This window comes from Helicoverpa armigera, chromosome 5 (assembly GCF_030705265.1).
Source record: "Helicoverpa armigera isolate CAAS_96S chromosome 5, ASM3070526v1, whole genome shotgun sequence".
Taxonomy (NCBI): domain Eukaryota; kingdom Metazoa; phylum Arthropoda; class Insecta; order Lepidoptera; family Noctuidae; genus Helicoverpa; species Helicoverpa armigera.
In genome coordinates this window covers 1,506,204-1,578,292 of record NC_087124.1, presented here as the reverse complement: position 1 = coordinate 1,578,292, position 72,089 = coordinate 1,506,204, and the positions used below count along the sequence as shown (strand labels likewise).

General features: G+C 35.0%; 3 protein-coding genes across 4 annotated transcripts in view; 1 reads left to right on the top strand and 2 right to left on the bottom strand.

Annotated features, from left to right (window-relative positions):
- The window catches only part of LOC110380446 (uncharacterized), a 10,112-nt gene extending 6,101 nt beyond the window's left edge, over window positions 1-4,011 (bottom strand). For both annotated transcript variants that reach the window (XM_049841841.2, XM_064034905.1), the window contains exons 1-6: window positions 3,781-4,011; window positions 3,344-3,471; window positions 2,507-2,634; window positions 2,197-2,314; window positions 1,688-1,873; window positions 760-868 (exon numbers count right to left, since the gene is read on the bottom strand). In XM_049841841.2, the coding sequence (XP_049697798.2) occupies window positions 760-868; window positions 1,688-1,873; window positions 2,197-2,314; window positions 2,507-2,634; window positions 3,344-3,471; window positions 3,781-3,876 (765 nt within the window). In that variant the 5' untranslated portion in view covers window positions 3,877-4,011. The remainder of the gene's footprint in view (window positions 1-759; window positions 869-1,687; window positions 1,874-2,196; window positions 2,315-2,506; window positions 2,635-3,343; window positions 3,472-3,780) is intronic.
- Window positions 4,012-4,818: 807 nt separating this feature from the next.
- On the bottom strand, window positions 4,819-16,350 carry LOC110380447 (uncharacterized). Its single transcript, XM_064034916.1, has 16 exons — window positions 16,236-16,350; window positions 15,339-15,559; window positions 14,671-14,798; window positions 14,093-14,220; window positions 11,158-11,275; window positions 10,627-10,800; window positions 10,092-10,200; window positions 9,560-9,745; window positions 8,547-8,627; window positions 8,123-8,258; window positions 7,575-7,687; window positions 7,122-7,244; window positions 6,353-6,526; window positions 5,799-5,960; window positions 5,554-5,643; window positions 4,819-5,285 (listed from the first exon to the last, which is right to left on the bottom strand). Exons 2-16 carry the CDS (start codon window positions 15,462-15,464, stop codon window positions 5,121-5,123), a joined length of 2,013 nt encoding a protein of 670 aa, XP_063890986.1. The 5' UTR covers window positions 15,465-15,559; window positions 16,236-16,350; the 3' UTR covers window positions 4,819-5,120.
- Window positions 16,351-45,420: 29,070 nt separating this feature from the next.
- On the top strand, window positions 45,421-66,004 carry LOC110380448 (inactive ubiquitin carboxyl-terminal hydrolase MINDY-4B). Its single transcript, XM_064034794.1, has 13 exons — window positions 45,421-45,510; window positions 45,746-45,801; window positions 50,352-50,440; window positions 50,824-50,954; window positions 54,540-54,638; window positions 60,508-60,700; window positions 61,022-61,087; window positions 61,364-61,434; window positions 61,686-61,833; window positions 62,257-62,394; window positions 62,790-62,869; window positions 63,298-63,435; window positions 63,651-66,004. The coding sequence occupies exons 2-13, from the start codon at window positions 45,759-45,761 to the stop codon at window positions 63,712-63,714; spliced, it is 1,260 nt and encodes a 419-aa protein (XP_063890864.1). The 5' UTR covers window positions 45,421-45,510; window positions 45,746-45,758; the 3' UTR covers window positions 63,715-66,004.
- Window positions 66,005-72,089: the final 6,085 nt, after the last annotated feature.

The following is a 72,089-nucleotide window of genomic DNA, read 5'->3' as shown; positions in this document are numbered from 1 at the left end:
GTTAACAGTATTTGTTGTTATAGCGGCAACAGAAATACATCATTTGTGAAAATTTCAACTCTCTAACTATCACGGTTCATGAGATACAGTCTGGTGACGGACATACGGATGGACGGACGGACGGACAGAAGAGCTAAAAAATATACCTACCATATTCGATAAGGTACAGATAGCAATCAATAAAACGTAATACATGTATGACGAATTCATAATAATACACCGCGACTTTTAGTCGTCTTACAACGGCAGCCCACTTCATGTATCCAATGACTAGTAAACGTTCACACAAAAAAAAAAAAATATGAGATTTGAATAATCTATATAAATAAAAATGAATTGTTGTTCGTTAGTCTGATTAAAACTCGAGAACGGCTGGGCAGATTGGGCTGATTTTGGTTTTAAAATGTTTGTAGAGGTCCAGGGAAGGTTTGAACGATACGAAGTTCGCGGGATCAGCTAGTTTAAAAATAAAAATAAATTCATTATTATGACGCTTCGTAGATTAAAAACACCCTGTTGTGAGCGCGGCCCGAGCACAGTTTAAATATCTTACGGTGGCGCTGGGAAGGTACCTACTTTCTACCGTTTGATACGTAAACATTATTAAAAGGATGTTTCTTATTTCTAATGTATTAATTATTTTTCTTTGCTATAAAATGAATGAATGTGCCTAGTGGTATTTTATGTCGGATACATTGAGTGGACCACCTTTGTAAGATGACTAAAAAGTCTCGGTGTATAAACGATAAAGTAACATACACGCCACAATGTCCTTTTTTCGGCCCAATTATGAAAATATGTTATTACTGACCAAAGCATCACGAAATAAATTAAGTCTCGAACAAACGAGAAGTGCGTAGTTAAAATCCTGAAATCAGAAAAAAATAAACACTGTAAAAGTTAAGCCTCTAGATTGTAGATTGTACATTCGTATAGATTTCTACTGGTCCGTCTCCTATTAACCTCATATGCAATTTCGTAGCTATTCGATCTGTCATGCGGTAAAGCAACACTTGACGCGGCCAATCCTTCGATGGGTGACCATCTATGTTATAACAAGTTTCCTCGTATTTCGGAAAGCATGTAATTTTTTTTAGTTAACGGCTCTTTTTTACTCATTCGTAAGTACTATACTTTTGCAGTCATTACGGGTAGTCAGAAGCCATCAAGTCTGATACCGGTCTTGCCAAGGGGTATTGGATTGCCCGGGTAACTGGGTTGAGGAGATCAAATAGGCAATCGCTCCTTGTAAAGCACTGATACTCAGCTGCATCCGGTAAGACTGGAAGCCGACCCCAACATAGTTGGAAAAGGCTCGGGAGATGATGACGGCTAGTCAGAAGCCGGAAAGTCTGACAATCATGTTGGGGTAGCGCGGGTAAGTGAGTTAAACGAGGTCAGATAGCCATTCGCTTCATTTGAAGCACTGGTATTAAGCTGCGGTTAGACTAGAAGTAGACCTCGACCAATATATTTGGGAAAAGGCTAGGCAGATGGTATAATATCGTCCTCATTCAGTAACGAAATAAATATTGGACCATCATCTCATCTCCCAAGCCTTTTCCCAACTATGTTGGAGTCGGCTTCCAGTCTAACCAGATTCAGCTGAGTACTAGTGTTTTAAAAGGAGCGATAGTCTATCTGACCTCCACGACTTATCATAATTATTGGACCATACAAGACTTACACATTAGTTCTGTAATATTCTGCCACACTTGAACTAAAATGCGTGCCGTTTGCATCCACATAAATTAATTTAAATTTGTCAAAAATGATGTCACTATTGTTGAATAATATGTCTCCAAAGTATTCAAAATTGTAACAGTGGACTGTTTCGTTCATTCCGACGTCAAAATAAGTAGCGTTTTTACACCTGAAATTTTACAAATAAAATATTATCAAACTATTTCAAGTTAATATTATTTATTGATGTCCTCCTAGCCGACTATCGGCTACACACAGACAGGACAGGAGAGAGATCAGGACCGACATTAACGTGCTCTCCGATTCTCTACGTGAATCAATCACCAACTTCCAGACTCCGGGCTGTTTTGTGAAAGTTTATAAAACCCACGAAGCTAATTCAGCCCGACCCCGGAATCGATCCCAAAACCTCAGTCATAGAAGTCCGAGGCAGTTAAAATATGTGAAGAATATTGTATTAGTAATAACGGAAATATGTTTTGAAGAACAGACCTGTTCCAAGGATTTTTGGATGCCAAACCATCCAACGAGAAATGGAATAGCTGAATAACACTACTGGAATATAAAAGGAGTTCAAAGAATGCTGCTACTACTAATAAGTACTTGAAACCTGAAATTAAAATATTGTTGTAAATTAGGTATTATAATATAAAAGTAAACATATATAATTATTTTTGAGCTTATTACAGAAAATGATTTCTATACGTATGCAATCCGAATGTAAAAAAAACTAAATTTTTGGCCTTATTATTAGTTTAAAGATACAGTATAAATTCATACAAATGGTATTAAAATTACTTACCATGACAAACAGGGACCATTTTAGTTAAAAAAATATGCTCTTCAGGCGCATAGGATGCCATAAAAAAGTGAAGAAAACTATGTGGTAAAGATTTCAAAAATAAATTCAACACGTAGAACCAGATGTAGCTGAAAATAATTAGTGATTTAATACATTTCTTTAATCTAGCAAGGTTTAAAAATTAATAATAATAATAAACTTGTTTATTGATGGCAACTAGGCCCAAAATGTGTTAGTTGAAGAGTTAAAGAAAAAAGCGATTAATATTATTAACGTTCTAACTACACCATTGAAGTACCAAATTGAGTAAAAAATAGAAAATTTTTGCCTTATTTTTTCAGTCCTTTTCCTGATATCAGATCGACTTTATCATGTATTTAGTTTGGTAATCAAAAATAAAACTTTGCTCTCCTGATGACCGTATTCTTCAATTTTACTTTAGAGTTGTAGTTTATTTTTTAAATGATGAGTATTACTTACAATTCATGGGTTTAAAGCATAATTTTTGGTTTGAAAAGAAAAAATCTTTTCTCCATCGCTCGTAGATTTCATCATCATCATCATCATCAGCCTATCGAAGTCCACTGCTGGACATAGGCCTCACCAAGTGCCACTGAGATCGATTTTCGGCTTCTCGCATCCAGCTCCTGCCAGCCGCCTTGCGCAAGTCATCACTCCACCGTTCCTGAGGACGTCCTACACTACGTTTGCCGAGGCGTGGTCTCTACTCTAGAACTCGTTTTCCCCAACGGTTATCGGTTCTTCGGCTAATATTTACTAAATATAAATTCCTTAAATATATGTATGTATTTGCAAAAAAGTAATAAGTGTACTTACTCATTTAAAACCAAATGCGATAATACAACCAATTCGATTTTAATTGGCGATGAAGTGTATGAGCGGTAAAAAGATAGTCTCTCAAACTTTGTACAGTCAATCATAGGCCGATCAGAAGGTTCGGTAGCCTGTAATCATAGAAACAAGATTTAAGTTACACTTCATCATCATCATCTCTCTTCCCAACTATGTTGGAATCGGCTTCCAGCCTAACCGCATGCAGCTGAGTACCAGTGTTTTACAAGGAGCGACTGCCTATCTCGCCTCCTCGACCCAGTTACAAGGGCAATTCAATACCCCTTAGTAACTGGTGTGAGACTACCCATAACGACTAACAAGGAGGTAAAATGACAATTCTAGGAACGTTTGCAGTCCTGTCAAAATGTTCACAGAACAACTGCCTTTTATATTGGAAAACTACATAAAAAAGTACCAACCTTTTGTACTAAATGCAAATTAAATCTTGGGTTTTTCGATATCCGTCTTTCAGTCTCATTTTCTGCAGTTGTCCTGATATCTCTTCGACTCTCCATATCGAAATATATAAATGTACTTGTATAGTTCAAGAAAAACTGAAAATATCTACTACATTTCAAAAACAATCATTATTAAACAATATTATGTAAAAAAATACAATATCTTGAAATCTAGAAATCTGATTTCAAATTGACATTGAAGTCGAGAGTATTTATAGAGTTTGTGGAAGAGTGTCATAATTTATGGTTTATTTGATAAGTTTTCATCATAAACATTCTTCTTCTTGGCAAATCGATAGTAATCAGACTTATATCTTAGGGTGCGTCTACACGGTGCAAGTAACTGGAGCAAGTTAACGTGCGCAAGTGACAAGAACACGCGGGTGGGTATTTTGTTTTGGAACATACGCGAGTCGCTGGATCCGCACGTTTTAAAATGCACGTAACTTGCACATGTGCCTCAACATGTGCAAGCTACTTGACCCGTGGAGATGCACCCTTAGTAGCCCGGTGTTTTGCCACGCACACAACATTGTCGGTGCGGTAAATAAGTCTTTCGCTGTGTATAAACGTTAAAATATTAGGCAATGAAAGGGACATACTAAAATCAAGTCATGTAACATAGCACAATTTCCTTCAGCCGAGTTATAATTATTACGTATCGAGAATATATCAACCAAGTTCATAAACAAGCAAGTAGTGATACCTTCTTCTACCTTTCCACGACAAGAAAGATTCTTGCGAAGGATAATGGTAATATTGTGAAATGTATGTGAGCTTGATCATCTGTGCTTCTATTCGAATATAACGCAGGAAACATTTTTGTTTGTACCCCAAAACATGCCAAAACTACTGAACCGATTTGAAAATTATTTCGCTGTAAGAAAGCTATATATAATGCCCGAGTTGTATAAGCCATATTTTGTTCGGGGTGCTGCTGAAGTCACGACAAAACAGCTAGTTGGAAAAGAAAAGAAAACATGATCTTAAAGTAATTTATTGAGAAACTTAAAATACAATTAAACAATTCATTATATAAATAGGTAGTTAAATATTTCTGAATTTGCAAGAAAAAAGCAGCAAAGCTTTTTTACTCTATTTTTCCCAAACTGTATTGACACAAATGCTACGTGAACACCTCTAGCAGTGTAAACTGGAACCTGTGTAAAAACGGTTCGGAAAATTAACCAAAAAATAACTATTTTGGTAACAGTATCGAAATTGTCTTACATAGTTTTAAATTATTTACACAGAAGGCGTCCTTCATAATATTACCGCTATTTATCATCACTAAAATAATATTATTGCATTTTAGATTTGGCATCTTTGTAGGCTCCAAATCCAACCGCCTTGCTGACTGTCGATCTCCTCTGTACGTCATAACGGACATCCACTTTGAACACCTTGGTTTCTCTCTTTGACAGAAGATAACGGCTCAACAGTCTTGGTACTTCAGAACCTATGTACTGTAATATTGAAAATATAGTATTAGAATTTTTTGTGGCCCACATTCAGAATACAGTGATGAGCTGATAATAATGATGGAACTATCAAAATGATTCACTATTTGTGTACTATCTAGTATCAAAATTATTTTAACCAAGCTTGATACAATACAGCCATAAATAAAAACCCAGATGGAAGTTCATCTGACTTATACAAAATCAAGTAGATAAATGGATACAATCATGTTATCATGAATAAAAAAAATATTTTGATAAAGTAACTACTAACATATCGTGAATCAAATTGCTTTCTTAGTTGTCTCACTGAAAAGTCACGTGGCCCCCATTTTGGGATAGGGCGGAATATGTAGTTCCAAGTCTGAAAATGACACAGATTATTGAATTTCAAAAATACGCCTTCCCCACTAAGTATGTACCTCAACAAAAGGATTTGATTCGATTGTTGCCGCAACTTTTCTTTTCGCATGTCAGAGGTCTAAGTACTGGTACATAATATTGGAAGGAAATTTTTACCGTTCTATGTATAACAAGATATTTGTATATCATGTAGAATACTCCCAATATAATGGGTAGGACCATGAGGAACCAGGACCAGACATAGTGGCTGTTCAACTGGCCCACTGGTGCCGCTGACATCGCCTTCCACATTGAGCTGAACATTAGGTATAGTTTTAGCTAAAAAACAGAACGATAAATATTAAAACAAAGGTTTTTGACCAACTATTATAATATAGCTCATGTGGAAAAAGATAAGTAATTGATTGTAGCGAGAGACCATCTGTACTGTCATGTGTTCCTCCTGTTTGAGAGACGTTAAGTTTTAGGTCCCAGCTGCGATTTTTACAATCTCATATTTTCTTTGATAAGTAGTTGTTAGTAGTCATCAGAAGCCAGAAGAATGAGAACCAATCCTATCAAGGTTTATCGGCTCTATACGGGTAATCTTTAAGGGTTGCGCGGAAGCCTAAGTACAAGATATCAGAAGGGCAAATACGCTGCATCTAACCAACCTATCTCAATATACTTCGAAAAGGGCTAAGCAGATTACGTTAATCAAGTAGACTTACCGCATAATACACAGGGACCAGTTTAATGCTTAAAATTCTCAATCGTGTAGGAGGGGCTCCGTAATGGAACGTAAAATCGTCAACAAGTCTGGATATCGGGTACACTAGGTAAAGGAACAGAACTTCTGCCAAAGATACTATGCCTTTGCCGTACACCCATAAAATTGCGCGAGTCTGCAAAAAAATTGGTATGGTCAAGTAAAGATTATATGCATACCTACTTTTACGATACAAATTATGAAATTGAAAAGTTATTTAAGATGACTGATGATGAACTTCTAGCCATTTGTAGGTCTAGCGGTTCTATATAGTCTAACTAGCTTCTGCCAGCGGTTTCACCCGCATCCCGTGGGAACAACTTCCCGTACCGAGATAAAAAGTAGTCTACAGCCTTCTTCGATAAATAGGCTATCTAACACTGAAAGAAATCAAATCGGACCAGTAGTTCCTGAGATTAGCGCGTTCAAACAAACAAACTCTTCAGCTTTATAATATTAGTATAGGTTGTAGGTCTGTTCTCATATAAGCCAAGAGATCTGCCATCTGCGCAGAGCATACTTAACAGTGAAAAAGCATTTGCGCAGACACAGGTGCACTTCCTATTCCTTCAATCTCATATAACGATGGGTCGGAAATCTAACACAACTGGAGAGGGACCAGGCACAAAACCGACATTAAATTTCTCTCTGATGCACTATGATAGATTCAAGTATGCTCGAAACTTTGATTGAAAAATATGTTAACTTTTCAAGAAAAGAGTAATAATTACATCGATAGAAATAGTGCAGTACAAAACAAGTCCCAATATATATGACACGGTTGCTATCATCCACTTTTTTACTCGTGGCCACTCGTAATTAATCGTTTCCATAACACACAAGTTTGTTACACCCTGTAATACAACAATGACATTGAAATTATTATTTTTTCTAAAGCTTCTCTGCGAATTTAGACATAAAAATAGTGATCAAGTAACAATAATTCCTGGAAAGTCAAATAAATATTTGCTATCAAATGTCTATTTTGGCGGGACTAAAATTTAATACTGAATTTTGAAGCTGGACTCAATGGTATCCAAAAAGAAAGAAAAAGTGCCGAATCATGTTGATAACGGACAATAGTTACATTAACTATTTTACATGATTATTTTCATTCACTTTAACTTCCAAAAAGCAATAAAAACGGAACATAAGTCTAATATTTTACAAAATACTCTACTCACAATCATAAACATTTCTGTGAACATGTTAAAGTTCATGTAAAATACGCTAAATATATCACCGAGAATAAAATCTGTCCACAACATGGGCCAATAGTAGAACCAAGAATGTTCATCTGAAAACAAAAAAAAATGCTTATTTATTTATTTTTGTCTTCTAGTACTGGAAATACAAAGAATTCGGACCCGTCGATCTAGTATTTCTAAGGTCTAAATCTGAAAGTATTCGTCCACCAGCAAGGTGGACAGACGACCTTATAAAGGTCGCCGGAAGTCGCTGGATGCAGGTCGCCTCCAACAGGTATCTGTGGAGATCTAAGGGGGAGGCCTATGTTCAGCAGTGGACGTCCTATGGCTCAGACGATGATGATGATGAAATGTGGAAGATGTCAAACCACTATGTCTGCTAAACTCTCCAAAACTACTACACAAAAGTCTCCAGAAGAAACATAGGTGGGTTCTTTTAAGGTACTGACGAGCAAGAAGGATTCATGGTTTCCAGCCAACCAAAAAAGTAGCTTATCTGCTAATGAATAAGTTGCAAAACTCACTAAAGCCAGAAAAGGGCATCGTAGTATGAACCAATTCCTCGCAATGTTGCTTAACCCTGGATACCAGTAAGGCTCTGAATATATAAGTTAACGCGTTGGATATCATCATCACGGAACTGTCAGCTGCTGGGTCAATCTGCAAACAACATACATACCTAAGAATTCGTATACTAGTCTTTCTGCCGTTTCACTCACGTCAATCATAATTGTAGTCGTCATCTTGAATGATGAATACAATGTTCTGATTAACTTTTTTATTAACTTGAAAGATAATGAGGTTAGGACAAGAAAAACATTGCTGGTAAATGTAAAATTGCCTTGAATAATTTAGGCATACTCCCATAAATTGTTTATACACATATTACGCGTCTCTGCCTATCCAAATTCACTGATATGTAGGATAAGCTGGTTAGCAATAAATTACCTCTTGAGAACTTCTTGATACTAGAATATGGATAACCGAAGGTGCCGTCATTGATTCCGCAAGCATTTCTAGATCACCCGCCTGTCAAAAAATTTAAGTTTTTTTTTCAAGCAAAGTATTCATTTAAAGAATAGGCCTGCATCACTGTGAAAGTATAGTCAGCAACAACAGTCGAATAAATTCAATGAAAATTACAAAGTACTACTTTACATGTTGTATTTTCCTTGTTCCATGTACATATGTGGGATAAACGAAATGACTAAAATGTTTGTAACGTTTTACCTAAAACGAACCAATATAACTACATAATAATATAGCTGATGTACTAAAGGCCGGTTTACACTTTGCGAAGTGTGAAGTGATAAGTGTTAACCGTTAACTTTACGCGATAAGTCTCAAGTGTTAAGTAGTCTTTTCCATCTCCGTTTACACAGTGTTTAGGAAGAAGCTCATAGTGGTACTGTCCGTTGTGCATAGTGTCTCTAGAAATGGAAGATGAACAAATAATTAAGGAGATTGTATCTGTTGTGGTATCTGATATAGAAAATGAACTCAATTTTGAAATCGGGAATTCCCATCGCTTCACTCAGTTTCAATAGGGCCGCATCTCTCAACTGTTTGTTTTTAAATTCTGCGCACTTTACATTGTATAGGCATTCAAACTTTATGTATTCTTGTACGAATTTTAAAGTATGTTGTTCCGTCCACTTCATTTTCGCTTTGAACTTGACACTGCGCACTTAACACACACGTATTTACACACTGATTAGTACAGGCAAATTGCGAGAGAGACTAGTAGAAAAGTTGAGAGGGGGTAGTCACTTAACAACAAAAATAGACCTTGATTCTATTCACTCGCACTAATCAATAAGTACTAATCGCACGTATCACTTAACACTAATCACTTTACGCTTCCGTTCACACCTTGATTACTAAACACCTGCACTAATCACCTGCAGTGTTAACTTAACAAAGTGTAAACCGGGCATTAGTGACAATATAAGTGTACTTACCCAAAGTGACTGTTCTGCCTCCACAGATAGTCTGGTCACACCATATTTTATCTCTGCACCTGGCTTGTCATACGGGATAGGAGGGTTTATCTCAGAATGGTATCCAGTGGCATAATGCATATACAATAAATATACAAACAATACTATGTCCACATAGTTGACGCCCCATTGACAGTAGTGCAAGATCTGAAAATGTAATGTTATTATTTGAATATATAAAAGCCCCTTTCCCGCGGTTTCAGTAGTGTCTCGTGGGACTACTGCCCTTACTGGGATAGAAATATAACCTATGTTACTCGGGAAAAATGTGGCTGTTTAAAAGTGTAAGAATTTTTCAAATCGGTTTAGTAGTTTCAGAGCTCAAACACACAAAGAAAAAAATGTTTCCTCTTTATTATATTAGTTTAAATCACTGACGAATAATGCACCATTTTTATACAAAGATGTATTTGAAATTATTCGAATCTAAGATTTTTTTCGCTACTTAACATATCGCTACAAATTATTATCTTTTAGCTTTAAGTAAGGATACCTTCCAATAAGAGGCCTTCCAAGCAAGCAGAGGCAACAAATGCACGGCAAGCCACGACAATACAAAAATTGAAATATTCCATGTCGACGTAATATAAGTCACTAAATCTCTGAAAGAAAAGGTGATTTTAAATTTAGTTTAATCTTTTAAAGTAATATAAATCTTTTCTCACGGATTCCGCTGAGTACCAGTGTTTAACTGACCGCCTGTCTGTCCTTCTCAAAACAGTTACCCGGGAAAACTGATACCTTTGATAAGACTTGATGTCTGACTGGCTTCTGATAATTCATAGCAAGAATAGCGGCTACAATCGGAAATTGAAAATTCAAAGTCAAAATCGTTAAAAGTTTACCACTTTTCAAAATTCCAAAAATGACAGAAACCTAAAACGCGCCCTTCACCACTTCCCAGTGTTATGTAGAAGCGGGAAAGAATAAACTTCCCAGCAAGAATAAATACAGCTGTCTATTACAATTTACTTATTAATATACTTTACGAAGTATACAATTCAAAATATTGGTCTGTCATTGCTTACCTGTAATACTCCAGTTGCGATACTTGGAAATATTCGCCAGTATCTTGATGAACGTAAAACATCTCGTACTGATAATGAGTCTTATTTATGAAGAGTGTGGAAAATTCTTTCAACTCATAGCAATGAACTGTGAGATTGTACATTGGATCGAAGTACACTCTGCCTTTCTGACACCTGTAATTAAAAAGAACATTTCAACTAGTTCAATAAAAAAATATGCATTTTGTTAGGGTGCGTCTACACGGTGCATGTAGCTGGAGCAAGTAAACATGCGCAAGTGACAAGAGCACGCGGGTGGGTATTTTGGTTTGGTACATGAGCGAGTCGCTGGACCCGCACGTTTTTAAAATACATGTAACCCGCGCATGTGCCTCAATATGCGCCAGCTACTTGCACCGTGTAGATGCACCCTTAATTTTGTCATACAGTTCTAGGATACCAAACGTAGGCACTCAGTAAGAAAAAGCCACACAACGAAATAGTATACTTTTTAATGTACAAAGAAATGTGTTTTAACTTCAGAAGTATTACCTATTCCAAGGGTTCTTCGCTACTAAACCATAGAAGGTGTAAAAACCCATTACGACTGTCAAATCTGTTAAAAATAGAACCTCCAGAAATCCAACTATGGCGAATAAGAATTTCATTCCTGAAAAAAATATTCGGTAATAAACTCTTTTGCAAAAAAAGCGGGCACCTATGCGAAATCTTAGTTTTAAGGACTTTACGTGTATTTCAAAGGGTTTTAATGAATTTATTATGTTTCTAGCATGAAAAGAGTTAGCCGAGGATGCGTGAGAGTGTATTCTAAATTTGAATTTTGTACAATTGCTAAGAAATTGGTTAAACCTTGTTATGGACTAATTGCTAGCAGAAAGTTCGTCGGTGTTTTGAAAAGTTTTTGAAGTGATTTTCAGAAAAATGATAATGCAGTTTTAATGAATGATTAATGTACTTTTTTGTTAGATCAAAACATTTTTGAAAATCTATGCGTATTTGATAAAATTTTCACCTGCTCTAAATGGGCTGTACTGATGGTTGATGGCAATGTTAAGAGTTTCGGTATTTTAGTGTAAAGCGTTCTATTGTTTAGATATTGTACCCACGTGTTTTAAAATATCGCTTTTTCATAAATAAACACTATTTATAAGAGTATCAGTACTTTGAGCTGCGACAAAACCAATTGAAAGTAAGCAGTGCCGATCACAACTCGTCTCCTATAAGACTTTGACATTTTTGAAAGTCTTGAAATTCTACAAAATACAGAAAATAGCGCATAGGCTGTGAGCACGAGGTCTTAAGGCCTCATAATCACTAATTTTCAAACAACCTCGTCTCTTGGGAAACTCCGTAGAACTCTGAAGATCTATGAGTCTGAGCGTTCAAATAGCGTGTTTTTATCCCACTGACATTTGATTAAATAAACTTGCCTACAATGAGATTTTCTGGCATCTACAGCACTTTCCTGCTTAAATCATAACAATAATTGGCTATCTACTCATTTCTTAAGAACCATACGTTTGGCCAATAATTTTGAATTCTTGACTCCCTTTCAGCTAAATCGTCGTTTAGTAACCCGATACCTATGGAGTTATCGAGAGCTTCAACGCGGCAATAATTTGACTTTTTAGATAGCTTTAACCCTCCTCATAATTTTTCATGTGGTTAATTTTAACATTTATCACAAAATTTGGTATTTTTAAATGACAAAGTCCGATAGGAGACGAGTTGTGATCGGCACTGCTTACTTTGAATAGGTTTTGTCGCAGCCAAAGGTACTGATACTCTTCTAAATAGTGTTTATCTATGAAAAAGCGATATTTTAAAACACTTGGGTACAATATCTAAACAATAGAACGCTTTACACTAAAACACCGAAACTCTTAACATTGCCATCAATCATCAGTATAACCCATTTAGAGCAGGTGAAAATTTTATCGAATACGCACAGTTTTTCAAAAATGTTTTGATCCAAAAAAAAGTACATTAATCATTAATTAAAACTGCATTATCATTTTCCTGAAAATCACTTCAAAAACTTTTCAAAACACCGACGAACTTTCTGCTAGCAATTAGTCCATAACAAGGTTTAACCAATTTCTTAGCAATTGTACAAAATTCAAAGGACAATGGGCGATTCCGGTCCAAATGTCCACCACGAACGAGACCTATATGGCTAGATAGCTCGTTAAATGTAGAACATTTTTTGTTATGAAAGTAAAAAAAAATATAATGCCAGAAAAAAGTTATAGCAAAATCAAATTCAACATTTTACAGATTTTTTCAGTTTCATTTTTTCAATTACTTTTCGTGATGTTCGATTTTCGTACTTTCTGTAACTTCTGACAAAATAGAATTGTTCATTATTAGAGAGAAGACACCACCAGTTACCGCTGGAACCAGGAACCGCTGAGTATATTCAAGCACTCCTGGCGCCTCAATTGGTTAGCGATTCGTACATCCATCGGGCAAAAATATGGGCTGTTTATATGCAAATGTGTCTTACTCATCTTAGTTTTAGATAAAGTGCGGAAATGGAAGTGGAATAAAATAAATAAATATAATGATAACATACAAAAACTACCGAAAATTAAGAATACATTTTTGCCTATAACTTTTTTTTGGCATTGTTTTTTTTTTACTTTCTTAGTAAAAGTTACTCTAAATTAAGTGGACTATTTAATTATATAGGTCTCGTTCGTGGTGGACATTTGGACCAGACTTCATACATTCTTGCCCAATCTCCTTTAGAATACACTCTCAAGCATGCTTGGCAAACTCTTTTGATGCTAGAAACATACTACAATCATGAAACCCCTTTGAAATACACGTAAAGTCCTTAAAACCAAGATTTCGCATAGGTGCCCGTTTTTTTTGCAAAAGAGTGTAGAAATGTAAGGCTGAGAAAAATTATGATATGAAGTAGAAGTGGTATATGTCCTTCATAACCTACATAAGTGAGTATATAATAAAGTACATAAGGGAGCATATAAGAGAGTATACATATAATAAAGTACATAAGAGAGCATATAATAAAGTACATAAGGGAGCATATAATAAAGTATATAAGAGAGTATATAATAAAGTACACAAGGGAGCATATAAGAGAGTATACATATAATAAAGTACATAAGGGAGCATATACTAAAGTACATAAGAGAGTATATAATAAAGTACATAAGAGAGCATACAATAAAGTACATAATTATTTGTTATAATTACAGTTTGTGGGCTTCGAATCCGACCCATACACAGATTCTACAGTGGCTTCTATTGAAACTACTGATGTAAGTAATCATATCATCCGCCTAGCCTGTTTAAGTCCGATTTGAAAATTTATTTCAGTGTTAGGTAGCGCAATTATCGAGGAAGGCTACCAAGTTATCCGAGTTTGTGCAGAGGTTCCCACGGGATGCGTGTGAAACCGCTGGCAGAAGCTAGTTAAGTATAAAAACACAGCACATACCAAAACAGATAGGCACCATCTTAACAATAAACAGGTGTTCTTCGGGCGCGTACGCAGCGAGGAAGAAGTGAACAAAGTAATGAGGCAAGCTCTTGAAGAACACGTTGAAAGAATAGAACCAGAGGAAACTGAAAATCACAAATAATTAATAATAAATGTCGGGACAACTTTTTCATATGCGGTTGGTTAGCCCCATGGTAAGTTATTAATTAACTTGTTTTATGGGTGCTAACACAACTGATAAACTACATTTACCTATATGTTTACATATTAAACACCCAGAACATGGTCAACAACCATGACCACAACATACAAATAAAAGATTCTTATTCATGCTCATCACATAAATGTCGACCGTACCGGGAATCGAACCCGAAACTTCAGGTTCGTCAGTCAATCGCTATACTTAGTTATAATTTACTCTTTTCTTCTCCGGGATTTTCCTAAACAGCTTATTGTTTGGTGACCATTGCTCCATCGACCAAAGAAACGATAGATAGAAGAGTATGGAAGCAGAAAACATGCTGCGTTACCTAAAATAAAATTGAGATAAAGGCAGGAGGATGATGAAACATTACCTGTTTATGTTGCTATGTTGTGTCGCAACAATCTCGCATTTCGATTGCGATGAAGTTACTGCCCTGAAGTACGATAACCTTTGACATTTCGTCGAATTTATCAGAGGACGCTCAGATGGCAGCTCTTTCTGTAATCATAACAAAATGTCGTCATACTAAAATAATCTTTAGAATGTCTGCATAAGGTCTAAATTTTAGATTCATTGGTCTTCCTATGGTCTTGTAAAATTCTGCGTGGTTTAAGTACCTATATAGGTATTTACTGTGTCGCCTCAACGTGTTTGAAAGAAACATCAGATTGTTCTGAAGAAATTAAAGCTATTGACTGAATCGAATACATACTATTATAGGATACGTAGAGTAGATACTAGGATAAATAGCCTTTATATAAATGGGCTATTTAACAATGTCAAAATTTTTGATATCGGACCAGTAGTTACTGAAATAAGCGCGTCCAATCAAACCAACCAACGCTTTAGCTTTTTAACACGCTTATATTAGCTTCACTTGTAACTATGTATGTAAGAAAATCTTGGAACCTTAATTTGACCCACTTCCCAGTCTTCGATTAGGATGAAATTTTGCACACGCTCTGAATTCTGATGACAATACATGACTAGCGTGTTTTTTAGTTTAAGATTATTCATTAATTTAGTAAAGATACAAACCCTTTGAACCAAGTTCAAATGAAATTTAGGATCTTCGTATTTGACTCCAGTTCCCAGAGACAAGAGGCTCTCCGTATCAAAGTCCATAGTAGTAGCCTCAAGCGGCTTCCCACGTAAGTTATCCATTTTTATGTATCAATTATTAACAATTATTAATATATGTTATTAATTACTTGATACTAGTTTACGCTGTGTACAGCACAGCGTAAAGACCTAGGATTCTGAAAAGAAAAAACTCATCCTAACTAATATTATAGGACTAATATTATAAATGTGAAAGTAAATCTGTCTGTCTGTCTGTCTGTCTTTCTGTCTGTCTGTCTGTCTTTTCTTCACGCCTAAACTACTGAACCGATTTGTGTGAAATTTGGTACAGACATAGTTTAGAACTTGAGAAAGGACATAGGATAGCTTTTATTACCAAAAAAAAATAAAAAACGAAATTTATTCCGGACATAATAGCGCCATCTATTGGTCAAACCAAAAATCTGCCGGAAGTCACTATTTCACGCGAACGAAGTTGCGGACAAAAGCTAGTAGTAAATAATGTAACGACTGACACGGACTATTGGTACTACGGATTTTAGTGCATGCTGTAAAAATATATTGTGGTATTTAAAGATCATGAAGAAATAAATATATTTATACTTCATAACAATATATTTCGTACTTAAACATACAGGCCACAGAGAAAAAGCGGTTCCGCCTTTAAGTATGATATTATTTACAAAGTATTAACATGTTAGCCCAAATAGCAAATGTTTGCACAACAATGAATAGGCTACGCTGATTTCATATCGCTATATCAGCCTATTGCTGTCTAAAGATGAGCTTAGGCCTCTCATAATGACCGCTAAAGTTAAAATTAAAGAGATAGGCTGAAGTTTTAATACTTACCTCTTTCAGGTATCTCCACGCATTAAAATAATGTAATACTAGTAATATAACAACGTCTCAATGTATTATCACTATATTGCGCAAACAGCAACAACACCAAGACAGCAAGCAATCATTGAATTATAGAACTCATAGTGACATTTGTCAAACCGAGAAAAAGTAATTCATGAAACCAGAAAGTAATTTTGAAAGAGTATCATTTAATTACCACCAAGGTTTGTAATGAATGATATGACTAAAAACATAAGAAAAACTGCTGAATGGATTTTGATGAAGTTTGTATATCAAAATAATACATATGCTGCTTTTTCCATTACTTTTATTGTCCGGTAATTCCCTAAGGGTGCAGGCAAAATCGTGGGGGCTAGGTATAGTAAGTGGAAAAAAAAACAGTTTGCTGATGTGAATGACCACAGCGGCTAGGGAAATGATAAAATTGTCGATTCCGTTAGTGAAAATAAGCAATTAATGCGTCATGAAATTGTAGTCTGAGGGTATTTTTGTATCGCGATTTGAGGTTTAAATATTGAAATTAGATTGGGTTTAAATATCAAAATTATGTTGCTGTTTTGCTAGGAATATCATGCTAATCAATAGAGAGGTTGAAATTAATTTGTTTTTACGGGTTTACTGCTTCATTTAGAGTATGCTTTGTGACTTATTCTCTGAACTCACCTGATTGGAAGGAAATCCGTTTCACCAAAACTCTATAACTTCAAAATAACTTTAAATTGAGGGTAAGCTAGGCCGAAAAACTATTGCAACGAAAGTCTGGTCTATTGAACATCTATTGGCTTGACATACCAATAAGTCTAATACCTATTGATTAAAATATTAATTAAATTCATATTACTATTTAATTATATCAACAAAATCATAGTTTCCTTTTCCTTGGAACTGCAGTCTGTCATAAAACTGACATTGTAAATTAAATTGTAACGTGAGACCGTGAGACACCATTTTATGGGACCTCAAATAGGTCACACATAAATGGCCAATGTTCTTCGGAAAATTAGTGCTACACTATGTAGCACGTATTTGAGATTCGCATTCAGAGGTAACTTCTTCTCGCACCCGAAGAAAAACTGGACTATGTTCTTTTTACAGGATCTAGACTTAATGCGTACCTAAATAAGTTCAGAGGTTTTGGCGTGACGACGTAAGTAAATAGTTATGGTTGATTTAAAAATGAAGATTTGATTTTTATATAAAAAACAATTCTTCCCCATTCAAAGGAACCTAAGATTATGTTTGAAATAGCATTCCTTATATAATCCCCGTAGTGAGCACGTAACTCTTGAGATACATACACAAAGTTCTTTCCTGTGAATATATAAGAAAGTTTCAAACCTCAAAGGAGCAAAAATGTCCACAGTCTTAAATACCGCGAAGAACAATAACTTCAAAAGCTCCTTCAGAATGCAATTTCACTACATCCCCCAAAGAATGTCGCTGATATCTCACAGTGTTTTACAATTTATACTGATATATGGAAAAATAGAGGTTTGTCTGGTTGTTAGTCCGTTTATGACTCTGAGTCTAAAATCCAAAACATATCTTCGAGATTTAACTTACTCCCACCAGTTGTTTCAACCGTATTCCTTGGGTACTATTACGCATATCCGGGTAAAAAGAAGGCTATCTAACACTGAAATAATTTTTCAAATAGCTTTTGTACTTGTTGAGATTAGCGCAATTAAACAAACTAACTCTTTAACTTTACAATATGAGTATACATTTAGCTAAGTGTTTTATGAAATGTTAAAGAAATCATTACGTTATATGATTAATACGAGATAAGTTGAATAAAGGCAACAGGAACAGTTTGGACTAATGCGTCGAGGAACGAAGGAGAAACCACGAGACACAGCTAGCAATCTTACAACCAAAACTGGGGTTGAAGATCGTAAAACGAATTTATGCGACGAAACCATTTTACATTTAAAACTTCGAGGCGCGAGTAAAAAGGGGATCGCATAACGTTTATCCTTTACAAAAGTTTAATTAAGAATAATTTTGTGGTAATTCCGAGGACATTTGTAACTGTTTCGCTAATTTCTTCCCGGTTGTAATGATGTTAATTTTTTTTGTTTCTTTTTTTATGTGCTTGGTCTATGTTTTTGTTATGGGACCCTTTTTAGGAAGATCATAGATTGTTACTCGTTTAAAGACTAGTGAATTAATATGCTTATGTTGTATTAAGGTATCAAATAAATATGATATAGTTGCACATGGTTGCGCAGTTAACATAAATGTAAGCCTCTTTTAAAACCCAGAAAGCACCAAAACAAAGCTCGAGAAAACTACTCCATTAAAATTAACAAAATTTTAAGGCGCAGTTCCGATGCCTGTATTTGCGGAACAAACAGCGAGGCCACAAACTTCGTGAGCTGGAGGTACACAAAAAAACAAAAAACAAGCACTAACATCCTCGGTAACTCACAGCCGTAGGACCTGAAAAATTCAAACGTAGGAAAAACCAAGAAGCCATTTTCGTCTTCGCCCCACCATCTTCCGTACAACTTACACTCACTTGCAAAAGTATTGCCCCAGGCGCAATTTCAGCAATTTTGGCGCACTATGTTTACACAACGCTGATATTAGTTCTGGGCCGAGATACGAGCCGGCAAGCTTATTTATTTAGGCTTATGCAGCAACGCTACAGTTGCAAAAATGAAATTTCGCCTGAAATTGAACACAAAATATTTATATGTAGGTCGCTATGATTTTATTAGGTTTTTGCTGTTTTAGGTTAATCGATAGAATATTTTATTCATATTACAGAAGCCTAGAATTTGTTGAATATTGAACTATTTATATTGCCTACTCCGAATATGAATTTTTCAGATTATATTTTGTTGCCGACTCCGTGTTTAAACAGCAAAATAGATGTTAACAAACACGTTTTTACAACGCTAACAGCAAATAAAACCAAAATCCCTCATTCCTACATAATCTACCATTTACTCAATGTTACTTCTTCCAATATAAAGAAAACGTCATCAAATATTCACTGACTACATTTCCCCGTCCCGCAGTGTACTGGAAGCAAAGAAATATACTCTCATTTGTGTAATGCGGTTGCAAGACTTGCAGGTAGCTATTTACATTGCCGGCCGAACGACTAGCATTGTAATTTACTTAAACTAATATACTTTTAGGGTGCATCTACACGGTGGGACCTCGTTGGTCTAGCTGTCGCAAGCGCGGCTGTTGAGCACGAGGTCTCGGGTTCGATTTCCGGGTGGATCGGTCGCTTTGTGGGTTTTAGAAACATTCTCGAAGCAGCCCGGAGCCTGAAAGTTGGTGATTGAAACACCCGTGCATCGGAGAGCATGTAGAAGAAAGAAGAAAGAAGAAGAAAGAAAAACCATTTATTTTACACACAAATGACGCAGAAAACGAAACACACACAAATACAAACAAATAAATCTAGGGACAAAACTAACAGTAAAACAAAAATAAAAGCGCTGCAGCTGCGTCACTTATGCGTGAAAAAGGGGCAGCGCCTGATCTCTTTTCGGTCGTGTCGGATTACTGTCCCATCGGGCTATGAGAGTGAAGGAATAGTGAGTGCACCTGTGTCTGCGCAAATGCACTATATCATGTCCTTTAGCCAGCTAATCTCCTTACATGAGAAAAGCCACCGTAGCCGATAATAGGCTAGGAGGACATCACACAGTGGAAGTAGCTTGAGCATGTTGAGGTACATGCGTAGGTTACATGCATTTAAAAGACGTGCGGATCTAGCGACTTGTACATGTACCAAAGCAAAATACCCACCCGCGTGCTCTGCTGCGTGCGCGCGGGTCACTTGCGCATGTTAACTTGCTCCAGCTACAAGCACCGTGTAAACGCACCCTCACTTTGTTTTCTAACATTACATGGAACTTACTTGGCTTAGTATGTTTTATACGTAGGAACATTAAACGGTATGTGAGAAAGAAAGAAAATTGTTAGTAGTAATGAATTCAGGGATTTTATCTTGAATGCAAAACAGTTAATGGAATTCATGTGAAGTTGTATCTTTGTTTTATCAGTAATAGTACTCGTACACTGCAAACTTTTAGTTGACCGATAGTTTGTTTGGGCTCATAAATAAGTATGAAGATAAATGGTAGTATGCACATTACCAAGATCAGGTAACAGACCAAACAAACAAAAAACTTTGATTGGAATCAAGAATTTCTTAAAAAAGGATTTTCAACTATCGGTCGACTGTTTAGTCTTCAGTGTGCGGGTATCGCTATTGGAACTCATGTACACTTGTATCTTTGTTTTACCAGTTTGTATATGGAATAATATGAGAAAGAAAAAAATAGCAAATGAAAAAGATCTGTGTTTTGAATACTTAGAAGCAAATCGAATTATTTTCTTGGATAAATGGTAATATTGGCGATGATTTGCAAAGGAAACTGAAACTTTAGACTGTTTCTACCGGAGACCGTAAAATCTCTGTGATATTACTTTAGCAGTGAAAGTGAATTTAGCATTGACATATAAAGTAATACTTGCTGAATCACAGAAACACACGTCATCTGTCTAGCCTTTTCCTCAGTATTTTGGTTTCCAGTCTAACCGGATGCAGCTGTGTACGAGTGTCTTCAAGAAGTGACGGCCTAACTGACCTCCTCAACCCAGATACCCGTGCAACACAATACCAATTTGTTATATTGGTAGTCAGTCTTGCTGGCTTCTGACTTCGCGTAACGACTGCCAAAGATGTTTAAATGACCGCCAGGACCACAGAAACATAATACACTTTATAATAGAATACTACTAGGTGCTTCAGCGATGAATTGATGACCACGTACGAGTATGTTAAAACCACGATCTTCTATCAAGCAAAGCTGAATTTAGTGATGTATTTCCAAGCATATTGAAATTAATGGAATTCACTACGTCACGGAAGGTGCAGATAGTCATTTGTTTTCCTGGAAGATTCATAGTTCGCATAGCTTATGTTTAGGTTTCATATGATATGATCTGTATTATAATAAATTCATATCTGTAAAATAGATAATATTTAATATGAAATGATGATACAAGTATTCAGGTACATACTAGGATAGTGAGAACTTCAAAATATAGCAGACAAAAAACCATAAAGGAATATTCATAAAAATAAAAATGGTAATGTTCCCGATTGTGGTGCTATTCAAAATAGTTTCAAATGTTTTGTTACATACACTATGTATTTTTACGACTGTTGTCACACATTCTAACACATTCTAACTAAAATGTTTTCCTAAAAAAAAAAAATACGCACCATAAAAATATTAAAACAAACATAACAGCAAAGCCTTTAAACTTCCGAAGCAAATAAATACACTTGCGTTCAAAAAAATCGGGTATTTCATAGCATGTTCAGTGACCCGGCCGATAGTACAATTGGGTACACCTGCGGTACCATGCTGTGAATTTTAAAACGACGAAACATCTCGCGGATTCCGCTTTGAATAGTAATACTATAGACGGAGTTGGCGTTCCCGTTTTATTGCACTGAAGTGTACGATTGCGTTTCGTGCTGATTTGTGAATTATTTGCGTTATGTTCGGTTTGTTTAACGCGTGTTAACAAGGTATTGGATTTTATGTTTTGGTTTGTTTGTAATATGTATTTTGGTAAATGTTGTTTTGGAAGTTACATGATTTTGAACATGATGCAAAGTTTTAGCGAATGACAACAATATAAAAAAAAAATCTGATAGCTTATGAAAATTATGCAACTTTCCCGTGTATTGGTTAGTATTGGTTTATTTATAGCATATAAACATTACGTAGGTTATTAAAATGCATTAATTTCCAGAAAAAATATGATCTCCTTGATGATAGGATGTCGACGTTTCCTCTTTAAATTGCATCCCAATTCTTTTTTTCAAAACCTCTAACATGAGAAATTCCAATATCTAGTAATTTTATCAGAGCCTAGCCGCTGCATTTCATGAAATGGCAATCCACCGGAGATCCGCGTCCGGTCTGACGTACCTAATCCGAACAAATCATGTAATAACCGGACACTCCACGAATTGTGCAATTGGACGTTTGAACCGTGTAGATTTTGTGAAATTTGGTTTAAAACGAGTCTTTGAGCAAGAAATACTTATGAGGTATGTGACGCATATTTTCTATATTGTATTATTTTTATTCTATAATTGCACTTCTGGTACTATTATTTTATTTTTAAATCGTTTTATTCTTAGTATCTACTGTCCTATTTTTGTTTGACTATGCGTTATGTCTACGTAAATAAATGTGTATCTTTCTGTGCCATCTTCATATATTGGATAATTGTATTATAATTCGACGATTAGGTACTTGGAACTGAGTGAGACTTCAAGGTAAATAAATGTCACAAAAAATAAGAAATCATATTGTTTAAGCAAACTTCTGCACGAAGATAAAGGTATACCTTGACTTTTCAAGTTAGTTATTGAACATGCACTTAAATATCATCCTGGAAGTACATAAATGAATAGCCATAGCCAGTGGTTTCCCCAGCATCCCATAGTTATCTACTCCGGACACCCAGATATGAAGATAAATGGGTTATGTAATCCCGAAAGATTTTTTCTGATCGGGCTGAAATAAGCGCGTTTAATACTTTTCAGCTTTACACCACTGTACACGACTTAACAAAAATAACAGATACCTATTATTTTATATTATGTATCCTTCTAAAGCAGACTACTCTCTCCCTCTTTCCTAATACACATCTCAATCCATACAAAATAAATATCGAACAAATTGTAACAAAGCAACACAGGCCCACATTAATAGCCCATCAGTGGGTTGCCAGTCATGCTCATGATCGATGGCGAGACGCAGTAATTTCTCAGACCAAACCCCATGGAAGCATGGAGGCTGAATATCATATTATGATGGGGATAGAGGTGCCTATTGAGGTTTTATATACCTCTAGTTTGGTAAGGCTTTTAGAAGATTAGTTGTGATTTTGGAGTGGGAAAGATTTTTTTTATTTTAAGTGGTAGCTTTGGGGCCAAAATGAAATTTTACACGAAGAAAATATTTAAAATACGACCGTCAATTAAAGAGGTTACAAAATATATATACTATCATAGCCACCTAAATATAATAAAATTCTTCTTCTTTCCGGCAATCATACATAAGAAGTAGTGAAGGACGAACTTTTTGTCTTTCTGTAATTATTTTGATGGTCAAAAAGATTTGCAGAGTAGTCTGATTAAATGATTTTGATTAAACAGTGAATGATAAAATTCACACAGTAGTGTGTTTTTATGTGATTTACTACTGTTGAGTTAATTTGAACTGAGTTTAAAATTAGTTACAACCATTCATTTACCCCGTGCCCCATGAACAAGGGTTTCTCCCTTTTATGACACTACATTTATTCCCACGATAACCCATAGTTTTAAACACGTCATAAACTGTAAGAAAGAAAACAAGCAAAACCACAACATTTACTAAATGACACATTTTTTTTTCTAATTATTATTCATCGCAGACTTTCTCAACAATAACAGAATGGCCACTAATTAAGGAAAACATGATTCATTAGTATCCCAGCGGAGTACTAGGGTCTCAGTGGTAACGCGGAAATTGATGTACATGCTAACGGAAAGCCTGGGGGAAATATAAAAAAAATACCCATGCTTGGTGTAGTGATGTATATGGTCTCGGATTTGAGTGTCGATGTTTGGATGAGAAAGACTATACGCAACATAGATTTTTATAGATAATCTTTTTCATAAAAACATTGACATATTCTTATATTCGTCACGATACATCACTAATAGCAAGTATTAGTATTTCAATGATAAGAGTCCAGTTACGTTTTTTAGGTAAGCAAAAAATATAATCATGAACTACAATATCCACGTCTTCTTTCTTTATAGAAGCACGTAGGTTTCCATTTCGTTACCTAATCAGATTTCGTTATGCATTTTGGTAGATACGATAATATAGGTACTCATATGTTAAAAAAAAAAAAAACAATTCATGAGTTTAAGTTAATTTTTATATGAGAGATGTTTTCTTTTTTTTTTATTTCTATCGACAGTAACCACGCCCATCACTACACTTAAGGAGACATTCCTGTAATCCGTATTTATTTTATTTAGTAGCTAAGTACGAGTAATGGGGTTGACAGTCAACGTAGAAGCGAGGGATGGGGGTGGGATCGGATTATTTTACGACAAACGTTACGAAACGGATTTACGCTAGTTGTGCCGTTTCGGTTTCATTTTAGGGGAATGTTTATGTTAATCAAAATTATATGGCACAAGGGTGGGGAATTTGTTGATTACTTCATACATGGGTTTTGGGTGTTTTAGTCTTATGTGACTTTTGTCTTCCATTTTATGAAGATTATTTTTCCTAGTATATGTATATGCGTCAATTGGGGAATCTGTATGATCTTTAAGTTGGTGCACCTTAAGACGCACATAATTTTTTTTCAGATCTACTAGCCTTAGCAAATAGTAAGTTTCTGGGAAAACGCAATCTTTATGTCGTTGCGTTTTTGCGGAATCTCACACTTGGATAATTTAGGTATGCTAAACATTTAGTAGTAAAAATATATATATCTCGGGCAAAGGACCTCTGCATTTATCCTTCTTACCATTTCGTTTTCCAAAAAACACGTACACTTTTCAGCGCGTCTCAAAAGTCAAACCCAAAAAGGTTTCCGCGTTTTTCGAATATATTGTGATTTATTCTCCTATTCTGTATCCCATTTCAGGGGTCTAATAGCACTGGCCCCTTTTTTACGAGACGTTTACATATTTTTGGGGCGAGTTGATATTTCAGTGATTTTCTTTGATTTACCATTTTTTTCGGAAGGGTTTGTTATTAAATGTTTGGTTAAAGTTCAATGTTTGGAAGATACATATACTATGCTATAAATCTTTCTAAACTAGTTTCTAAATAATGGTACCCTTTTGTTGTTAAAATTTCAGGAATACGAAGAAATACAAAGCACACAAAATCATAATCACTCTGCTAATTTTGAACCAATCCAATTGCGAATAGTCGCTACTCATAACTCCACTCACCAAAACGAACAAACCCCTTTAACTCTAAACAAATAAAGTTCAAAATGAAACGTTATTAATTTCCAAAAGTGCATTCACTGCTGTGCACGACTGTACATATCAACGTCACAGAGGCTTTGTGTCACATGTCACATTGGTAATTACCGCTTTCTGTTGGTGACTGTACAATCGAATCGGCGATGATTAATTTAACGGCAATAACTCGTTTGTCCACTAATATTGTTGGGTCGCTTTATTTGCAACGAAGTTTCTGCTGCTGGTCAGGAAAATTGATTAACCTTTTTTTTGGCACTAAATTAACGAGCAATTATTGTAAAAAAAAATGCGTCCTGAGTAAACTACTTCCCGTATCACGATAAAAACTCGTATAAATCGGTTCTTTCAAAAGTTATGCGTGAAAGTGTGATAGATCTTAGATATTACTGTTGAATTTCTAAGTAAGGATTTAATTCTAAAACTGCAGGGCAAGACTAGGTTTTCTCCAAAAAGAAAATGAAAAAAAAGTCTATTGTATTGTTGTATGTGTCTTTATAATTTTCTTTAATTACATTTTCACATTCAATTAAGCGAATACCATCACTTTGTGTCTGCAATCACAAACTGTTAAGGCAGTCCCCCAAAATACACGACTCTGGTAAACAATAGACGATCAAAACTGTCAGCCCAAATTGTGTGCAAGATGACTCAGCAAAAATTGTTTGGAAGCTTCTCGAAGAAGCCATTTTAATGCACCCTATTGTACTTACATTATGTTCACACCTTCCTTATAGAACAAATTAAATTCAAGGCCAACGGACCGTGTGAAAACAAAAATTGTTCGTACCAGCTCCAAGGAGAATTTGCAACGCCTTCACAATCCATTTGTTGGGAACAAAGTACCTACCCGTATATTTCGTTTCGCTGGAGAATTTCTCGTTTTAGAAGTGAGAAAGCAAATTTCTTGATATGCCGCTGAATTGTTTGATATTACTTAAGCATCCCTTTATGTCGAGTTTGCGTTACTCATATTTGAATTTGATTACGTTTGCGGTGTGAATTCTGATTATAATTTTGTTTTCCAAGTTCCCGGGTGTAGGAATAATTTAACATCAGTTAAGGTTTTGCTTTGCCTTTATTACTTTTCCTTGCTGTAAAAGGATTTGGGTTACGTAATTTTAAAATTCACAGGTGTTCAACATTTGAATTCAAAGATCTGTCTGGAGAATTTTTCAAGGTTGCATAACTCGAGGATGAAGACAATCGAAGAACAGTAAATTCTTGAATTTCAAGCTATTTTTCAACCGACTTCAAAAAAAGGAGGAGGTTCTCAATTCGGCTGTATTTTTTTTTTATGTTTGTTACTCGATTTCTCAAAGACGAAAGGGTAGGTATGCTTGTCATTTGGTCCCATCGTCATCAGGTCAGGATCTGATGATGTAAACCCTGAGAAATCGAGGGAAACCTTCGAAAGTTGTAGGCATACTTAGGGTAAAAACTTGACATTCAGGTGCATGCCTGAAAGCACTATTCAACAGTGAAGGTTTGAAGCTGACCTGATAATGGAGACCAGAGAAGGTCGAGGGAATTCGACAACTGAATATGTAAAATACCTCGTTTTTGAGCTTATATTCTTTGTATTGATGAGAACTTTCCACATATATGGACAGTGACAACTATTCGTATCACTGAAAAGTTGTAAATAAAAAACTTTTTTACAAAAAAATTAAACCGACTTCCAAAAACACTAAAAAGTAAAAAAAAAACGAATTTTAGGTGCATCGGCCTAGAAGTCGGTGGCAAAATTAACTTAGTAACATCCACTAGACACCGACTTCTAGGCCGATGCACCTAAAATTCGTTTTTTTTTTACTTTTTAGTGTTTTTGGAAGTCGGTTTAATTTTATTGTAAAAAAGTTTTTTATTTACAACTTTTTTTAGGTTAGTAGTGAAAAACATCAAGTGTCATTAAAGCATACAGGTGCTTGTGTATAAGTTGGTACCACTTATTATACTTTGAGAATCATAATATAAGCTGGACATAATACATACGTAGATAAGTCTAGGTTAACTCGGAAACAGCTGCATCGCTCAATAAATTGATCAGTAGGGTTTAGTTTATGGATGGATAGCCATAATTTACGTGTCAGGATTTCGAAGCGAGATGTCGTCGGAGAAATTTGAAACGTATCTATGATAAAACAATCTATAGACATTTGTGGACTACTGTAAAGGCATATAAAAAGTTATATGTATTGTATAGGATAAACTTCTGACAATGTAAAAGTATTTTTATATAGGTGAATCAAACTTTAACCTTTTAATGTAGTTTAATGCGGAGATTTAATGGGAGAAATACAGCGCCATACATACATCGACATCTTATAGAGACCTGATTGTATTTCTAATTAGAAAATGGATGTCAGGGATTCTAAAAATAGTCATACAAATAAAGCTTCCTTCTATATTATGAAACTATTGTCATCCTAAGTATTTTACACCAATTAATCACATAGAAAACTTGAACCGTTAGTGGTTGTAAGACATTGAAACTTTCCGCACTATGCGTACTTATTGCTGGGCGGTTAGTCCCTTACACTAGCCAGATATTACCATGTTTAACTATCTTATCTGCTAAATTACGGTCTAGGCCTTTCGCCTGGTAAATTTCTAGACTAAATGGGATGTCTGGATTAAGGAATTTGGATATGTGGTGTCGAAAAGGGTGCTAAGACATACTATTGTGTGTTGGACTACAAGTTTGGCGTCCATAATTCTTTTACTAAATTACATTTAAGTGTAATTTCTAAAGAAACTATTTCTAAAAATAAACTAAAAATATAAATCTTTTGCTGATTTCATTTCGATAGTAAATCACATTTTTATAGAAAAAATAGAAAGACTTCGAGATAAAAAATCATTTAGTGTTAATAGCTAATCAAAAAATGTCTCGAAGCATCCACGAAAAAGTAAAAGCTTTTTCTTTGACATCTCAAAATGACAAGAAAAATAACAAAGTTCTAAAAAACGCAGACGCACTTAATTTGGTGTCAACCTTTAGATTCTGCACACTAGAAACTTCTAGTCGACCGATAGTTGGTTTGGGCTCATAGGTCAGTATGAAGATGAATGGTAGGTACATTACAAAAATCAGGTATTTAGCCGGTATCAGACCGACTGACAACTTTCACCATCAACAACCATCGGCTCAACTGTCGGCCGACTGTTTAGTTACTAGTGTGCTATATACTAAAGCGAATTTTCTTTCATATATGCTTGAGGCGAAAATTCGCAAAAGTTCAGGGACCTTTAAAACGTTCTAGGCTAACAATGCTACTCTATTTCGCGCGAAAACATAATATGCATGTGGAATGAATGCGCTTTTCTTAAACTTGACTCTAGGTATTTGTTTATGTCTAAAATGTGACAGTGCATATAAATTCACGTGCAAATATAGTTTGTTCTCATAGTTTGCTTTAGAAAACAGATAAGAAAGTTCTTAAATGTACGTCTTTATAGGCGAAGTTTTCGACTATCGTCTGACAAATCGCTTGAAGATTAGCATGATAATCATCATCATCTCCTCTCCCGAGCCTTTTCCCAACTATGTTGGGGGCTTCCAGTCTAACCAGATGCAGCTGAGTACCAGTGCTTTACAAGGAGCCACTACCTATCTGACCTCCTCAACCCAGTTACCCGAATAACCCAATACCCCTTGGCATTAGCATGATAATCTTGGATTAAAAAAAAAACGCATTTAAATAGGATTAGATCTCATCAGGTAATAATGTCTTTATGTTTTGCTATAGCTCACACGAAAACAGACATACAAAATAGATGCTAAGACCAACCGAAAGTAAATAAGTTGTATGGAGAATGCCTAATCAAATACTCTCTTCGTTCATATAATTTCAGTTCTAATAATATTGTAATAACAAAATGCAAATCAGTTTATAATTTCTCAAAGGTTTTTATTTAATTACAATTCACATTCGTATGCACTAAACGTAATTGACTTTGAACAGAAATTATAAGGTGACATCTCACCGAGGGAAAGTCGAAGCAATAATGCTAAACGAATCAGTGAGCACGGTGAGATTTTTAATTTATTTATGTTATATAAAAGCTACAGCGGCCTAATGCGATTTGGGAACATACTGACGGACGTTTTTGACCGTCCCGTAGGCCAGATGTGGTGACCGAAGCTTCAAGAAAACTATATTATTTAATAAGCTTCAGCGAATTCAGACGAGTCTTGGTTTTTGACAACAGGATAAAAAGTAGCTTTAGCTTTTCTCTATAAGCGAGTAAGAAACACCCTTTTTTAATTTTTTCGATATATCTTTTTAGAGTAAACAAACAGTCTCTTCGGTTATTAGTATGGATATACCTAGATTCCGCCTTTTTTATCATTCAGCATAGCAACAGCATTTTGAATTTTTTGTATGCCAACTGTCCCTGAAATAATAATCAAGTTATGATAAGCAACACGTGAGTTCGATAATGTTTTGCCCAAAGCATTCCGCTGATATTTTACCGTAGCCGTCTCCATTTCTCCCCCGTATGTTTTCCTCAAAAAATAGCTTAGCAATAAAATACAATCTGTAACTTATGTAGGTGTTGCGCGAACTTCAGAATTATATTCACGAACCTTTTAATTTTGTTATAAATATAAAATTCTTTCAACTTTCTAAAAGCTCGCTCATTTTGCCACTGGATTTTAGTGTAATATGTCAAAGCATTTTATTATTAAATAAGTTTCTTAGGTTAAACGCATTAATAATCGTATAATATGAAAAAGTTTGTAGTCAACGAATCTTAAGTGGCTCTTTTATTAGACGCTTTGTGACTAACTAAAGTATGATTTTTATATAGATAGCCTAGGTTCTAAAATTTTATTCTTAGTTTAATTTGACTGTTGATTGCTAAGTTCTAGATAAGCGGAGTTTGTTTGTTGCAATCGTCCAACTGTAAAATTTACAGATGTGTCTTTCGTTGGTTATAGACAAAGACCACTCACGAGGTGGTGGTTGTACTACTTTACTTCAGATATCGCATTTAACCGTTTTGTTCATGTGATTTTTCAATCAATTTTTGATGACCATAATAATATTGATATTCATTGTTATATTGACTATTCGGATCAGTGAAAATACACAAATGCATTTAAAACGCAAGAAATGATTAGTTTTGGATGGCTTGACTGGACACAAGCAAGAAGTACAAAAAACTAAACTTCACATTTACAAACCCATATTAAATTTTAAAGTACAAATAAAACATCCCGTTTATCAGCCAGTTTAATAGCACGAGACATATTGTGGGCCAAAATAGAGAGAATCGAAAACTCAGTGTAAGTGCACTTCAGTGTACGCGCTCAGTCACTGTTCTTACGTTAAGGGTGATGCATACGAGAGGATTTTATCAGGACTACGATTATAGGGAACGTTTTAAAGCAAAAGTTATGTGAACTTCATATTTTATGATATTTTTTAAAGTTGATTTGTGTTATCTTGATAAATCTGACAACCTGCCTTACCAAGATGTATTGGGTTGCCCTGATTGAGGAGATCAAGTAGGTAATCGTTCCTTTCAAAAAACTGGTACTCAGCTGCATTCAGTTAGATTAGAAGCCGGCCCCAACATTGTTGGGAAAAGGCTCGGGAGATGATGAGATATATAAATGATTTTAAGAAGAAGCCTGTATGAAACCAATAAATTGGTACGATAAGTTACAAAGCTCACAGCTAAGCAATCAATTCTATTTGGAGACAAATTGTATTTAAGGTTTTCTTCTTGGAACAACTTACACTTATGATTTTAGAATTACCTATTATTCGATTGCGTTACTATTTTGCTTCGCAAATGAGTTGGCAATTTTTTTATCGACTTGCCAAAAACGAGAGCTGTATTTTTAAGAGTAAAAGTGCTAGTAAAGTTCATTTTGATCCTCGTGTATCTCAAGCCTTACACCTAATAGTGATGTACTCAAAATGATTCACTGCGAAAGGGGTTATTAATATTCCGGAACTTTGATGGAGTTTAAGTTTTAGAAGGTCGGTAATGGAGAGATCACTTGCCTCTAATATCACTGTGTAACCTTTCAACTTTATGAGCCGAAACTTCGGGAACACTTGTATGGGCTTGCCTAATATAGCTTCGAGTATTATGAGGTGTAGTAACCTACCTATATGTGAAAATTAGCATATTTTGTGGAACGCTATACGACCCATTTTACTTTAAAAAAATATTGGCAATTACTTAGTTGTTAAGCACTAATGAAAGTTTAGAACATCACAGACACAAAAATAAGTCAACATTAAAAATACAATCACAATATTAAATGATGTTAATTCGTCGTGTTTCAATATTTTATGTAGTTCCATTCCATATCATGAAAACTGACGTAAAATAATTCATTGTACCTCCAGAGAACCTCGATCCAAATACATTACAACACAAGAATTTGCAACCAGAAACTCAGCGTTTAAAGCTACAATTCCAATTTAAACAGCTGACAATACCTTCCGCCCAATAAGCTTCACATACAACAAAGAGACTTGAAAGAATAAAATCTGGAATCTTCGCTAACCAAGCCGATAGTCTGGAGCACGGAGGAAAGAAAGATAACGGAGATGCCATAAGGAAGGTAGGTCAGGCGCCTTCTTGTAGGTCAAGTGACGTACGTCTGGCATGATCAGTTACTAGAACTAACAAGGTGTTCGGGTTCATTGTCAAATCAAAACTAAAGATTGGTCAAAGATTGGTGGTTGATTGGTGACCATATAACGCGAAACTAGTAACGTTCCTCATCCCCCAAACACCCGCTTTTTGGCTTGGCGCGCTACTTTCTTAGAAGATTTTGCGTTATGAGATCTCCGCTATTCATTCTATTCTCCATAGTCTGGAGCAAGGATATCCAATAAAGTAAGTGTGAATTGTCCACCATATTTCATTATAGTGTCGCATCAGCTTCGGTGCCTTGAAAATCGAAATGGACACGGATATTAAACCGCTGGATGATTTATATGGAGCTGAAGGAACTTTATGGAGAAAGATGGGGTTCCTTGAAGTTGGTATAGCATAAAGCATGCACGAGGAATGGATTTTGGAACGAAGGGATGTCAGAGTTGGGTTTGATCAGTGTGAAGTTATTGGCATGCAAAAGTAAGGTCTACTGAAAGAATTTGGATCTATGTTAAGATCAGCGTCAATTCGTGCTACAAAAGACGAATGTCACATTGTTTAGGCACGTATAAAATAATGATGATAAAAGATGTTCTGTAAAATAACTACATACGATTAATAAGAAAAACATGTTATACAGATAGGTACTATTATTTGTGCTCAGATATTCTCAAAAACACAATATTTCGTTAGTTACATACAGATGTCAGGTACCTGTTCCTCATGTAACAAGAATCGAACCCAAAATAATCCAATTACTGAGAAACCTATCTCCTATCCTAAGGCAACGTTAGCCGTTGTCCAAAGATTTATAGTTTCCTCCTAACATTTCCAGTACAAAATTTTATATTCTTTTACACCTAAACTAGCACACGTTCGAAGTTTTATTTAACCAATACAAAAATAGTTGGTATTCAACCCCTGTGCGGGTAGTGAATCAATGCGATGCAGTGCACCGTTGTTTATAGGTTACGGGACTTGGTAACGATTGGAGATAGGCAATTTGTTACCTCAGTTTTATGGATGGATTCTGAAAACACTGAATTTGAATTTGGCTTTTGCTGGAGTCTGTAGGTATGGTTAAAATCAAAATTTTATCGATACCTGGAAGAGAATATTGAAAGACTTAATATTTATACAGGAACTGCTACTACTGCAAAAGCGTTATTTATAGCATCCAAATGTCTAAGCCTATAAGAAAGTAAAGTTAGAAACATTATGGATAGATTACAGCGTATATCAACTGAACTCGGTGGATAAAAACACTATAACTTCACTATATTTTGGTCAATTTGGGCTTGTAATTACATAGTAAGACACAAATGCGCCTCAAAAAACACCAGATGAACCTCTAGTTTTTGGGAAGTCATTTGAAAAAAAAAAACGAAAGTAAAACCAGAATCGCTCCATTGATTTCCGTATTCCAAAGCAGGTGTCGCGAAATATTTGCAATACTCGTTCAACAGCTCGTTTTATTACCAAACTGCACTGGAAGTGAACAGGTGCAATTAATACAGCCATTATCAAAATTATTTAGAACAAACAATTTATGAACTACGGACAGGTGGTATTTGGACCGTTCAATTTATTCGAGTGGTGTTTAATGGACTTATTAAGGGATGATTGAATATTAATAGCTCGAACTAAAACAGGGTAAATGGACGCTTAGAAGACCTTTCAAAGGGAGACGATGACTGCAAGCAGAAGTCAAAGACGTCCAACTGAAGATCGATTTGGCTTACCTGTGAAGCGATCCTGTTCAAAAGTATAATGATGATGATGAAAATCATGATGCGAAATAGGGTATGATATAACTAATTCAAAGGTGACCCAATCTTCAGACATAATTTTTGGCAGTTGCACAGTTTCTGAATACCTGCTACAATAATGCTGCCACAATCATTGTGGTCAATTACTTATCCATACCTAAGATGTTCGACAACAACAAGATTTTATCACTACAATACAGTAAAATTTTAGTTTTTAAACTCCAAAAATACACAGGCAGCGTCTCTCGTTCATTCTATTGCAGGTAACAGTGATAACAAATGCTCGAGACTGAACGCTAAACGTTGATTTATCCGCTCCAGTCGAACTTATTTCGTTCACATCATCATTGTGGTCAATTACTTCTCCATACTTATGTATCATCAAGAACAAGATATTACAATATCTACATCCTTGGCCAGAAGTCCAGTCAGAAGCCAGTAAGTCTAACGCCAGTCTAACCAAGGGGTATCGGGTTACCCGAGTAACTTGGTTGAAGAGGTCAGATAGGCAGTCGCTCCTTATAAAGCACTGGTACTCAGCTGATCCGGTTAGACTGGAAGCCGACCCCAACATAGTTAGGTAAAGGCTCGGGAGATGATGATGATGAAGAAAAAGATACTACAATACTGTAAAATTTTCGTTTTTAAAGTCCAAAAATACACAGGCATCGTCTCTCGTTCATTCTGTTGCAGGTGTGATAACAAATGCCCGAGACTGAACGCCAGACGTTGATTGAGACGGCGCATTTATCCGCTCCAGTCGAACTTATTTCGTTCACATAATATCCAGTTTATTAGTTGCCGTGAAGTATTGCGCGTCCGTTCAGGATTTGCTGTGTAATTATAGCTTTATTGGGAACGTGGGGTGCATTTTTATTTGGTTGGGTTTTAATGATTTTTTAGAGAGAATTGTTTTGAATTCTCAAGAGTTTGTTCTTTGAAGTTTTTTTTCCTTTTATTCTGTTTTGGAGCTTATAAATATAGATGTTTTGCTAGTAGTTACTTATTCATAGCTGTTATAATTTGGTCATTTCAGTTCGGTAGAGAGTTTATGAGTAACATTGTGTAACAATGGCCTGTTTTACCTATAAAAGATAACCATATCCGAATTGAAAACCTTCTCACTTCTTTTCTGAAAGTCAGTCAAAATATACTGACAATATCATTCGCTCACATCGTACCTAATTCACAAGTACCTAGATCAATTTCTGAACTTCAAGAAAAACCTTACTTAAAGTACCAAAATAATCAATAGGGTAAAGGCGGGATAGTTGCCGCAGTGGGATAGATGCCCCATTTTTAAAAAACCTAACTTCCCATGCTCGCGATTAAGAAACAACCGTTTAACTAGAAGCCACAAGCATCCCGCACCTAAATTAGCCACGCGCCATCGAAGGGTGAGGTCGCGTTTCGCTCGTGTGTGAATTCATTTCCGCGGCGAACTTACAGCGACCGTAAAATTTTTAAAGGTGAGTATTTGCTGTTGTATAACTTTATAAGTAGATATTAATTCAATCAAATTTTTTATCACGTATGTATATTGTTTCATGAAGTATACATTTTAATGTAAATACTTGCTCTATTGTATTTATTTATTTAAAAAAATACTAGAGCATCTAACCCTGCCAAAAAGGATAGTTGCCCTGATTTTTTACGGTATAGGTGCCCCTAGGGGCATCTATCCCTCCATACACCACGTGTGCCCTGAATGTATTATAAGTGCTTTGAATATATATTTTTAATATATTTTTGTGTTTTTTTTAATATTTTTCACGTGGTTATGTATAGGTTGTGTATACTTTTTATTGATTACGAATGATTTGCAGTTCAAACAGTGAAGATGAAGACAATTCACCTAAGAACATAGTTAAGGGAAAGAAAACTAAAGGTTTGCCGGTGAAAAATACTAAAAGAGATGGACAGGATGAGCCTTAAGATACAAATAAAAATAACTGCATAGAATGCTTTGAAAACTATGAACAACCAAACCCTAAATCCGACTGGATTCAATGTATAATGTGTCAGTGCTGGTACATGAAACCTGTACACTTTTCACTGTCCGGTTAAACATTGTGATGCCAAGTATATTGTGTTATTTTAGTTTTTGAAAGAATGATTTTTATAATTTTGCATGTTGAAACTAAATAATTAATATTTTGTAATAAGGGTTTGAAATATAAAATACATTATCTTTGTTGATCAAATACTTTTAGAATTTTATTGTGTTAATTTTAATTAATCTGATAATGAATATAAAAAGATTTTAAAAACTGCAAAATACATTTCATTTCAAATGAATTAAAGTCGAAAAATATGTAAATATTATTAGTATAATATACTTATACAGTATGAAGGGCATCTATCCCGCACCGTAGGACGCCGTAGGGCATCTATCCTCGCTAGTATTTTCAAGGTGGGGCATCTATCCATAGGGGTAGGCATCTATCCCCAAAAATTGAGGTCTACAAAAAGCTAAAATCTGCAAAACGTGTAGTATATAGGTCCAAAAAGACAAATCACAAATAAACATAAAGGATTAAACTAGTTATATTCATAGGTGTTATTAATGTAGAACCAATATTTATTAAATTATAAGCATATTTCAAAAAGTGGGGCATCTATCCCGCCTTTACCCTACAGGAATCCAATCAAGCATGACTAGGAGTTGACGTCACCACCTTTCAACCATAATGAATCTTAGAGGTCAATGCCACTGAACTTGTAAGAAAACCGCCCCGTCACACACTTAGTCAAAATGTACTGAAGTGTATTGATGCTTGAACGAAACTAGTTCAAGAACATGCCTTTTGGACGTTTATGAGAACATGATTGAGTATTCTGTATTTAAAATTAAAAAATAACAGCGCTCTTACACTGACGGATTTTTGCCGCGCTTATACGCTCGGATTTGCCACGCGCGACAAAATCTGCTAGTGTGGGAATACATTTTGGGCGACAAAAAATGGTTTATCGGTTTTAAGAGACATCTTTTTTTACCAGTAGTTGTCAATTGTTTGCTGTCGCTCAAAAATCCAAGCAGAAAATCCCCCGGTGTGCTATAGCTGTAAATAATATCTTGCCATTTCTATACACAAAAATAATTTCTTAAATCAATGAGCTAAATATATAAAATACTTTTGTTATTGATACAGAGATGGCTATCGACAGCATCGTAACAATTAGGAAGTATTGATACAGTTCATTTTTGGCCGCTTGCCCAAATAACGACTGATTGTGAAATCGCTTTGCTATTGTAGGCTTTTTGCTTTTTCGGAGAGTTTTTTAGGGATCCATTTACGTAATTTATCTGAGTAGTTACTGAGGTATTAGCATTCAAGTCATGTTTAACTTTCATAAAAACTAGACTTTGTTTAACATGTATTTAAGTTTTATTTCCATTAATCATCCTCATTACATTGACATTCACACTAGTAACACTAAAATCAATTTCCAAAATTCTACGAATATTGCTCACACTTCAAGCCAAACACAAAGTACTTTCCCAGTGAAACCAACTAAGTACTTAATAAGAAATTCCGCAAGTCAAGCCATGTCGATTTATTTCGAAACTTGAAGAATAATTTCGAAGTACTTCATTCATTGTATGAAACATAATAGTTTTCTGAATGTCCCTATGCATACAATTTGTTGCCTATAATGGGTTCCCTGTGACCTTTGAGTGCAACAATACATCCTTTTCTATGGCACTTAAATCGATTTATAGTGAGAATGAATAATCTTGACACTTTTGCAAATGTGTTGTGAGAAACATGCAAATATTTAAGATGACAAAAGCTGGTATTTTCTGAAACGGAATAATAAATATACAGCTGAAACTTGCTAGCTGTGCTTCATAACTAATGTTTAAAATATACTGAAAAGAAAAGAAAAATATGATGGAAATTAATGGTTATGGAAAAACATATGTAATTGCAATTTGTAAGAAAGTAAATGATATTTAACCATTCAAATATGAAACAGTGTCCATACAAAAATCTCAATCTTATAATCACACAAAATCATAAACAAGTAGCATAAACTGAACATAAACCATAAATAGATTTGAAGAAAGTATCAAAACTAATCCAACGCAGTGTACAATACAAAAATCGCTTAACACTTTGGAGTGGTAAAACATATTGAATTCAACCTCAAGTCGAGACAGTACCTTTTACGAACGCGAAAATAAAAACTTGAACTTCTTGAACTAAAGTAGTGACGTAATACTAAAATGAATAAAAATTTAGCCAACCGTTGGAAAAATGTCAAAGCTTTAACACAGGACAAGAAAGAGGCGAAAACAGAACAGCCGCCAACCATAAAGAAAATTGTGAATCTTTCTAAAGATAAAGGTGAGAATTTTTAGATTCAATTCTCCGCTTGCAAGGCTCAATGGATTTTCTAGAATTTTATTAGAAATACTTAGGATATTGTTGTAGTACGGAACGACGGACGAAGAAATAGTTAATGTTTTATTGAAGGAATACGTTTTAGAAGTGTTCAAGAGTATTAAAGGCATATGTATTGGCAGACTTTTGAAATTTTGAAACCTTTTTCGATAAATTGCATTAATTATTTTTTTTTTGGCTGAATTGATCGATCCTACGACTTTGCTTACGACAAATATATCCCCAATTCATGAGCAATCAAGCAACCGCGTAGTAGCACTAAAGTTTAATATTATTCCCTATTATGTAAAGTCTTTAAATCACTCCAAAAATAGCAGACAATCAAATCCGTTCCATCATTTACAGTTTTAATTCTCCTAATAAAAATGGCGACCAAACTTTTGCTTATACGGACGCGCCAAAATTTCCTACACATGTGAAATTATATGGTTATTAGGCCTAAATAGCGTCAGAACGCGACACAAGATAGTCGAGTGTTTTGTTCGACCCGATAATAGCAAAAAAGTCGCAAAATAAATATTTTCGATGAAAAAATCAAATAACAAAATGGCGGGTCTCGTGGCCGTTGATCCAGAGTTGGATTCAAACACAAATCAGCATTTTAGTGATAATGGTAAGTTTTTAGTAAATACTGCTTTTTTAGTTTATTTTGTGTATTCTTGTTAGATAATGGTCTGTTAGAAAGAGACAGGTAAACGCGAGAGTGAGCCAAAACATGACAAAAATGTTCCGGTTGTCGGAAATAATGAAAAATTGTAGGGAACAAAGCCCGTTGCTTAAATGTGATTAAATTTTCTCATACGAAAATTCTACTGAAGGTTGTATAGAAGGTTGTTAAAAGGATGAATAATATGTAGAAAGACTACGATATAGTTGTTGTCCCTTTTTTTTGTTCGTAAGAAACTTGGTGTGTAAACCGTTCGTGTAATAAACAAACTGCTTTATTAGTGAGTGCTAGAAAAGTTAGATCAAGTTGTTTTAAATCATATTTGTGTGCAAAACTATTGCTAATATAGGTGTAGTGTTAAAAACTTCAGGTAGGTAGAACTCCTTTTTTCTAAGTTCATGATTGAGTCTTGCAAGCGTGTTTAAAAATAAGAGCGTGGCAGGAAACGGCTGTTTTGTTATAATTTTGATACTTTTTGACATTTTACCAACAATCAAATTCAAATAATTTTAATATTATAGCTGTTGCCTGCGACACTCTTGTTTTAAAATGTTGTTGTTTTAAAGTATCATAAAATCTCCATAATGGTTATGATCTAATTTATGGTCTATCAAATATTACTGCCGTACATGCTTTTAATCGTTGTTGAAACAAGATGGTTGCTGGCAACGGGATGAAAGAAAACCCAAATACATTTTAGTAAGACAATCAGTTAGGCATAATATTGAACTTCAAGATATCGTTTAATAAATAAGATCTAACTGTCAGATAAAGCCTCCTTATCTGCCAGTAAAAATAAATAGTCCGTAAAAACGGTCATAGAATCTAGCTTTGTTCAAGAAAGTCAGAATTTTGGTCAATTTACGGGGTTTACATCATTTTTTTTTCCAAACATATTTATGCATCTATATAGACAGTTATGTTATCACTAAACTACAGTACGTCATATCTACTATCACTCTAATCTATCAACAATACACAACGTGCATATCTATATCTATCAATAGTCACCATTGTTATTACGTCTATTGTTAAAGTATCAACTCCATTAGGTCACGGTACAAAGCCATCACTGTCAAAAGCGTACTACCGATAAGCGCGATGCAGGTATTCACTCTACATACGAAATTATCCTATATAACAGGATAGATATGTTTTCTTGAAAACAGTTGTGAAGCAACTTTTCTAAGTTTGTATGTACTTTCTAGGTATATCTTAGACACAAATGACTGTGTTTCGGATGGCACGTTAAACTGTAGGTCCCGTCTGTCATTGAACATCCTTGGCAGTCGTTACAGGTAGTCAGAAGCCAGTAAGACGGACGCCAGTATCACCACGGGATAACGGTTCGTCGGTAACTGGGTTGAGGAGGCCAGATAGGCAGTCGCTCCTTGTAAAAAACTGGTACTCAGCTGAATTCGGTTAGACTGGAAGCCAACCCCACAGTTAGGAAAAGGCTCGGAAGATGATGACGGAGCAGTTGTGAAGCAAGCTATATACTAACGTTCGTGAAAATGACACTCACACACGCATGTGCATCGACGACCTTATCGGCGCTATCGGTGTTATCAGTACTGAGTGTCGTGCCTCGAGCTCATGCGTGTGTGAGCTAGCTCGTAGCTTCACAACTGTTTAGACGAGAATAAATTTAAACTTTGCCTTTATAATGATAATGTATATCTACATTCTCGCAAATATACACACGTCCATTTAATCCTACCATCGGTGCTATATTAATTATCTGGTATTGTAGGAATAATTCCTTACTTTATCCTAAGTGACAGTCGTGGTGGCCTAGTGGGCAAAGAACCAACCTCTCGAGTATGAGGGCGCGGGTTCGAATCCAGGTCAGGCAAGTACCAATGCAACTTTTCTAAGTTTGTATGTACTTTCTAAGTATATCTTAGACACCAATGGCTGATAAAAAGGTGAAGGAAAACATCTTGAGGAAACCTGGTCTATATAGTCTGAAATCACCAACCCGCATTGAGCAAGCGTGGTGATTAATGCTCAATCCTTCTCCGTGTGAGAGGAGGCCTGTGCCCAGCAGTGGGACGATAATTAGGCTGTAACTAACTAACTATCCTAAGTGATATTGCAAAATGTAATAGAATTTGCAAAGTGTAAAAAATTACAGCTTATTATTGCCCAAATGCTAAAGTTTGTCAAAACGGCTGATCCAATTGGATTGCCAATTAGTTCAGGGATAGATGACTTTTTATTAAGACTACAAAAACACAGTTCCATCGGTACGCAAGTAAAACCGCGTAAAAAACCTATTGTTCACAGCACATATTAAATCACGCTTATAAACGGTAAGCGGTGCCCCAATTAGTTTTAAAGCACTAATTAAAACTTACCACGTATGAGCAGTGAGTTAAAAGTTAGTGAAATGAGATTATGTTTCAACGTGTTGCATCGTGGCTTAATTTCGCTTATAGGATAAATCAATTTTGGTAGTTTATGTTTACGAAAATACATTTGCGTTTTTTGGACTATTTGTCACCACTATGTTAGTACCTAGCTTTGACATTGGAGTTTAGCATGTAGATTAAGCATCTACAGTGAATGTTTTCGAAACATAAAAACAAACCGGAAAAATAACATTGTCAAGTCTATTATTGGCCGACTAAAACGCCGTGTGTAGTGTGTGCGTACTTTTTAATTCCAATAAAAATCTAAGAACCATACGTAGCAAGATTTAAATCCACATAGGTACATTAAGTTGCCGGCAATACACGGACCTCTTGAAGCAGTCTGAGGCGACAGTTTCAAGCTATCGGATGCACAGTGAACTGCAGAGTTCTATGGACGCACATACATGAATCGCTGGATTAGTTGCAACTGATTTGAGCGGTCGACAGCTTGACGCTGTCGCCCATGACTGCTTCAAGCGGTCCGTGTATTGCCGGCTTTACACGTAGATAGATATATACCGACATACATTAACACTGCACCAACCACACATACTGCAAAGACCTTGAAATTCTCGCCCATCTTAACGACAGATAGATAAGCGACATAGCAGTCATTCTGTAATGTAAACGACAATTTGCATAAGCGCGGCTGACGCGAACAGAATTACTCCGCGGGAATCGAGTGGGGATTTAGTTGAGCCGATTCTGTTTCAGTTTGTAGTGGGAAATTAACGTTTTAGTGAGGAAGTAGTTTTCTAGTATTTAAGTCGAGTAATTGCCAGGATTTTTTTAAAGGAAGTCTCGAACGGAGACGCTAAAACATCTTAGCTTGTTCCAATAGCTTGGAACAGAAAATGACAATTAAAAAATATGGCTCATAAATAGCATAAATAATTAGGGCGAATAAAAAGATATAACAAAAAATACTACTAGGTAGGGCGATATAATGGGATAACTTTTAGAAATCTGGGAATAGCATGTTATTTTAAAACTTTATGCTCATTAACTTTGCTCTCAAAACATGATACGTCGACATGCTTCATTTGTTTCAAATTTAATTCTGTAGAATAAAATCGCTTTTCTATATTTGCCAAATACTAAAATAACATCCGCACAGTTAAACCTATTCAGTTTGTTTGCAACAAATAAATTATTCATTCCATTTTATTTGAAAGCAAATAGGTAATTTTACAGAAAAATAGGATTCAAAAGATCAAATATTCAATAACAATTTATTCACAGTAAAACCAATAAACAAATATCAGTGAAAACTAAACATAATAATAAAACAATAGAAAGCTAAAATTCAGTGTAAAACGTTATATATGAAATATTTTATGAAATGGATCAACTAACAAAGTATTTAGTGTATAATAAAACTCCAAAATGTCGGAATGAAATGGACTATGATGCTATCAAAGCGCAGAAGAAAGAAAGTGAGAAGAAAGGTGGAGTTATCGACAAGAGACTGCTTCTGCTCTCGCCGGACCTTGAAAGACATTTTGAAGGTAGGTAATATATAGCATAAACAACTATTTTATATTCCAAAAAAGGCGTCTTCTCCAGGCTTCTTCTTTTCTTTTTTCATACAGAAAGTAATAAGCGTTTATCACCATGCTTGCTCTTGGTGGAATGGCGATTTCCGATTATTTTAAGACCAAGTTTCCTCACAATAGCTTCCTTCACAGTCAATAGTTTTCATATTACACTTAGAAAGTAAGTTAATATAACTTAATATTCAACAATCGCCTGATAATGTAAGCACTATTGAAAGTATTTTTACGTATAAATCAAAGTGACATTATGTATTTTGGTAGTTTTTGCTCACTATATAAATATGTTATACACTGCTATTACAGTGTATATAAATATGTTATATAGGTATATGTGTGTTGTATAGACATGCATAGTTTTATTGTATGTTGTGTTTGTTCGTGTATATGGTATTTCCTTGTATTCAGTGTAGGTAACCTTCGAAACACCTTCGTGGTTAATACCGTTTAGCTTTCAGTGAGAACGCTTAATTTTGATACGCGGTTTTGATACTTGACGGCGTTTTCTGTTCGTTTTTAGAATCTAATTATTTCTGTTTAGAACATGGAGTATTGAAGATACTAAAATACTGTTAATTCAGACCAAAACTCACTCTCACTCAACGCACTACGATGCAGAAACAAATCATGTAGAAACCTCTTAAAATAAAATATTGACTGACTTTTGTCTGACATAGCTTCCTTTTCCTATACCACTACCTTATATGTGAAATATCACATCCATAATGGTTTATTTTTTTAAGAGCTATGAAGCCACAGATGGACACACAAATTCCGCAAACGTGAAAACTTTATTTTTGGGTCACTTATAAAAATGAAACATTGATGGTCAAATACACCATAAGGCCCAAGATCTTTTGCTGCAAGTTTATGCTTATCTTGTCGATTAGTTTGATGAATGCATAACAGCACACTTTGTGCTTATGGCTTGGTGCAGGTTAGAAGAGATCAGCGACAAAAAAATAGAACATCAAATCAGGATCTATAATTACATAAAATGTGAAAAGAGTTTAAAAGTCACTTTCAGGCGCCAAATATTGACTATGTTGTAATTATGATTAAAAGTGCAAAAAAAACTTTTACAAAGAGAAGGAAGGCAGGAACACTTACGTTGTATTTGAAACGACAAAAGTCAAATGGAAAAATCTATAAATAAACGGTCGACTACTAAAATACATTCTAACATACTTTTTAATGTTACTTACCTATCTTTTGAGAAATCCCTGTCAGTCTATCACTTGCAAATAGCCCAATATTTTCGGCAGTGAAGTCATAGGGTTAGTTAGCTAATTGCTGCCTAAGACAGTGCTGCTTGCTGTTCGACATGCAGACTTCATCTATCAGGAAGAAAGAAAGGAAAGGTAGGATTTTAATGTCTTTATTAACATACATTTTTTCCTTGATATATACAATAAAATATATACTAACTTATTACCCCATTACTAACTTATTCATTTGGTATTATAAACAAAACTAAACTTAAAAATAAATGCAGAGATAAGTTGGTACATGGATTTATTATGTAACATTACGTTATTATAGTAGCTATTACGAAGAGAAATTAATTCTATAACTTTTTTTAACGTTTCTAAAAACTGGATCTTTTTGGTGCTTTAGCTAGAGTCATTTGATGTACAAAACTACAACTCTGTTATCAATCAAACGTAGAACCTCAAAAACTTACAATACTAAAAAACAGGAAAAGATTTACGACTCACTTTTTTTTAAACTCCAAAAACCCATGTATAGGAAACCAACAAATAAAGAATGAAACAACATAAATCAACAAAGAAAACAATTCTAAAATTGTATCGAACGTAACGGTATTTTTTCAAAAATCGTTCCGACGCCATTTTAAAATATGGCCGCGCGGTTTGATTGCTCTGTTACACGAACATGCTCGATATTGGCGCTAAAAATAAAATATTAATTTCCTATAAGGTCGGTCGGTGGTGAGGTGCCAGCCAATATGATGATGTAAGGACCATATACGAAGTTTGGTTCAAGATTCACATTTTATGTGATAGGGTTTTTAAACTAAAGTTGAAGTCACGGTTCTGTGAACGAGGTTTTCTTTGCAAAGTTTTGTTTTAGAAAAGCGTTTATACTTTAAGTAAGCAGTATTTTATCCTTGGTTGTATCTGTAAGCATTTTTGATATTTACAACCCGTACAAAGAATCTACCTATAACAGGCGTAGAATAGAGAGTTTCAGAATTTCTGTAATTACTTGCCTAACATAACTGTCTGTACATATTTAATCATATATGTTATCCTGATTTATCCTCAATTTGTGAATTTTTGGGGGGTATTTATGACATTTGTGACCTCTAAATAAAATTTTGAAACCTGCCAAAAAACCTTCAACATGAAGGTCTTACATACCTCCAATTACATTCTGTGGCATAATACATCCCCAACTTTTGCTTTTCTTAAAGCAATTAAGCCTCTTTATCTTCAAAGCAACCTTGCCTTCTTATCACAAGCTGCAATTCAGCAAACTTATCAAGATTAGTTTCTTACAAAAATATTTCACTATCTCCACAATAATTTTCGTAAACTGCCTCATCCACTTCTACTAGCTTTGTTTCACACGTAGATACATGCTTATCTACATTATAATGTGCAATGGAACGGCGTGAAGCAAATGCAACCATTTCCAAACAATCACCTATGCCGGTTTGACGTCCATTATTTCTGAATCATTTTATAACACTAGTGAACTCTGTGCCGTGGTGTTAAGGGTCATTTTTGAACAGCAAAGGTGAGTTTTATTAAGTCTCATTGTGGTCTGTAGTGATTTTGAGCTATTTGATTGGCTGACGAGCAATGATTATGGCAATTGGACACCTAAATTGTTTTGAATCTTGATAGGTTTTTGTTTTGTTGATAAAAGAAGGCTCAAAAGTTTTCGACTCCGAAAAATTTTATTTCGGTGTAGGTTCAAATGTATTTTTGCAGGAACAGCTTTTTAATCGATAATTTTGTGTTATTTGTAGTTGTTTTGGAAAAATGCTTCGAACCAATAGGGATGGCGTTCCGGCTCCGTTTGAAGGTAAAACAAAATACAGGAAAATAGAGACCATGATCTACTTTATTTTCCACATAAACACCACATCATTCAAAAATCTGTTGGTCGCACGCCTTAAGTTCTGACCCTATCACATTAGATATTATCTGCCAAATCTATTTCATAACTATATAAGGGTCGGCTGCCACTCTCGTTGGATGCAGCTTAGGACCTTCTCAACCCAGAAACCCAAGCTACCTGACACCCCTTACAAGCCTGATTATCGTAACTCACTTCTAACTACTCGTAACTATTGCCAAAGATGTACAAATCACAGCCGGGAGTCACTATGACGTGCTATCCCAAACAAGAAGGAACTCATCGTGACAAGATGGTGACCTATTCATGTGACGACCGCACCAAGCTTACCCAAACCGTGATCAATCGACCCTTACGGCTGTTACTTACCCACGAAATTCTCGTGATTTAATCCTAGTATTAATCATTATAATTTAGCAATTATTGCCACTTAAATTAAACGATTTCTTTAATCATATCGAGGTGTCTCTGCCTGACGTGATCGATCGTGAAGCTCAACCACTGTGATTGACACCTAATTTAAAATCTTTATTACATTTTCAAGGGAATGTGGTGTTAAAAACCCTTGTTATTTATTGGTCCATAGAAATGTGGCTAAAATATTTTTTGAGGTATTAATCAGAAAAAAAAATACAGAGACACTTATTTTAGTTCACCTGAGAGAATGTTGAATGAGAATCATGTTTTATATTTTTTTGTAGCTAAAATTTGCCTCATTTTTGTGGTCACCTATCTGCCTTCCAATTCATATCCAATAGACCTCGTCTCGATAAAAGATCGTCACAAGATAATGTCAAAAACTTTGTACTATATGCCCACGGGTTATCCATTTTGCAAGATTTTTGTTAACAAAAACATTTAAATCAAACTATCTCCTCATACCTCAAACCCATGCAACTATCCATCACGGCTTAACCTTCTACCTTTTAAAATTTCTTTTAAAAAACTTCACACTTTACGACTTCTGCACTCACATGTACTTTCCCACTATTGCAGCCAATAGGCAATATATGGCTTGTTTGCTTGCCCTTGAACGATCGTGTGGCACGAATACAATTACAATACTATTTTACACCACATACCGAAGGGAAAACACTGTTGTATTCAATTGTACTGTTTTCTTAGCCTTGTGTGGTGGTTACTGGTTGGTGAAAATAGAACGAATTTTTGAATTTAGATTTTTTATAAAAGAAGGAATGAGATTTCTTTTGTTCTGCATTTAAATTTAAATAAGAAACTTTATAATCGATGGATCAATTTCCCATAAAAATTACAATTCATATTTAAACATTTTCACGTAAATTAATTTTTCATGATAAATTACACAATCGGCTCACTTTATAAATTCAAAAGTAATGAAATCTCTTTGATTTATTCATGTGAATTCCAGATAAATGTATTCAATACGCCGATCGCAGCAAATTGGTCTTGCTATTAATCAGTTAATTGCAGTATTAATCATTTTATTTTAAATTAAAGTTTATAATTACACGTTCAAATTTAGTTACTTTTAAAGTACAGTGTCAATTCCTTTGGAGTTCAAAAAACAATTTAGCTCTTCAAGTATTCAGCTTAGCAAACGCAAAGTGTGGGAAGTTGCGTCCAATTTCATTGGATCTCAAGTGGTGGCTCGTTGCCTCGTTATTTCGAAGTGTTCTCCAAGTCTTGGGGCTCCGTAACAACTGGACACCGAACATATGAGTGTTTCACGTCACTATCTCTATTTCCGCTACCAAACTCGGGACGGAATGCAAAGGAAAGGCGTGCTTGGTACTTCGCAGGAAGAATTTTACGGTGCGACATTCTTATTTTTATATACTATGCACCTGCACATTACATGTTGAGTAATTTGTAAATATTTGTATTTGATTATATTACATGCCATTATAACCTATGCATGTGTTTCTCAATCAGACGTAGATGTCGTTTCATTTTGAGAATTCTCTAGCCTACCTACTAAAGATTAAAATTAAAAGACATATTTTTTACGGATCTAAACTGAAGTACCAACCCAAGAGTTTTTATTTAATTCAAGTATCTACAAACAATAGTATAATTTTTGGTAGTACTAAAAAAGTACAAGAAAAATTTCTGATTATATTGAACCTTTCTGGCTATTTTCTCAAGAAAAAAATATTTAACCCCTAATGATTATCAGCGAAAATTTATATTATTAAAAAAGAGAAAGAGTAGGTATTATCTTGTAAATAATGGTTCACCTGCACATTTTCCCACGAACGTCATAAATAAATCTTTAGAAGCTGCGTCAGTAAACAATGACTTGGCAAGCGACAAAGGAACGCCATGGGTTTTTACTTTTACTTACAAAAAAACCTTTCTCGCCCCCTTTTCCTGGGAAAACCACCTTGCTCCACCTTGCAGAAATTCTTGTAGAGGTATATCAAGGCAGGAAGTATATTTTAATGCTTTTGAAGCTAGAAATTCGTTAGCAAAATCCTATCCCACTAATACATATTATTATAAGTGAGAAAACATAGCATGAATGTATGGATGTTTGTCCCTGTATGACGTAAAAAAATGGCGAATGGACTTTAATGTAACTTTATAGTAATTTAAGACTTGTTCTATGGCTTATTCTACTCTTTTTTGTAGCATTTATCGGAATAACTTAAAGGCAATTTTTGTGTATGGATAAGAAATAAATCAACCGGGATGCAGGTTAAACCGCGGATGGAAGCTTATATTACTATGGTCTTTTATAACTTGTACCTTTACATTTTCTAAACGTACTATAGAATTTTCTAACGTATCTTAGAAATAAACACCGTTTGCAATAATTTAAGTCCCCTATATCCAATTTATTTGCAGTCACTTGAAGACTTGCCAGGTCAAGATCAAAATAAATGAAGACAAATTGAGGTACTCCCAATTCGATTGGATCCAATTTTGGTCCTTTGATACGGAAAAACGTTTTCGGAATGTTACTATGTAAATTCATTGAGATTTATATTATCTAGTTTGGTATATACGTAAAGCATTATATCATTAGTATTGCAAGGTAGAATATAATTTTGATACAGATGAAAACTTAGAATAGAATAGAATAGAATAGGTCTTTATTTGCTTAGAATGTAGGTACATACAAAATGGGATGGTAAATAATACAGTAGGATCCGTGTACATTCTGCCTTGTCGGCATGCAATGCTTACTAGAACAGTAACTTTTATATTTGCAAATTATAGAAAGTATGTGGTTTCGTTTTTACAGTTGAATAATGAAACGCCACTCAATTTCAAGCACTGTTCAAACATCATCCTTCCTATATCACTCTTAAAACGTAATGTTTGAGTAGGTATTTCACAGAATCTAAAAAATATCAGTGATAATTCGGAGTTGGAATTTATTAGATTTTTAACCGATTAAACATAACTAATGCCCCACTTTGAGAAGATACTTCTCTAAAAATAAATTCGCCTTATCGTTCTCACTTGGTAATTGATGGGCGTCAGCGTTACCTGGCGGAAATCTATTGTGACCTGTTTCTAGGGAGTAATTCAAGTTGCCGAGTTTTATACTCTTTTACTCTTTTTACTTTAGAAAATATTTCAATTTTTAACCAACTTCCCAAAATACATGTAGGTGGTTCTCAATTAGACAGCTTACATAATTATGCATAGTTTAACTTTCAACGTTTCAATCAATATCTGATTGATATTTTTTTCAATATTCTAGCCTTTTCTATACATCCATAATGTTATTTTCATCAAAAAATCCTATTTCATAACAACAGCGGCAATCCCTACAAAGGAAATCATTTGGGTTTGTACCCCACACCAACTTGACATCAAATAAAAATAAACAATTTACAATATCACAAAAAAGTTTTAATCACAAAAAACGGCCATATACACGACGCCAAAAAAAAAAAAACAATCCACGACAGTAATTCCAAATATAAAAATCACACGACGCTCGCCATTTTATTTCTTTTTTTTCGTAAATTCGTTCCAAGTTACGGAGGCAGCAAGAAAATCTGGTAAGAAACCTTCGTAATTGGAATGTATTGTGATCCCAACAATGGTTCAGCTAACAGGATCCAAAGGGGGTCCATTTATATGAGAAAGTAAGGATTTGTTGGACAGGTATGGGAAAGAAAATGCGATTCTTGCCTTTGAAAATTACTACCTAATACTGCGGATGATTTCACTTGATAGCTATTTTGAGATCGAATCAAATGCAGTTTACTTGTGTAATTGGATTTTGAGAAATGAAATATTGTATTTTTAGAAACATATTTTGTGAAATAAAAGCCAAATAAACGTAATTATACTCATCTCCTGTTTCTATAAATAAAATACTTTTCTCCACATCATATTTAGCAAAACTTTACATACGAAGTATAAGATACATTTTCCTAAAAACACATCGAAAAATTGCTGCAAAATTTTTCAACCATTTAATTCCGAACACCGCAGACAAAATCGAAAGCTGTCAATGTAAAACGCAAAGGAATGAAACTATAAATCCTTTTCAGAGCGAGTTCTGTACGCGAGGAACAAGTTATTGAATGGGGCTAGGCCAGCTGTGGTCGGTGGGACGCCGATAACTGAGGACTTGGCGACCGTGAGTATATTGTAGGTCTTATCTGTGAAACGACGATATATTTTAGCCTTAATGGGCTATGTATTGTTGGTAACGATTTTTCGTTAACGGTTAACATTTTTAAGAACAAAGTCGTAAGGACACTGGCCCTAAAGCCAAGTCATATTATTATCTACACAATGCAAAAATATCAGTATTCTGTTCAACTTCGATTATAGGGACACATGTTTTAGTATCTCAATTTACACACAAACAAAGTCAATAACTGTATGAGCACTCTGTTAACTGATAAGCAAAATAGTAAGGAATGTGAAAATCCCTAGTTATTTTCCTCTGTAGTTTCTGACATAATATCACTGCTTGGCAACCAGACGACATTTTCTTCAATATTCTATTCTCAATAGGAACTACGAGTCACCTGCTTCAGCTCAGCATCGTGTCCACCTCGGGGCGAATGGATCCGCACTCCGCTGGTGATGAGGCCTCCAGACCAGCCGCTTGGTTACGGACTAGCTGCACCTAGGAACGGAGCCAGGTAACTGATCATCAACCTTTTTTCTCACTTGCGAGGCATAGGCATATTTATCATACTAAGAAGTGTAGTATTGATTGTAATTAAAGATTGGTAATTTCACTTTGAATCCAAGTTTTCAACGGATTTTACCTTTAATTGATATTTTACGATTTTTTTTACACCTGTTTTTTAAATTTACATGGTAAAGGTGGATTACTTGATTTTATCAATAAACTAGCTGTTGCCCGCGACTTCGTCTGCGTGGGCAATTTGGAATTATCAGTATACTACTTATGCCGTAGCGTAGATGTATTCTTTTACATAACAATATAATTAGGATTACCACTTAGCAGCAGCACGGGTTGATCAATCAAGGTGGTGTCGACGATGTGTGACTATTTATCTAAACAAAAGAAGTAAAGTTTGTGACGTTGAGGAAATCTCTGGATCTAGTCAACCGATTTGGAAAATTATTACGTAATTCTCACATAAAACAAAGGTCTGACAAAGTTGTCATTTGTACATTTTCTGCAGCAGCTGCAACAAATCAGGAGCCAGAAAGTCTGTCAAACAGTTTTACTTACCATGGATAACGCGGTGTCTAGTTCACTGGGTTGAAGAGATCAGATAGGCACTCCAAGTAAACATTGGTACTCAAAAAGATTCGGTTTGACTGGAAGCCAACACCCACACAATTGAGGAATAGCTGGGTGGATGATGACTGAGTCATCAGGCAAGCGCATAGTTTCACTACTTGTATTTCGGGGATTTTCTGTGCACTCACTCACTATGTTATGTTGGAATTCCACCGAAATGTTTGCATTAGTTCACGATCAGGTAAAGTATACGTCCGAGAGAGTAAGTCCAATTCGTGTGTTGGCACTTGAAGCCTGCAGTTCTTCCAAGATTTTCAAAATGTACGCTCGCAATTTGTCATTTCTTGGTGGAGCCAGCAGATCAGAAGAAACATAAGTGCTGTGTATACTGTGCGTCACTACTGCACAACGGTAAAATTTCGTCTTTATAAATAGCACAAACGTTCGCTCTCTTGCGGAGGACGTTTTAATACCATATTATGTATCACACGTAGGTAAACAGGACAACAGTATATTATCATCGAACCGCTTTCAAAGATCTGATGAACGAACAGACCAGAAAATCAGAGCTCTATGAAGCGATCATTCGCTTTGGTTCCTACTGTTATTGTGGTTTCTGAAAATGTATTCAATTAACCAACGATGAATATAATTCTTAGCCGGCCGACATTTTTGACTTCTCGAAAATCATAACGTTGGTTTTTGTGCAATGCACAAACGGAAATTCGATATATCACACATTCGATATTCACACTCCTACAGAATTGATATTAAAAGGTTTGACAACGGGCTATAGTAGCGTAGTTAAACTAACTGAAACAATTTTAGTGATCCTTCAATAAAGTTAGAGAAGCGGGTTTGCATGATGAACATTAAGAGTTGGTAAATACGTGATGAAGATGACCTAATTCATTACTATTCTAATTTGTTCATGTACCACAAAACTCAAGTTAAAGTGGAGAAAAGGATTACCAAGCTCCCAAAGGCCTGGGCATTTGCAACACGTTGCAAGGCATCCTGGAAAGTTACGTAATTCTCAGCCATCAGTTTGAGCAGCGTGAGGGAGTGTCAGGCTTTGGCCCTAGTGGGCCTCACAGGGGTTTGCTGAATCTCCTTGAGGGGCGCGTGAAATAACGGGTCTCCCAAAAGCCGGAAGGTCGATGACCCACTCAAAACTAATCGCTCACGCCTACGGTGGCCGGGAGTCATCTCTCGACATCCTGCTTTCGTGGTGTCTTACCGCAGTGGCCGGGATGAGAGTTGGGAATTTTCAGTCGCTCCGCCGCCTCATTCTTTGTCATCCCATTTCTTCTTGCTCCAGATCATGGTTTAAACCGGGGCCGGGTGCGATAGGTCGCACAGTCCGCACAGTGGTGACACCCGGGCGCCACCTCCATGAGATCAGAGTTGGGAATGTATGTTTGCAAAAACTAATAGAACATTTAGCGAAAACACGTTTGATAGTAATTCTGTCTTTGTAACTGAATAATATAAATTATATAAACGTGGGTCTGACTGTGACTGTTCGTAATTGTAAACGGTGTATTTGTGATATAATTCTTAGCTCGATGATTTGTGATCAGAAGTTGAAAGCAAGTATGTCTTGTACGTTTTCAGAACGAACGAACTCTTGTCTTCTGTTGACATCTTGTTGACGTATTGTGACAGGTAGTTATTCCCATTGATGTTAATTTTAGAAGTGACACAATGTTTTCGGTCGTATTTTGCCTACATTCTTCATTACTCAAAAAGTATTAATAAGGACCTTCTATTTATATGTAAGTGAATTCAAAATAATGTAATATATTAAAACCAGGAACTTATTTTTAAGGATGTTTGAATATTAATTACAATGTTTTTTTTTATAATAATAAAATCTTAGACTCGCAATGCACTTTCAGTGTGATGCATGTTAGTTATTGGATGAAATGAATGGATATTCATGTTTATGAGAGGTATAGCTTATATTATGTCAGAACAACATATGTAGAGTTTTTAAGAATGTGGGGAAGTTCATAATTTCTTCGGGACGTGGGTGCCGCTTCCCATGGGAACTACTGCCCGCACCGAGATATACCCTATGTTTATGTTACTCGCAGATAATGTAGCTTTCTAATGGTGAAAGAATTATAAAAATGTCCCTGATGATGCGCTGATATTTCTTGTAGTGTTTTTATAGTAGCGAAATACACACGTTGTCATATATTTTTTTCTTGAAAGTAAGAACATACCATGACAAAGTGAAGTCTGTTTTCATTGATATTTTACCTACTACCAGTTTTATGGCACATCTGTTTCTGCATGATTTTCTTCATCTATAATTTTAGGATATCATTTCTTTAAATTCAGTTTTTTGCTCAATTTACTTATAAAAGCGTTATTTTCTATGTAAAGTTTGATAATAGGCCGAAAAACTTACAAAGTTCAACATTCAAATATGTGTCATTATTGCACCCGCTGTAGCAGAAACGTTAACAGAAATTATCGTTCATTGCTCATCCCCCGTAGGTGATAGCGTGATAATATATATCCTATATGTTGAACCGGCTCCCAGGTAATATTCATGCAAAATTTGATTTAAATCTATGCAGTACTTTTCGAGTTCAGTGAGACCAAACATACAGACAAACAGACATACAGACAAACAGACAAAAATTCTAAAAACCATATATTTGGGTTCAGAATCGATAATAGATCACCCCCCAAGTATTCTTTTAAAAAAATATTCAATGTACAGTTTTGACTTTCCTATCATTTTATTATATGTATAGATTAAGTCACTCAATGATGGCAATAATATAATTTGCAAGTTATATGATTTTTTTACCATTTCAACTTATTTAGAATTCAATAGCAATAAACTTTGATGATGACTGTTTCACCGGAATATTATTTTTCATCCTGAAATGAAAACATTAGGAGTGCCTGCATGTGTAAAACCATACAACGACGTTATAATTTAAACTAACAGCTGTGTCATCATGACGATGATATTGGTTTTTCTGAACAGGTCCTTGCTCTCCGCACTCCAAGCGCACATGATCAAGTGGCTGCTCTTCGACTCGAGGCCACAGACTAAGGACAACAAATGCGACGTTCCTCCTGACACGTGAGTAGAACAATACCTCACTTACAAACGTTGTTAGTCTGTGTCACACCTATGGAGAACAAAATAACTAGCGGAGGTGCCATAACGAAAAATCGCCGTAAATATGCCGTAAGAAAGTAGCGCACCAAAATGCGGGTGAGCGGGTGACGAGGAATATTTCTGTTCCCGTTCTCGCTTACGCCTTCTTTGAACCCGAAAATATTTTGTAATAACAAAAATCGTTGACAGATGTCTCAAAGAACCTTAACACCTCGTTTGTTCACTCGTAACTGATTGTTTTGGTAGTGCCCTACAAAGGACCATGAGTCAAATTGGGCTCATTGTCCAACAGAGTTATAGCATATGCCGTTGTGAAGGTTTTTGATTGTACTAAAATTTTTACTATGGGCACTACCTTCAATTCCATGGCAAAAAAAAGATATGCACCTTAACAGGTTTTGTAGAAAAAGAATTGTTAGGATTCGTAGTGCGCTTGGTTGTTCATGACATAAAACCTAATTCGCAGGATTTGATTATGCTAGGATTATGGGACCACCTTCATCACCAGGTCAGGATCTGATGATGGAAACCCTGAGAAATCGAGGGCAACTTTCGAAAATTGTAGGCGTGCATAGGTTAAAAACTTGACAATGAGGTGTACGTTTGATAACACTATGCAACAGTGAAGGTTTGGAGCTGACCTGATGATGGAGACCGGAGAAGGTCGAGGGAACTCGACAACTGAATATGTAAACTACCTCGTGTTTGGGCTTATATTATTCGTATTGATGAGAACTTTCCACAAATGCGGATAGTGACAACTATGCTTGTCACTGAAAAGCCAAAAATAAAAAACTTTTAACAAAAAAATAAAACTGACTCCCAAAAACACAACATCCATAGGAGACATCAGGAGACTCCATCTCTAGCACAAAGAAGAAATCGTCCACGGACTGTCCTCGGTATCTATATAACGAAACTAAGGCACACACAATTTAATCCACCGACAGGATATTTAGACGACATTATTATTGGTATTGATTGAAATGTTAACAAAAATAATTTTAACTGTTAGCAGTTGTTTTATTTTTTATGTATACATTAAACCTGGAATTAAAACTAGTTAAAGGTGTTCAATAACAAAACCTACAATGCCATAACAGCATTACTTTTTGCAGAATATTAGTTTATTTATGGTCGGAGAAAAATATTTATAGCAAAATAACCCAATGGATTCTTCGCAAAAATGAGTTTAAATCTTTATATTTAGTGCTTTACAAGTATATTCAAAGTGGTCTCATCTCTGTTGGTGGGTGAGCCCAGGCTTCATACATTTTTGCCCATGGTCCTTTGACCTAGAAGAAAGCACCTGATCTACCTGCATTATGGCATCTCCACTCATCTCTCCTTGCTCCGTGGTCACACCCTTTCGTGCTCATCTCTAACAAAATGCTGATCTAATTTGAGATATTTGTTTGTCTCACACTTGTTTGGTTTTGTTTGTTTTCCTGTATCGTAAAGTAAATAGATGTCTTGATTGGTAAGGACTGTGAATGGCCTGATAAAGCTTTAAGCTGGAAATAAATCTTGTGACTTGATTTGCTAGGTTTGTAAACGTAATAGGTAAGGGTCTATGAGTGCCATAAGGTGCAGTTCATATTGAAGCCAGCTTTGAACGGCGGTTTCACCCATGTACTTTAGGAACTACTCTGCTTACCCGGCTAAAAGGTAGGTACTTTCCTTGATGATTGAGCTATATTAAATTAAAATATTTTTTCAAATGGGACTGGTAGCCAGATTAGCGCGTCAAATCATACACACTCTTTACTCTCCTTGCAATATTAGTACCTATGGGTTTACTCTGTACAAAATATAAAAATCGATATTATTTTACAACCCCCCGAAAACAGATCAATCCGTCACCACGTCATGTTACGAGTAAAATCCAGTTACAATATATTAATCATGCGCAGTCAGGCATTCGATACTCGATAACATCAATTTTAATAATAAAAAGGCAACAAAACAATATCATCAATCTATCACATATTAGTGCAAGAGCCAGTGACTATCAGACCTTATTTTTTTAGGAAAGGTGGATTAAACGAATTAAATATTGCGTAAATATATTATGGACCACTTTCATAATATGACAACAAGCACTGATCTGATACGGGAGAAAAGAAAGCTCATTATAGTGTGCAAAATCTAGCTTATATAATTTCTCCTGTATGAGATAAAAGAATGCAGTAATATAAATAGTGTTAAAAAATAGTGTTCTGTATTGATAAAGATCTCATCTATTACAGAGTATACAATGGCATTTATTACGAAGCTACCATCACGTCTCAAAGTTCGTCAAAAAGGCAACCATTCGTACCCAAGACAGGTTGGATGCATACACAAAGTTACTACATTTATAAAATACTAAAGGTCTGGCAGCCGCTAGCTCTTGGTCTACATAAAAATGTACGGACAATATGGGTCTAACCTATGGGCGTTGGTGTAAAAATTACAAGCGTTTGCTTTCATACTCATGCCTGGTTATAACAAACGACCAGGTTTGAACAACGCCGAAATCTCCGCTGAAAATGCGGTTATTTTGACGACCGAGATATAAAAATATTTACGCCTTATTCCATATCGGAGATATTACGATATTACTTTTGTGGTTTTTGGCTAGAGAATTTAGAAAAAAATAAGGTTTTATGTTATTTTTATAGTGATGGAGAATCAGGTCGATAATGGTTGAAGATAGGGTAGGTTTATAACTTGTGATTTTGGTATTGTCTTATATGCATCTTCGTTTGAAAATCGATAATTTTTATGAATATCTTTATGTTTTGGGCAAAATAAGGAAATAATATATCAAACTTAACAACTTGTCGATATCCTATTCCTATTGCATTTATTGTAAACTGATTATTATATTTTTTAATCATACAGTAACAGATTTAAATACGACAAAAATAAACATGGTTTAATATGGATTGTATAAACATACAGTATTCCTAATTAATTTTACAGTATAATCAATTTAATTTGTCGTTTCAATCGTTTTCATTAATAGTGTCAATCACTACTTATAATTAGATATTACTGTTTTAAGCTTGTTGATAGTGTTATGTCAATGTTATTAGTATTGATATGATAAATAATTTAATATTAGTTCCCTGGATAATTGGTATTACAAATTATTCTTACTAATTGATCGTTTTATCAGAAATGTAATTTATAAAACATCGAATTGAGAACCTTTCTGAGAAGTCAGTTGAAATATAAACAACTACCACTCACAGGTACTTATCTAAATTTTGCTACTTATATGAAAAAAAAAGGGTATGATTTAAGCTGTCACCAATTTAATTCATTTTGTGTTTCTTAAATAATAGGGTTTGCCCTCAAAATAGTAGATTTGTCACCAAAATGTGTCACCAAACAATATAAAATCAATTCCACAATAAATTACCGAAAATCATGAAGATATGGGGTCAAGTACCAAATAAATGGTTTTGTGTGTATTATAATAGGTTTGTCCTAATAGTATTTAAGCAAACTAATTTAAAGAGATCACCAATAAATCATACATTATATCACTAGAAAATTTCATGAAGGTCTAAAAACGTAGGGTGGTCGTGATCATCCTTTCAATCAAAACAGTCTACTACTTAACTGGCCATGTGCCTTCCCCAAGGATCTTAATTTCCACAGGTAGTATAAATATATTTAAATTAAATTTCTAGCTGAATAGTAAATAAAACACTTAATTAAAGTCAAAATAATCAATATTTATTGTTACAAATAACAATCACTGAATAATCAGCGCTGGTTTGGATTTTGAAGGGCGCTCCCTTATTCTTTTCTGGCCGATAAGTACATTTTTTGCTTCTGGTGGGGGGCTAATAAAATGCCCCCACAACAATGAACGTAATCGTCGCGAATGAAGTAAACTTGCCCGCGCCGCGCATCGTATGATCGTACCTACAACCCATTCGTTGAGGCCCGAAAGCGCGCCAATTTGTCTCCCTTCCCTTCCTCTTCCCTTTGAACATATTTTCATTAAAATTATAAACCGATGTATTAAATTGGTAACGAATACATGATTTTAATAACTGAACGAAATAAAATGTAACTACTTTATTGGTGACAAAATAACAAATAAAAAGGAGTCGCAGTCAGGGATCGATTAATCGATTTATTTGGTGACAGATCTACCATTTTGAGCACCAAGCTATTATTTAAGTAATAAAACTATTATTATAAGAACGAAGTTTATATTCATGTAATGCACTACAATTTTATTGGTAATCCATCTCATATTTTACACATTATATTAACAATAATTTGGTAATTCATACCTGGGAACACTCTTTGTTTATCTGAGAACGAAAATATTTCGTGGCGATAGATCTATTTATTAGGTGATACAACTTGATGACAAATATAAATTTTGGTGACAAAAAATATAGTTCCCAAAAAAAAATTAAAACGAGGCAATCAATACCATTTTTCCATATTATTTAAAAGTAATTATCTTAGAGTTCTATTAATTATTATCAAAACATTAAACATTTTTCCCAATTTTCTTAAAACAAAAAACTATCGTTTTACGTTCGTTCCTCAAAATAGTCCATAAATTCCGTGCGCAAAGGCATACAGCATAGCTTCAAAATGCCGATCATAATTCTCGAGAATGCCACGTGTTTCGGCATAAATCTGCACTATGCGTCGCCGTACAATATTTTAGTTCAAATGGTCGATTTTATGGTCTCGCCATCGCTGTATATTGCGAATAACCGGTTTATTAATGTTCGGTGATGGATATTTTATTGTAATTGTAGTTTGTTTCGTAAATTTTTATCATAGTTTAAAAAAATAAAATATATTCAAATAAGGCTTTTTGAGTATCAATTCCGCAATTGGGATTTCAACGAGTCATTTTGGTTTCCATTTCTATTCTCTGGGGATTCATCAAAAGCTTTAGTTGTGGTTACATTATACAGTCGATTGCTATAATCATTTTCTGGCTTCTTACAACCTGTTACGACTGTTTTATAGTCTGGGAAATTAAAAAATATACTCAGACTCCACTTCAACCTTCTACAGTGCTAAAGATATATATAGTTACAATTGAATTAGGAGCAAGTTTTATACAACACCTACACTAACCTTATCACAATATCCATTTTATAATATCTTCTACCAAACCCACACTGTAACAATATTATAATTTACTGTAATCTCTATAAGATCCATTGAAAATTTATCGCCTCATCTCAGCCAGACGCAAATCTGTTTTGATAAATCATTTTACTTTAGTGAAACTTTTATGAAGGCTATGATTATAAAAAGGTTCGTGAAAAATTACAGCCATTACATGTACATTGTGTTTTTCGAAGAATATTATATTGTAGTTTAGTAAAAATGTGTTTATTTTGTAATTTATTATCTACATTGAATATTAAGCTTTACGATCGATATACATATTTATTTTCAAATATCTCACGTTATATCAGATAATTATGAAACACATAATGGGTTTTTAACATCTTTGAAAGGAGAATTAGCATAAAGAAACGTAATAATACCGGCTTATAAGACTCCACCAATAAACTGTCGGCCGTTACTTGATCTGTTAGCTGGTTGACAGTTTATTTTGAAGGTAATCATAAATCCAATCAAACTTTTTAGTCGGTTTGACTAGGCCCTTGGAATGCGTGCACTAGTGCACTACCATTCATCTCTAGACTGATTCATGAGCCCTCCATCCTCCATCCTCCGAGCATTTTGCCCTATCAAACAAAAAGTTTGCAGTATTTTTCTAATGATACAAAATTATAATATAGTATTTTATTACTTTCTTTAGTTATAATTTTTATCTTTATTCCAGTTACCTCCGACCTTCGGAGGAACGTCAAGAAGAAGCACTATGGAGGGCTTGCAGTGAGGTTATCTGGCGTTGTGGTGGAGGTGGCAACACTGGTCAGGCTGCTGCCGATCCTAAGGCCGTGGTGGGGTTACCAAGCGGAAATAATTACGTGCAACATAGCTCCCAGTATTATCATGATGGGGTTACTGAAAAGGTATTAAAGAATAATGTATTTTGTGAAAAAACATTTGAGAATCTTTAAATAATGTTGTTTTGATGCCAATAAAGTTTGTGATTTATAACTCAATAATAAATACAGCGTATGAAATACTGAAAAAACTTTAATATTATTTATATAAAATAAAAACATGACTTTATAAATTCACATACAAGGTATCGATCATACAGATTCGATTTTGAGTCAATGTTAAATAAATTGCAATTTAAATCAAAACGATTTCTGAATAAATCTTTAAGATACCTTTATTTTAAACATTTTATTTTCAGTGTTTCATAAAATAAATTCTTTTACAAGCTGCACATTTTCGAATTCACCACTTTGGAGGATCTCCAGATATTTCTGAAGCGTTATTTATATTTGGTAAGTTATTTATTTTAAACTGAAATTTCTTTGCATTATTTATTAAGCTTGTGTGGATGATTGGGAAGTACTTACTATCTGAAGATACTATTTATGGGTGAGTATACTGTTGTTCTATAAAAAGAAGCTAGTAAACTATTAAAGTCATCTGTGGTATTACGAGCAAATGTAAAACACTATCTGTTTCTTGTGGTTCCACCTGTGTTGTATTATTATTTAACTTATTTTCACATTTAACCAATTCTTCTTTAATGTGATGTTAATTTATATTTCCAGTTCCAAGTTGAAGATGGGGTAGGAGCGTTGTTGCTACTCTACGCGTGTGTATTGTCACGAGGATGTGAAAAGTAAGTATGTAGCACATTCTTATTGCAAAATTATTAACTGTAATGGTTGATGGTTACCAGTGGTTGTTTTACTTCCCTAACTAAGTTTAATATACCTTTAATTGAAGTATATCCACGTCAATAGTGTATAACCGAATAACCGTTAAACAATTGCTTATTTTGAAACATTAATGTGGAAATTAAAAGTTATCATCACTTGTTTTAAGAAAACCGATGGCAACTTGGGCCTTAATCATATTTCTTTGGTACAGCATCAAGAAAGACCTGGACGGCAAGATAACGCATCTGGTGTCAGCTCATGTGGAAGGGTCCATCAATGTGGTGACCCTGCTGCTGACTGGCAGAGCTACTCCGTATCTTCATAATGGAGTCCTGTATGTTGGTGATGAAGATCATTATGTGAGTATGTTACACTGGGTACATGTGAGTTTGTTTATTTTAAGAATCCATACTTAACTAATGGAAAAAAGGCGACCCTAGTATTAAGACTATACTGTCAATTCAACTTTCTGTCATCTAGCTGTATCTTATGAACCGTGATAATTAGACGAACGGACATAAGGGAATGGGAATTACAATCACGTAAGGTTTGACGTAACGTGTCTGAATAGCCTATTGATGCATTGTATTTCGCAAAGCTTCAGATTTTTAACAGGACTGGATGTTTGTGCATGTGTACTGTAAAACGTATCTATGACATAGGGAGCATTCTCAGAAAGAAGAAAAGAAAGAAAAACATTATATGTCCTATCATTTTCACATTAATTTGTTTCAAAAACTTTTATAAACAGAACTTTGATATTTTTACTCGACTGTCACCAGGCAATGCCACAATTCGGAATACTAGCCCGCAGTCCCGTCGGTCTCCTAGTATGGTACGGTGGTGAGGAGAACTCCAAGAATAACATCAATAAGCAGTTCCCTGGCTCCAGGCTCAAGACTCCAGCTTTACCTATATGGGTATGTTATTAAATGTACCTATACTCAAGTACCCCTTTTTTTTCGATGGTATATCGTCAAATTACTCCTCCCGCTGTGGGTTAGCAGTGGTAACACTTTTTTTTGAGGTCTGACTTTTACTGACTAAAACACATTATTGTAAAACCACAACTATTGTATTGCCGCGCACTGCGGGAACTTTTTCCCGCACTAGGATGAAAAGCAACTTATGCCCTTTCTTAGATTCTAGGACTGTAGACTCTATGTATCAAATTGTATGTGAATCTGTTCAGTAGTTTTATTATGAAAGTGCATCACACAACAGACATCACTTACTTTCCCACTTACAATATTATCAAGAATATTTTCCCTACACAAACTTGGGCTACTAAGTTTTCTATTGTATTCATATTCAGGTGACAAGTTGTTCCGGCCACTACGGCGTCCTCTTCAATACAAATCGGGAACTGCTGAGAAACTACCACGCCGAGAGGAGGTGTGTGTTTGAAAGTTTTGAGAACTATTTGCACTCACTAGTGACTCACTAATACGATAGCGTAAGCTGGTATTTGAAGATTGTTCATTGCGTGATTTGAAGTATGTGTGTAAGCATTGGGTTGTGATTTGACTTGAAGATTTTGAGTTAAACTTACATACAATGAGTTTGTTTAATTTAGTTTCTTCCAGACTTAATTTATTGTGCACTTTGAGTAGGCGTTATATTTCGTGTGACCTTTAAAGACAAAGGTGACCTTTTTCTAAATATATTATAAAAAAATATTAAAATAACCTAAAACCTTCAATTCGAGACCCCTAACAGGGCGCCTGATTTACATAAGAAAATCTTTTGCAATCACTCTTCTAACATACACAACCATCTCCTTTCTCATATTCAAAATTAACCTCTATTTTCTTCACAATAAGGTTTGATATCCACTACTACACGTGCGGCGGTTGTCACGTTCTGCTGAATGTGGACACTCGAGCTCACGTTGATGTAGCGGGGCCTCTGCGCAGTGATGACATCAGTGCTACTCCGCTTGAGAAGTTGATACATACTAAGTATGTTGTTTAGTAAGCTATTACATCTATACTATACTAATATTAAAAGCTAAAGTCTTTGCTTGAACGCACTAATCTCAGGAATTTATAGGTATTTCAACATACCAAGTCGGTAATGTCAATAAACAAAGCTTTTATAGGAAACTCTTGTTTCTTTTTCTAGCAAAAACAGACCTTAACATCCAAAATATTGCAATTAATATTTTCACTTACAGATGGCAGGATGCGGCTATCACTTGGACTGGATCCACGCCATACGTTGGAGAGCCTGTCAAGTGAAACTTCTTCACTATTATTATATGTAGCTGTCTAGCTTCAATAGCCATTATTATAGTTTAAGCTTTAATCGATTTTAGATATAGTATACGGTAGAAGAGATTATTATTGCTATTGAGCTGCTAAAATATACTTAACTTGCTGTTTTACTAGCTTCTCCCGAGGGAACTACTTCCCGCACTCCAAATAAAAGTCTACTCATTTCTAGTTTAAAAGATCATCAAATAGAACAGTTGTTTTGGCATTAATATTTATAATGTTGTTTTAATAAACTAATTATTCATATATACAAACTTAAACTTTTGGCATTTGTAGTACGAGTAATAACGATGTTTTTAGTTTATTGTTAACTAGCTGTTGCCCGCGACTTCGTCTGCGTGGGCAATTTGGAATTGTCAAAATACTACTTATGCCGTAGCGTAGGTGTATTCTTTTACATAACAATATAATTAGGATTACCACTTGGCAGCAGCACGGGTTGATCAATCAAGGTGGTGTCGACGATGTGTGACTATTTATCTAAACAAAAGAAGTAAAGTTTGTGACGTTGAGGAAATCTCTGGATCTAGTCAACCGATTTGGAAAATTATTACGTAATTCTCACATAAAACAAAGGTCTGACAAAGTTGTCATTTGTACATTTTCTGCAGCAGCTGCGACAAATCAGGAGCCAGAAAGTCTGTCAAACAGTTTTACTTACCACGGATAACGCGGTGTCTAGTTCACTGGGTTGAAGAGATCAGATAGGCACTCCAAGTAAACATTGGTACTCAAAAAGATTCGGTTTGACTGGAAGCCAACACCCACACAATTGAGGAATAGCTGGGTGGATGATGACTGAGTCATCAGGCAAGCGCATAGTTTCACTACTTGTATTTCGGGGATTTTCTGTGCACTCACTCACTATGTTGTGTTGGAATTCCACCGAAATGTTTGCATTAGTTCACGATCAGGTAAAGTATACGTCCGAGAGAGTAAGTCCAATTCGTGTGTTGGCACTTGAAGCCTGCAGTTCTTCCAAGATTTTCAAAATGTACGCTCGAAATAAGTTTGTACGATTTCAGAACGAACGAACTCTTGTCTTCTGTTGACATCTTGTTGACGTATTGTGACAGATAGTTATTCCCATTGATGTTAATTTTAGAAGTGAAACAATGTTTTCGGTCGTATTTTGCCTACATTCTTCATTACTCAAAAAGTATATTAATAAGAACCTTCTATATACATGTAAGTGAATTCAAAATAATGTAATATATTAAAACCAGGAACTTATTTTTAAGGATGTTTGAATATTAATTACAATGTTTTTTTTATAATAATAAAATCTTACTCGCAATGCACTTTCAGTGTGATGCATGTTTGTTATCGGATGAAATGAATGGATATTCATGTTTATGAGAGGTATAGCTTATATTATGTCAGAACAACATATGTAGACTTTTTAAGAATGTGGGGAAGTTCATAATTTCTTCGGGACGTGGGTGCCGCTTCCCATGGGAACTACTGTCCGCACCGGGATAAAATATACCCTATGTTACTCGCAGATAATGTAGCTTTCTAATGGTGAAAGAATTATAAAAATGTCCCTGATGATGGGCTATATTTCTTGTAGTGTTTTTATAGTAGCGAAATACACACGTTGTCATATAATTTTTTCTTGAAAGTAGGAACATATAATGACAAAGTGAAGTCTGTTTTCATTGATATTTTACCTACTACCAGTTTTATGGCACATCTGTTTCTGCATGATTTTCTTCATCTATAATTTTAGGATATCATTTCTTTAAATTCAGTTTTTTGCTCAAGTTACTTATAAAAGCGTTATTTTCTATGTAAAGATTGATAATAGGCCGATAAACTTACAAAGTTCAACATTCAAATATGTGTCATTATTGCACCCGCTGTTGCAGAAATGTTTACAGAAATTATCGTTCATTGCTCATCCCCCGTAGGTGATAGCGTGATAATATATATCCTATATGTTGAACCGGCTCCCAGGTAATATTCATGCAAAATTTGATTTAAATCTATGCAGTACTTTTCGAGTTCAGTGAGACTAAACATACAGACAAACAGACAAACAGACATACAGACAAACAGACAAAAAATCTAAAAACTATATATTTGGGTTCAGAATCGATGATAGATCACCCCCCAAGTATTCTTTTAAAAAAATATTCAATGTACAGTTTTGACTTTCCTATCATTTTATTATATGTATAGATTTGAAACTTTAGTGTCTTTGATGCAGTTCCGGAAAAATTGAAATCTGCTTGTAACGATAGCAATAATGTGTATTATTTGCGACTTCGATAAGTCATATTATAAATAATGATAATTATAATTATCAGAATACGCAATTATTTTACTAACTAGACGAAAAATAAAAAGTCAAAAAAAAAAATATTTTTTTTTTTGTTATTTGATATTTTACCTCGTCCTTGCAATTAATATACCTACTAGTAATATATCAAGTGTTAGGTATCCAAAACCCCCCAAAACACATAAAAAACTTCGTATCAATAATCGTAAAAATAACCTTGAAATTTTTCGCACCGACCTATCATAAAATTTACAAGCACAGGCGTCCCAGATTCCCAAATCAATCTGAGTTTAACGATATAAGTTCGTTGTTCGATCGTTATGGGGCTTGATCGATGGCTCCCATGACAAATGCACTAATAAAAGTAATTTATCATACGGGTGTCAATCACAGACGTGGCCTGTCTCCGAAGGATCCCCTCTTGATTTTTTTTTCTCAGGTGAAGGTTATGTAACCTTTTTTAAGTTATATTTTTTAGGGTTCTTCAGTTCCTAATTTAAATTTTCTTGTGGAGAGATGTGTAGTCATTTGAATAGTTGAAAGCAGGTTTTTGTGTAACTTCTCACAGTTCTCACAATTAGTGAAATGACGAACGACAGAGAAGTATGAAGAGAACATGCTGACCCCAAATAAGAAATTAGGATAAGGGCAGGTGATGCTGAATCAGACTACAAAGCCCTCTTTGGAACATCTAAAGCCACTTAAGATAAAAGGCAGTAGGTAGAGTCTTAAATAAAGAGTGAAAATACTTTAAATTATAAATCGAACACCAAATCAGCTTCCATTTGAATCACCCAAACTTCCATTCAAATACAGTAACAGAAAAACATTGCTCCAAACTTTTCCCATTACCTTAACCAAAGCTGCTCGATCTCAAAGGACCAACAAAATAAATCACACAATTCACTAAGCACGTGACAAATCGTCTACAAATAACCTCCCGAACATCACGATCTGATCTAAATCGGAATATCAAACTCGAATATCTCGGAAATATCGAACAATGGCCGGCGAGGCCACGTAGGCCGATAAATCATACAAGCCTGCCCAAAGTGCCACGTACCCGGGTATTTGTCCATAAACCCGGGCATAACAATGGCTAATTGCCCCGGTCAACCCGGACAAGATAGGCAACAATAAAATTTTATTCGATCGTTTAAGTTTGTGAATTTATGTTGCCAAAGTTTTATACCGGGTGACCCTGATAACGGGTTTAATTCTGCCTGTTCCATGGTTCCGACAATGGTTTTTAATTTGTGAGGTTAACGCATGTTTTCGAACTGAAAAGTTGGCATCCGCTGTTGTGTAATTGCCCTTTAAATTGGCAAACATTCCCAAAATAAAATCATTTATCATTTCTCTTTTCGCGACTGGTTGGAGATCGATATTAAATAACCCTTGACTTCAAGTTCCAGGGCTATCCCGGGGGTAAAATAAGTTATTACCTTGTAAGTAAACTCCAATTTCCAATACTTATTGTAAAACTAAGGAGCTGATACCACATCTACTTTTGCATTTTTTAACATCGACGATTTTTTTTTCTAATTAGCAATTTAAAAATGGACAGAATAGAATGAATGAAAGATGAAAAGCAGAAATAACCTGTGTTACACTGGTATTATATTGATTGTTATCGGTGTGCATGAAACATTTACATATCTCGAGACGCGAGTAAAACTGCTGACTGAAGCTAGCTTAGTTTTATATATTCTTCATACATTATTAGAATTAGTTTGAACTGTGTAATTTTTATTTTTTGTTGTCTACGTTTAGAAACTATCATCACACCAAAATCCCCCTAAACAATAAACATTGAAATCCCAGCCTTACCGCTCAAGAGCAATCCTTCTCATACCCCATACATACATACAATATACTACATAATTGCTTACGTTACATCCTATTTGCGTCGGAGTGACTGTATTACCACAAACACATTAGGGAAACCGCCGTTATTAATTAATTGCCGAACAAACGGGCGGAAGGTATTTGATATTAGCGAAAATTGTTAGCTTGTTTGTTTGATTTGTGATGCATGATTTTGACTGCCTATTGTGATTAAAGGCAATTTAATTGTAATAATTTCTAAGTTGTTTGAAGTGAGTTCATCTATACTTACAATCTTTGTTTTCTTGACCGAGCTAATCTCAAGATTGCTGGACCCATTTGGAAAATTCATTCGGTGATGGCATATTCACCAAGGAAGGCTGTTGAATTGTTATCGATCTATACCTACCTTGTGCATTGGAACCCTTAATATTTTAAAACTAAAAGATGCACTTGAACGCTGCAAATTTATTCGAATGTCCGCTAAATTCTGTTTGCAAATACCTATACCAAAATTTATTTCATCATCTCGTCTCCATGCATATTCATAGATGTATGTACTGTCTATAGATACAAGATTGTATTAAAGATGACATTCCTTGATATTGCACTACCGACCTCCTACTGCAATTCCTTTGACAAATTATCGCCGTGAATACGTCATGTGTTTGACTAACTATTGTCTGATAACACTGTTGAAATCTGAGAATTGAATTCTGCAGAGACAGGGAAAGATTATCTACTTGCATAATAATTATCTAGGTATAAATCATTTACTTGTTAAATTACGACCGAGCTGTGATTTTTACAAAAAAAATGTGATTAACCGTAGACGCCCCTACGTCTTAAAAGATCAACAATTATAGAGTTAGGTCTGTCAACTAATTCACCAAGCATAGATACATCAAAAACCCAGAATTTCTCTACCATCAAAACTTCCAAACCTACTCAAACTGACCGAAACCCAATTTTTTCCAAAACAAATTCCGTCACAGCACTATCAATGTCCCCAGACATCTCAGCCCACATACACTGAGTCCAGTGCAACTCCTTTGACAAATCACCGACGCAGCGGACACACTTTGTTCCCGAAATGATTTACTACTGCTCTCTAGGCACCAAATATTCTACAAATTGTTAATTTTGTAAAAGTACGACCGAGCACTCATTTCTATAAACTCAATCACCACAAATTTCAGTGCCATCACCCAAACTCACACAAACTCAATTGGTTTTTTTCCAGACAAAATGTCACCCAAACCCAATTTTTTCCAAAACAAATTCCGTCACAGCACTATCAATGTCCCCAGACATCTCAGCCCACATACACTCAGTCCAGTGCAACTCCTTTGACAAATCACCGACGCAGCGGACACACTTTGTTCCCGAAATGATTTACAACTGCTCTCTAGGCACCAAATATTCGCTCTGTATTGTTCTCGCGAGTTATGATTACCATAAAATACAAAACACTGCACGGAATGGTTTGCCTTCGCGAAATTATTTCGCGAATTAAATTGAGCGGTTTTGTGCTGCATTTTTTTGGTGTTAGTAGCTTTTTTTGGGTGGTTAGTGAAATTGTTTTTGTAAGTGTAATTGGTTTTGTAATTGTTCGTGTGTAAGAACTGACTTTGTCTATTGATTGCAGTAAAACAGCTGAACATTCTGTTAAAGGTGACATTCGAGATGTTTCGTAGAGAAATTGTAAATGATTCGTCATAGAAGAGTATCTCGAATGACCAATTGCCGTTTTCAGACAAGATTGTTCTAAAATTATGAAATTGGCTTCAGTGCATATCCCCAAAACACCAATATTTGTGCGCGGAAGTTGTAAAACTGGTTATTAGCCCTTTGATTGTCGTTAATGTTTAATTATGACACCCATCACAACAATCTAATGTCCTTTCAATTGCTGCAGTCGAAGGGTTAAGTGACCCAATAACATGGCTATTGAAATTAAAATACATAGGTATTAAGGTTTAATGTATTTATTTTAAGCAGTCACATTAATAAACATTTCGAAGGCGATAAAAAAACCGCGTCCCAAAAATATCGTAACTAAATAAAATGAAGGATAAAATCGCGTTGGATTGAATCCGCATAATCAATGGTAACAGATGCTACGTCCGCAAACGTATCATCAATTCTGTTGGAATAAAATTGTTGCTTTAAATACTAAAGGAATATTCGCTTTTGTGCTAAATCTTTCTTTTTTTATCATTTTGGATTTTTCCTTTATTTTTTGAGTTGCCATCAGAATATTTTTCTAGCACATAAAAAGCCTGAAACTATGACAGTTAGTTATCGATGGACGGTAACACTCTGGAAAACACGTACGAGTTTTATTCAAACAGAAAAAAAACGTAACACCCAAAACTTTAACGTGAAAACAGTTACACAAAATATTTGCCATGATATTTCCAAAACACAGTATCTAAACCGGTTGATGGACTCCAAAAAAAAAAAAAAATGCAACTCGGAAAAAAAACATTGCAAAAAAAGAGAACTAGACTAGAAAATTCACTCTAAAACTATACGTTTGAGTGCAGAAAAACCAACTGAGCTATTCAAAATTCCGGTCCAGTTTTCACAAATTGGTCATGCGTCCGACGCTATAAAAAAAAAGAATAGGTACTATGCGGTGTCGATTGAATTCTCTTAAAAAGTCCGAGTCTCTATGGAGTCGTAATTTTTTATCGGTCATCCCTAGGGTGCGCTTACCCCCAGAAATTGGCATACGTTGCCAAAAATACCAAAATATGCCAACGATAAATGTGGTAGAATGCTCGTACTAATTTTGGGTGGACAATTGGCTGTTTGTTTGTTTGGCTAGCGATATTAATGTTGTCTTCCCATTATTGGGATTTCATTATTTTCTTAGATAAAAAGGTATTTAGAAATTATCTGATTAAAATAAAATCAGACTACCTATACTGAAGCAAATCTGTCTGTTGTTTTATGTACCTAAACTATCAAGGATTTATGTTGAAAATATTATCTATTAGTTAGAATCGTAATAAAAAAGTAAATAAATAAAACGAGGACTTGAAACGCGTACATTCTCAGAAAAAACAGTAAGTATCTTTTTTATTGTTTCTAGAAACTATACGAATGAATTCAATCGAAATGCGATTACAAAATGTTTGCTCTTCCATCTGTGAATAAAGCAGTATTAAAATTTTTAAATCGTAATAATTTTTACTTTCGTGGAAATAAATTCATCACTGATTGTCGTAATGAGATGTTAATTTTATTCACCCATTTCAATGCACATTGTATCGTTGAAAACAATGAAAATGCAGACGAGCTGATTTCACCGAATGTGAGGGACACAAAAGAAAGAAAATACGTTTCGTTTGTTCATATTTTATTTTGTTGTAATTTTACTGATTCTGAGTATTGATAAAACTGGTGTTTTTTTCTGTAAAACAGAAACTAAAAAATATATAATTACATATTGCATAAATACTTTGCTCAAATCAACATTGCACTTATCATATCCTCCTAAGATTTTATTAATTGGTCACGGCCTAATTATAACAAATTCGTCTCTTCGACAAAAGTTCGACATCCATTTTACCATTTCTCACGATTCCTTTTTGAACACATGTTTAAATTTTTCTATCACTTGAAACTACTTTAAGAATTTAAACTTACTCGTAAGTACCAAATCTGCCAAAATATGACATCAACTGACCACCCAGACAGATGTTACCGACTGTCTGCGTACAATACAGTCACGACGCAAAAGGTCGAATCCACTACATCAATTACAAAATGTCTGACACTAAATCGCGTTCCCGTGAACAAGGTTTTGTATTCAAACTTTAGCAATTACGTTAGTCAGGATTAAAGTTAAGTTGCAAACTTTCAAAACGGGACGGATGGTTACCGTCGTATTGTTCAAGAGCGTGGGTTGCGACGAGCTTGTGTGGTGAGCATTTTGCTCGGCTGACCAGTACGTGACATATATAGTTGGAACTGAAAATAAGGGAAAGTGTATACGAACAATATACAAAAGCATACTTTTCGCCTTTGTTTGTCGTCTCGTTAGACTAGAAGTTATTTTATAAATGATTATTAGGGTGTTTGCGGTTTGCGAGTTCAGCGGGTCATAATGAAATTATTTTATTTAATTGGTGAAAATTGTTTTTTGCTCTAGTGCTGAAGTGTTGTGTTTATTACACTGTACTTTGTTGCTATTTTTAGAAGTAGGTAAATACTCATA

What these genes read in the sequence shown, in the direction of transcription:
- LOC110380447 (XM_064034916.1), bottom strand. Translation starts at nt 15,464, where the DNA reads ATGGATAACTTACGTGGGAAGCCGCTTGAGGCTACTACTATGGACTTT. An exon ending in TCGCAACTGGAGTATTACAG is followed by an intron (nt 10,201 to 10,626) that starts GTAAGCAATGAC and finishes CTTTTCTTTCAG; the next exon opens with AGATTTAGTGACTTATATTA. An exon ending in AGCAATTTGATTCACGATAT is followed by an intron (nt 5,286 to 5,553) that starts GTTAGTAGTTAC and finishes TCAATATTACAG; the next exon opens with TACATAGGTTCTGAAGTACC.
- LOC110380448 (XM_064034794.1), top strand. Translation starts at nt 45,759, where the DNA reads ATGCTTCGAACCAATAGGGATGGCGTTCCGGCTCCGTTTGAAG. An exon ending in CGTTCCGGCTCCGTTTGAAG is followed by an intron (nt 45,802 to 50,351) that starts GTAAAACAAAAT and finishes AATCCTTTTCAG; the next exon opens with AGCGAGTTCTGTACGCGAGG. An exon ending in GCACCTAGGAACGGAGCCAG is followed by an intron (nt 50,955 to 54,539) that starts GTAACTGATCAT and finishes TTTTCTGAACAG; the next exon opens with GTCCTTGCTCTCCGCACTCC.